At 39.6% G+C, this 72,089-nt stretch overlaps 1 protein-coding gene across 1 annotated transcript; it reads left to right on the forward strand.

Annotated features, from left to right (window-relative positions):
- Positions 1-21,409: 21,409 nt before the first annotated feature.
- Positions 21,410-55,028, forward strand: LOC132087455 (sodium channel protein type 5 subunit alpha-like). The gene is made up of 27 exons (XM_059465799.1): positions 21,410-21,664; positions 22,676-22,794; positions 25,064-25,168; positions 26,734-26,862; positions 27,631-27,722; positions 28,432-28,635; positions 31,217-31,274; positions 31,933-32,074; positions 33,141-33,338; positions 34,665-34,847; positions 35,637-36,017; positions 36,764-36,893; positions 38,688-38,926; positions 39,269-39,469; positions 40,225-40,581; positions 42,279-42,716; positions 43,596-43,742; positions 44,899-45,019; positions 46,515-46,669; positions 47,329-47,502; positions 47,732-47,839; positions 49,145-49,423; positions 50,002-50,055; positions 50,959-51,100; positions 51,664-51,764; positions 52,181-52,451; positions 53,830-55,028. Exons 1-27 carry the CDS (start codon positions 21,410-21,412, stop codon positions 55,026-55,028), a joined length of 5,982 nt encoding a protein of 1,993 aa, XP_059321782.1.
- Positions 55,029-72,089: the final 17,061 nt, after the last annotated feature.

The following is a 72,089-nucleotide window of genomic DNA, read 5'->3' on the forward strand; positions in this document are numbered from 1 at the left end:
TGTGATTTTGCCATAAATGAGTGTTTTAGGCTGCTCAAAGAATCACTGGCAAAATCAGGTTCAATGTAAAGGTGAAAGAGTGATGAAGTTCATTAGCAAGGTTCTCTCTACTATTTCTTAGGTGGTTAAAGCACACAGAGAAAAATCAGGCTAAAACCCAAAATCAATCAGTCTAAAACTAAAATCAACCTAAAAGGACATGTGTGAAGGCTGAGGATGGAAAAGAGTAAGCCTGGGAAACATAAGGATAAAAAGGAATAAGGGAAGTGCTCCTATTGGGTCACAAGGTTCACAGTGGCTCATCCTGCCAAATTTAGCCCAGGAACTTGACCAACAGTTTAGGCCTAAAGGTTTCAACAAAATTTGAATTTAGCAGGACTTAATTGATAACATAATTTAAACAATTTAACAAAAGATTCTACAGGATTTGCTCTAAGCACAACAGTAACTCACTTATGCACCATTCCTGGTACATTTCTGCATCAGACCCCCCCCCACACACACAAACCTAAAGGAGTCTGTGCAAGGAGAAAATTCCCACTCAGGTTCAGTGAAGTGCTCAGGGCAGATGCCTTTGCATCTTCTCAGAGGATGAAATGCTGAGCCTTGAGGAGTGGGAGTGTCAGCCCAGACCCCATCAGCAGCTTTCAGCAGTGATCCTCTGAGCACAGCAACCTTGAGAGTCCACAAGCTCCAGGGGGAGATTCTGGTCACAGCCCTCTGTGACCAGGAGAGCTCAAAGGGTCTCACTTTGGATGCTGCTTATGTCACCATCATATTTTCTAAAAATCCCTTTGCCAGGATTTCTCTCCTGGGAAGCTGAGAGGCCTCAGGGGAAAGGAAAACAATATTATCTCATTTGCTTCTCCTGTGTTTTGCTGCTTCGGAATTTGGTTGGAGATTGTTTAACCAACAATTGAATTTGTGAATTGTTTTAACTTAATGACCAATCACAGCCAGCTGTGTCAGGACTCTGGCAAGAGTCACAGGTTTTTCATTAGCATCTTGTTAAACCTTCTGCCTGTATCCTTTCTCTATTCTTTAGTGTAGTTTAGTATAGTAACATAAAATAATAAATTAGCCTTCTAAGAACATGGAGTCAGATTCATCATTTCCTTCCTGCCAAGGGGGACCCTGAAAATGCCACACTGCTTAGAGGCTTACAAGAGTTTTGCCTTCAGTCATAATGGTTTTCTGTCCTGGACAAAATTTGAGTTGGTAACTTGCTTGGAAAGTTCAACAGCAAACATGTTGTTCCACTTGGACTGTTATCCAGGCAGGATAAATAAGTTTCCAAGGCCGTTGGTTAAAAAGCAGGAGCTCATTAGGCAGCCCAAGTTCCTGGGAGCCCAACAGAGTTCCAGGAGATCTTCATCAAGGCTGAGCCCTAACGAGCATTCCTGAGATCTCAGTGCAGCCTGAGGGAGTGGGAGGGGAACAGATTCCAGCATATTATGTATCATTCAGCTGAATCAAAATCCCAAGTAAAATCAAATATATTGAAATAAATCAATTTGACATTAAACATCTCATGCTCCGTGCTTGGAACAGCTCAAAGAATCTGTGTGGAATATTGGACTCTGAGAACCAGGCATGGTTGTTCTTCTTTCTGAAATTATCCAGGGTCAAGAGTACAAATGAGCAAGCATTTAGAGAAAAGCCTTTCTATTTGTTAAAGACAGGACAATGGTAATAGCAAAAAATTATTATTTTAGAATCCATTTCCTCATCTCAATGCTTATAGAAACAGTGAAAACAACCATCTTCATTTAAGATTTTATATTTTGCATGTTTACCTATGTACACAGAAGCATGTATTTTAATTGCAGTGCAATTAAATTAACTCCATAATATTTCATAGCATGCCATGAATAATATATAAGAAGTAATTGAAATCTGTCTCCATATTTCCAGGTTTGATGATGAGAATTAATGGATTTGAATGCCACACTCAGCTGTAGTAAAGGGAAAACAATGGGCTGGGTTGGCAGAGGCTTTAATTTCCAGGTGCAACCTCAGTGCCCCACTCATCTCAGTGCCCAGTGGGCCATTCCTCATTGGAAAATCACATTTTCAAACCTGGCTTTGTGGCCACAGTGCCCATTCCTCATGGGTTAAAGCAGAAGATCTCTGTAAATGATAAGCGAGGAGGCGACAACAGATAGAACAAGAGGACACAGTCTCAAGCTGCGTCAAGGGAGATGCAAGTTAGAATTAAGAAGGAAGTATTTTACAGAAAGAGTGGTCAGATACTGGAATCATCTACCCAGTGAGGTGGTGGAGTCATCATCCCTCGAAGATGTCAAAAAAAGACTGGATGTGGCACTTGCTGCCATGATCTAGTTGAATAGTTAGAACATGGGTTGGACTTGATGATCTTATAGGTCTCTTCCAGCCTTGAATTTCAGTGATTCTGTGTTTCTGTGAGTAAAAACCATTTTCTCACCAATCACTTTCTGGTTTTCTGAAGGTGATTTAGAAAACCTGCTTCTCTGCATAACCAAATGTTATTCCATCCTGCTTGCAAGGCTTTTGTCCAATTCCATCTTTCTATGATGTGGAAGAGCACAGAGGAATTTACTGAGTTTATAAGGCTGGTGGCCTTTTCCTGGTACCAGTTCTGCTAAATTCAAAGTTGAATTTTCAAGTCTTTTACCCCAGTAGAGAGGAAAGGCTTTGCCTGGCCTCAGACTCCAGGCAGAAAAGTAAATCCCCAGGAATCTTGTCTAATCCCAAACACTTAGGAACCACATAATTATATACAATGTACCCCAAAAAATGAATAGAGCCCTAAAGTTGCCCAGCACTATAAGTGAAAGATGGGAGCATGCTTGCATGGTCCCATAAATCCCAATAATTTTGAGATCTTTTGGATGTGATCAAACCCAGCTATTACGACCATATCTTTAGCCTGTGCTTGAATTTTAAACCAAAGACTATTGATGGCCCCAACATCTTACAAATAAAAGTTTTTATGTACTAACAATGTACTAACATTGCTGTAAGGGTTCCTGTGGACCCTTTTCTGTGTGTGTGTGTGTGTGTGTGTGTGTGTGTGTGTGTGTGTGTGTGTGTGAACACCATCAGATTTTACTACCTTAAAAAGTAATCCCTGATGCACCAGCTCTGGTATTGTGAACTGATGATTTTTTTGGAAAGGGAAAGATCCTTTATGTCAAAAGTCAACCTCAAAATCAGAGAAAAATCAACTGAATCCAGTTTCAGCAGAACTGAGTAGGCTTAGTAACTCAGCAGGATGTTTTATGAAGCTTGTAGATAGATACAAACATTTCCTTCCCTTTCCCTCTCAAATTTTTCCATCTTTTTCCCTTTTTCCAACCTTAATTTCTTTATATTTTATGTGTTGCAAGAAATTGCATGGTGAAAACCTGATGGATAAGATATGAGAATCAAACCAACCTCTACAAATCTTTTGTTGAATGTGTTTCATGTCTGGCACCCAGCAAATGCAAGTATATAAGAATAAAAATACTCATAACATAAAAGTGTGCCCACAACTACACAGCCTTTGATTTATTTTGGAAGAAAACACCCAGTTTTGCCATTTATAGGTATAAATAGGCTTGTGTGTCCATAGTATGTCATACCAGGTATTGACAACGGGAGCTTGACCTTTGTCTTCTGTAGGACAGTGAAGTTCAAACCTTGCAAGAAATATTAGGCTGACTTACACAGCTGAGACACTGATGTTATTTCAGATCATTGCTTCCTCCTGCTTTTATATTATTTTGACACAAAAACACTTGAACATTACATTTGAACATTACATATTTCATAGCAGGAGAAAATCCCTTTGACCTTGAGCTGTGTGTTCCTGTTGCCACAGACTCAAAGCTCCAGTTTCAGCTTGAAAAGCTGACAGTGAGATGAGTGATGAAACAAATTCTAGACATTTTTTCCCCATTCTGTTTGCTGAATTTGATAGACTTTTAAAGCCTGGCTTCTGAGAGGCAATTTCAGACACTTCTCTCAGCATCATCCAATTATGCATTGGCTGCAGCTCACTGCATCTATCAAAGTGTCACAGATGCTTTCATGTAGGCAATATATTGCTTTTTCAGACCCAAGAGAGGGGAAAAAATCAGGCACCCCAGCATCTTCTCCTTAAGTAGGTGTTGAGCAAATTAGCCCCATTACAATCCAGCCTGCATTAGTCCATTAAAGAGCTGGAGGAAGATTCCTTTGTGTAAATGACTGGATGGTTTCACTGTATATTTGTATTAGTCTTTTCCTGCTGTTCCTTAAAGAAAGTTCTTGATCACTGATGTTTAAAAGGTCCCAATTTCCACATAAGCATAACTTAAAAAAAAAAAAAAAAGACAGGAAACATTCCATATATTTTAAAAGGTAATTAATTATTTTTTAATATCATAAATTAAAATTTGTGGCTCAAAGGACATAACAATTTGCAGATACCCAGAGAATTATCCTTTGATTAGGGTGGCTTCTTGTACACAAAACTCTTCTCCTTTCCCAAAACATTTGTGCTGCTGTTCCCAGATTTAATGGTAGATTATGCACAGCAGGAATTTGGGCTCTCATTTAGAGGATTTACACATCTCACCTGGAATGGACCTGTTGAATCCAAACCAGCAGCACTGGCTGGGGCTCTTCAGCTGTTTTGAGACACTAAATTGGAAAGATTTGTAATAAACTGATGCCTTGGCCATGAATTTGGCCTCTTTTCACACTCTTGTTGCACAAGAAGCTTACAGACAGACTGAAAATGTAAAAAAATTGGAAAAAAAAAAAGACTTTAAAAAATACATACACTCACTTCTGTTGTACCACAGACTACAAGACCCAGCAAGGTCACAATTGGATGGGAAACCACAAAACCAGAGGTGGAGATGCTGAAAAAAAAAGATCTCACAGACACATGCCATAGGTGCAGAATTACAATATCAAGATTACAAAGGAAAAAGTGAAAATTCCTGCAGAAAACTGTTGAAAAGAGCAGGCAGGGAGAAACTCCTCTGTCCCAGGTAAATTGGAAAGAATAAAGGGTGTGGTTCCCAGTGCATCACCTGGCACACTGATCTGTTGGGGTTTGTGCAGTTTAGATCTTCCTTTACAATTGTTTTGTGTTGTAAAAGAGGACACCTCATTTTCTAGACAGTGCCTGACACTCAGGGGTTTTTTTTCAGCTCTTCCTGTGTGATAAATAATACAGACTCTAAAAAACCACACTCTGCCAAACAGATGCTTTAGTCAATCATCTTATTATGTATTAAATAGCTCATCCACTGTACTCTGTGTTGAGGTCCTTAAAATCTGCCTTTCCTGATGGCTGTGGTTTATTCTGACCCATCTGGACCTTAATTCCAGGGTGTGATATCTTCAAGTACCTAAAGCTGCCTCTGGTTTACCTCAGATAATGAAATTTTTGTGTTTTGCTTCTTCATTAATTAAAAAAAAAGGATATATTGTATATAAAATAAAGAAGGATTTTCAGCATATAAATATCCAGTGTCTGGGACAGTGAGGGAAATTTCCAGATGCACCTAATGCTCTTTGATGAAGCAATATTAAGAATATTAATATTACAACTTTATTACCTTCACTACTCTAATGCTCTTAGAATTAATCTGATAGGCCACTGAAGAGAGAGAGAAGAGCAATCCATATTTTTCCATCTGAGTAGGTGATAAGCAATTTTTCCTGATGGAAACGTGCATCGGACCATTTAGCAAGCTGGAGATTACTGTGTGTAACAGAATAATTTTAATACGTACTTACAGGGAAAGCAATTTCCTGTTACTCTGTAATAACAATTATCCATACAAAAGAGTCTGAATTTTACATCATCATGATTTTTTTTTAAATATAATTTCACCCTCTGACAAAAGAAATGAGATTCCTTTATCCTACGTCTTTTATTTTGACAAAAATGTCAATTAGCTACTTTATACCATTTAAGGCTTCACTATTATGTGGGTCAGAAAATGGGTTCAGCTATTCTTTTAAAGCAAAGTAGCAGTGTAATGTATGATAAAAGCTATTCTAATCCCTGTGCAGTAAACAGCCTCCATAAATCACCGGGAGCTCTCTGCAGCAGCATCCCCTCAGTTTCACACTGGGCCACAAATCCCACATATGTTAATACTCATCCCATAAACTGCAATTTATGGGGATTTCCCCTCCTGGCCAGGAGGTCTCAGTTTCTCTTGTGTTGTAAAAATATCTCAAAACATTGAAAAGTTTCAACATGCACAGGTGAACATAACTTCTGGGATGACGGGCAGCATTTGGGAGGTGAGTTTTCGTACCATGATTTCATTAACCAAATAAAATAAACAGTAGATCTCAAAAAATGGGAATTTATTATATAAACCTCATCCTAGTGAGGGAAAAAAGCACAAGGTTCTTTATCTTACCTGTGTAAAACTGTGTCAGTTAAGCAGTTCTAAATCTACCCTAATTTTTATACTGAAACATTACTTGCATTGAATTTGCAAAATAATTCATTCCATGTGCTACTTGGCATTGGATATTACAATGCTTTCAATTCAAAAGTTATAATTTATTATTTTAGTTAGAGGGATACTGAATATGAAAGCTTCCTTTTGATTAAAGACTCTGTAATTCTACATTGCATATCCCAAACAGCCAACAGTGAAGGAAAAACATCACAACACTTTATATTTTTCCTTTTCCAGATGAAGAATTCATATCTGTTTTTACAAACTAGACATTACACTTCCTATTTGGTTTTCATCTCCTTTCTCCCACACCATGCAATTGAAATGGCTCTGATTGATGAATCCTTATGCCATGAAAAATGAGGATCAGTTCCCAAACAAAACCCCACACTGTATCCTTGAAAGAAGGGGACTGTGAAATGTAAAAGGATTTTCCAGATGAGATTTCCAAATCATATCTAACTTCTTAGGAAAAGCCAGAAATTAATCTTTACCAAATCTGGTGATGTTGTGAGAGTTCAGAAATATATTTAATATATTTCACTCATGAAACTTATCCTCTTTCTCCCAATTAAAGCTGCCACTGTATTCACCATTGTGTTTCTGTTACTATAGTGATGAAATCTATGTAGGAACCTGGAGAGATACTGATTTCATATATATTTTTTCACAATCTACCTTCCATTCCTTACTTCCTAAACGGCCATAAAATAGCACCATTTATCATAACAGATAAGTGTGTACACACATATCAATTACAGCATCATCAGGAATCACACAGAAATAAGTTGGTTGTTATTTTTAAAAGAACCAAGAAATGAAATTATTTTGTATTGGTTTTAAGTAACCATTCCCTACCTCAAAGTTATTGAGAAGCTGTGAAGGGTAAAACTGAAAGGCAATTTGACTCTCACTTGAAGCTGAGCAGCTTTAATTTTAGATTAAACTGCTTTATACTTAATGAATATTCTTTTCTAATAGCAAACACACATCACATGAATGTTTCACTTGTCTTTAAGTATTAATTTTTCTTAAGTTCAAATATCCATTTCTATCAGATATTTGCCCTCTTCCATTAAGCCATTTCTGTATCATTTGTGAATGCAGATATCTCTCAGCCCTTTAAATACCTCTCCATATTTTCCCCTCTAAACACCTTAATTTTTAATACTATTTCCATATTTATTCTTCACAAATGGGGAATACATTTTGGTTTTCTTCTTCATTTAGCAAGGTTTAGATTTTGTGATGGCAACATTCACGTTTCTACTTTTTAAAGTTTCTTTCAGCTTGAGGTTTATTTCCCTCCAGCTGCTCTCTGGACTTGAATTTGCTGGAGGTGGAGATTCTTCACTTTTCCTATTAATGGGGTAGGGGCGACTCAAACAGATTTGCCCTTAGTCCAGTGGGGAAAAATAAGGATTTAATTTTGGAGAGGGAAGGAAAAGTCAATGCCAAAGGTTCCTCACCCTTCTCTGTCCAGCAGCGATTGTCTTTTTTCTCCCCACACATCTAAGAGGAGGTGGGACACATCCAAATTCCAGTTTATTCCCAAGGCAGATTTCATCAGCACAGCCAGGAGAGCTCAGGATGCTGCTTCTCTCACCTTCAACTAAATTTTTTTCAGCCCCTGTAATTCAACAACTCTGCATTTTTCATGCATTTGCTGCCTTTAGCAGGGAGCTGTGACCCAAAGCTACTTTGCTTCACAGAGAACACAAAACACCTGATTTTCCAAGCAGCCACTGGGATGAACCAGGCTGGCTGCCAAAGAGGATTTAGTGACCTCCTCACCACGAGATTGGATAGCTCAGTGCACACAAGGATGTGCCTAGAAAGGAACCTGCAAAAGAAAGTTCAGTTCAGAAACACCCTGGGATGGTTTTAATTTCTGAGAGTTAATCTTTCATTCAGTCTGGGCCATCTCCAGGTGAGCACAAGGACCTGGGGGAGCCAGAGATAAACACGAGATGCCTTCCTGCTTTCTTCACCCATGGGTGACAATAATTATTTATTGTCTCTTGAAAGTGCAGGGTCTATTTCCTCTCAAGTACAGGAGATTGACTCATAGGAAGAAGTGTGGTATTTTTAGGGTCCCTAGACAGAGGAGGAATTGAGAATCTGACTCCATGTTCATAGAAGGCATATTATATTATTATATTATATTATATTATATTATATTATATTATATTATATTATATTATATTATATTATATTATATTATATTATATTATATTATCATGTCGTATTGTATCAGTATATTATAATTATGCTATCCTAAACTACACCAAAGAATAAAGGATACTTACTGAAGGTTTAACAAGATACTAATGAAAAATCTGTGACTCTCTCCAGAGTCCGAACACAGCTGGCTGTGATTGGTCATTAAGTTAAAACAATTCACATGTTGGATAAACAGTCTCCAACCACATTCCAAAGCATCAAAACACAGGAGAAGCAAATGAGAGATAAATATTGTTTTCCTTTTTCTCTGAGGCTTCTCAGCTTCCCAGGAGAAGAAATCCTGGCAAAGAGATTTTTCCAGAAAATATGCCAGTGACAGAGGAGGCCAAGTCCAGCTGCTGCTTCAGGTCTGCTATTAATCTCTAACTTTGGATGAAATGTAAGGAACTTCAGGTGAAATCTCTAAAGTTATGTTAGATGTGATTTGAAGTTAGCACTGGAGATGGATAGGAAAGCTCTGTGTGTAACTGTGCTAGAGACCCTTCATGGTGTCATTCTCAAGAGTTTTTAGGAGCTTAAGTCACATCGATTGCAATGGCATTCTCACTGAAAATCCAATTTGGCCTCTATGTATTTCTTTGGGCGGCATAAATATATTTTAAAATCTACTCTTATTATTTGTCTGTTCTTTTCCTATGAATGGAAGATGCAGATATTTTTTCAAAGGAGGTGAACTTTACCCACCTTCATTGATACCTAAGCTTCAAACAGCTCACGCTTCATAAAATTAATGTCAGATGGTTTAAAAGCTATATTGGAGCTATGACAGACAGCTTGGAGGGAACAAGAGATAACATGAATTTAATTTGTTCTGTACCTGATATCCCACTTTGAAGTGGGATAGTGGTGACAATTCAGAAGTCAGGAGGATTAATAAGTGTTTTATCTCTTTAACCTGCCATGAAATTTCCTAATTTCATTTGTGGATGGTCTTCCTCACCATCTCACACGTGCATCTTCCAAAGAAATCAAACTTTCTGTGCAGTGCCCTGCCCAAAGCCTCCAAGACAGAGTTTAACTTTCTACAACAACACACATTAAATTTAGAGCCTAATGAAGCAAAGCTCTGCACAAAAGACACCAATTTTCCATAGCACATCAGTGGTGGAGATCTGGTGTTCTACCATGAGTTCTTTCCTCCATTCCTCACAGCCCTGCATGTTTTGAAAGAAGGTAACTTTAAAGATTTGGCTACAAACTGAAATTCAATGGAAGAAAACCGGAATTTTTCTCAAGATATTTCAGGACCACTTCTTCCCTTAAAGTTTCTCTTCTACCTCAACTTCTACTTCAAAGCTGCCAAGGATTAAATAAAAAAGAATTAGCAAATTATTTTATTGATCCTGAGAGTATTTGTTATAGGGAAGGATCCAGCACCATGATCTTCGTCAGAACTATGTTCACATTTTTAATGCATTCTCTTGCTGGAGAGGCACCATCACAAATTCCACCCAGAGGTCAGCTGGCTTTCCTTGGATTCACCTCATTTTAACCAGTGCTGACATCCTGAAAGTGAAGTAGTATCTGTAGTGACTGTGTCATTCTTAGCTTCTCTCTTTAGTGTCTAATAATTAATCTATTGTATTTGCAAGGATCCCTGTGGCAGGGAGGAATGATGAACCTGACTCCATGTTCTCAGATTGCTAATTTATTATTTTATGATACTATATTATATTAAAGAATACTATACTAAACTACACTAAAGAATACAGAAAGGATATTTACAGAGGCTAAAAAGATAATAATGAAAACTCGTGACTCTTTCCAGAGCCCTGACACAGCTTGGCCCTGACTGTCCAATCAGTGAAAACAAGTCACAGCAGAATCCAATGGAACAATCACCTGTGGGTAAACAATCTCCAAACACATTCCACATGTGAGCACAACACAGGAGAAGCAAATGAGATAATAATTGTTTTCCTTTTTTCAGAGGCTTTTCAGCTTTCCAGGAGAAAAATCCTGGGCGAAGGGATTTTTCCAGAGAATGTGAATGCCACATTAATCCTTTCCTTGTGCAGCCAATGCTTAATGCAGAGACAACATCTTCTTTCTGTCTTAAAAGTTCACCAGCCAGTGTAATTCAGAAATACTGATCCTTTGGACCAGACTAATCATGATATCACACTCTCTGTCCCTAAGCAAACCACATGGATAAACAAGAGAAACTCTGGTTCCTCTGCAGGAGAGGGAGGACCCTCTAAAATTGCTGGAGTTCCTCCTTAGAGAGGTGGGCTCTTGCTTTCCCTCCCTGTTTTTGAAGGATAAGACAAATTAGTTTTATGGGCAGAAGTGTACTATGCTGTTAAGTTCAGGACCAGGGAATGAGCCCCATCCCATTTTTCTAGGAGAGCAAGAACAGCCACGAAGACAAAGATCTCTCCTATCCTATCCTATCCAAGAGGGGCTTCAGCCAGGGAGGAGTTGCAGGTCTCAGGAGTGAGTGAATTTTCCCAGGATCCTGACCTACTTCTTGTTAATATCACCATTTGGATAAAATTATTATGAATCTCAGAATCATAGACTGGTTTGGGTTGGAAGGGACCTTAGAGATCACTCAATTCCAAGCCCTTGCCATGGGCAGGGACACATTCTTATATCCTAGGTTGCTCTGAGCCCCATCCAGCTGGCCTGGAACACTTCCAGGGATGGGGCAGCCACAGCTCCTCTGGATAATCTGTTGCTGTTCCTTATCACCCTCACAATAAAGAATTTCATCTTAATATCTCACCTAAACCTGCCTTTTCTCAGTGTGAAGCCATTTCCCCTTGTCCCATCTCTCCATGCCCTTGTCCCACGTCCCTCTCCTGCTTTCTTTAGGCACTGGGAGAGGCTATAAATCTCCCTGGAGTTTTCTTTTCTCCAGACTGAGCAACCCCGGAATAACCATATATACCCTGAACAGCCCATATATATGAATCTTACATATACACTGACATTTTGTTTATATATGTGTAAATGTTCATACACACACACACACACACATAGAGAAAGGTAACAGCCACCAGATCTCCAGTCTTACACTCAGCTTCAGTCATAGCTTTTTAGTTCACTTTATGAACTAAAGGGCATAAATTCATTCTGTGAACCCAGGGCAATGAGAATATTTCTCTGTTTGCCCTGGGGTGCCCTGACCCCCAGGGCAGCACTGACTCTGACCCTCATTCATGGAGAAAGTTTCCCAGACTTCAAGATACACTGGAATCCACAAAAGTGTGAAACAGATTATAGAGAGCAGTGTAGGTGTGTCACTTGGTGACAAATTGAGGTTTTGGGATTTTTAGTGTGTTGTGGATGGCAGCAAGATGGAGGGCACAGGGTCTCATCCTGGGTTTCTTCTTCATGCTTCTCCTTCTTCCTTCTCCATGGGTTTGGGTGGCATCTTGTAACTGGGCAGAAAAGTCCCCATTGCAGCTCTGTGGGATCAGTTATTGGGTTAAAAGGGAAAATAATCCAGGTGTCAGTTCTTAATTGGATAATTTAGTCTTAAAAGACCTTGGAACAAGAGATTGTTGGCCATTTTGTGCCTTCTAATGAAAAGCTGCCAAACTCTCAGTAGTGAGACTGTTTTACTGATAAGAAATAATAAACAGCTGAGTCTGAACATGAACTAACATCTCAAGTGCCCTAAATTCAAACCCAGAAAAACTGACAAACGGTACCCCCTCAACTTTATAGATCCACCCTTGTATTTTTTGCAGTGTACCAAAGCACAGAATTGAAACTGAGGTAATCAAAGAAAATGCAAAGGCCAACACCTTTTACAGACAATCTGTTGGAGTGCAGAAATCCCCCACTGTGGGGTTGACAAACACATTTTCCTCCCTGTTTCCCACCCCCCTTTTCCCGTCCTCCCTCCCTGATTTTCTGCGAAAGCCTCTCAGAAACCCAGGGACGAAAGAGGATCACGGAGAAACGCTCAGCTTGGAGCCTCCCCAGCCGAGCCTCTCCCAGGAGATCCTGTGCAATCACTTCAGCTCCTTCCATGGCTCTCACGGACACCTCCCTCAACACCCCCATGTACAAATAGAGCAGTTCCTGGAGGAGCAGCATCTCCAGAGCGCTGAGGGATCGCTGCAAGGGGACACAGGGATGCTAAAGGCAGCGGGGAGGTTTTTCCGACTATTTCTGGGGATTCAGCTGGGCTGAGATCATGCTCCTCTTGCACAGAAAGAAGTGACTCCTTGAACCTTCACTTAGAGGGATGGAAAATAATGTAAGTCCTGTGGTTTACTGCACTTTCTCTTCTTAGGGAAAAAAAAAAAAAGGTGGTTTGTGGTAGACTCTTCTATAGGTTTCAGTCACCTTTTATTTGCCTAAAAGTCATTAAAAAACCTGAACAGCAAATTTTTTTTTCCTGAGTGGCATGAAAAAAAAGTGGAACTGGGGAGGAGTGGATATTTATTTATTCCTTTGCACAGGAATTTCCCCTGTGTTTTTGACTTGTTATTTGGCTGAATTAAGTTAACTAGATCAAAAATAGAATCTTAGAAAGGTGAATAGGCATATGAGGAAGTTTTTTTTCTGAGCATGAAAATTGCAGATATATATATATATATATATATATATATATATAATCTACAAACTTCAGATTTTCTAGTTATAATATTTATTTCAAAACAAAGACAAAAAAATTTCAATAACCTTAAGCTTTATAACATTGCTCTCTCTTACATAGGTTTATGCATAGTAATATTGTTCTCATACAGACTCACATTTGGTTTTTGAGACTTAAGAATGAGAAACTTATTTTAAGACTTTTTGAGACTTATTTTAAATTTATTTGTGTGTGTGTACGAATAAGGCAGAATTGCATCTGTTTTATTTGTGGAATATGCTGTACTGTGCCTGGTGAATGCTTTTATCATGATAAACCTAGGGGAAAAATAAACCAATAAGTGAGATCTGGGAAAATGAGATGCTCTGGAGGTTCCTCCTGTGGTACAGGTGCTGCTCCTTTTCCATGTCTCAAAGGTTTTAAATTTTTTTGTTGTATTACATTTTGGGTTTCTTTGTAACTATTTGGCTTGATCTGAGATTATTTTTCATATCTACAAAAAAAAAAGTTTTTTGAAATTTGAGGTTTCAAAATTTGAAAAAGGAAAATAGTGAATTTAATAAAGAAAAGTGAGGAACCTAATGACATTATGCATGCCCTTATTAAGTGACACTATTAAATGGCATAACCTAATGCAAATGATTTGTTCAGAAGTAACTTCTGATTAGATACATTTTAATATATTTAGAAAACTGTCAGACAAAAGACCATGTAATTTGAATATTTAATTAAATTATGGAACTACTAAACCTTTGGCAATCCAAGTTAAAATTGAGATTGTGGATTCAAAATAATTTTTTTTCAAAACTTAAAAGCATTTTTCACTGTGTTTTAGTGACAGAGGAGGGGTGTTCTTTCATGGACCAGTTAAATTTTGTAGTGGTCTTGGGAGAAATATTTCTCTTGCATTTTGTCTTGAGACTTTTCCTCCATATATTTAGCTGCTGAGAGACCTTTTTGTACACAATGTACACAATTTAAGGAATCTTCAAAATGACAAAATGGCAAGTCTGTGATACTTTTGGTGCATTCACTCCTTTCTGTTAATGGCAACAGTCCAAAATCCAAACCATGACTATCTACAGCTTTTGTCTGTTGTAATAAAGTCATGTTAATATGAGTTATAAATTCATAGAACCATTAATCACATTAACCACTTTTGAAACACTGCTTACATGTGGAAAGACAAAAAAATCTGACTTAGTGTGACCTGTAAAAACCTAAATCTCAAATGCAGGAAAACTTCAGTTAACAACTGCAATTCTTACATGGATGTCCTTAAGCTCTTGGATGTTAGAGGCAGTGAGAGCATAGCTCTGATTCCTTAGTGGTGAAGACAACTCAGATTCCCCACTTGTTTCAAAGACTGAGTATCCATAAAATCTGCAGCTGGTTCAGTACAGCACTGTAGAAAATATATGGTTAAAAATCACAGCTTGTCCCCCTCCTGGCAGCCCAGTGTAACCTGCAGCACATTCACCTTCCCTCCACTGTCCTCCTTGGGCAGGACCCTTTCAAGCTGGGTGAAATGAATGAATTTCCCTTTCTCCCTCTCCTTCTCCTCCTCCTCATGCCCACTGCAGAGTGATGAAAGCGAGTGATTCACACTGTCTGGTAACACTTCTTAAATCCCCCCCTCCCCCAGGCCTGCTGATGTTTCTTGGTATTGCACTTGTAAATCAAGATATTTTCCATTTCATATTCAAGTTAGGAGAGGGCTGGGTCCTGTCCTGTGTCTTCTCTTTGTTCTGTAAACCTCACACCTGAAGTTTATTTCCCTGCCATCTGATCAGCACCTGACCAGTTTCCTTGATAACAGCAGAGAAAAGAGAGATTCTCAATTAATTCCAATAAGAGATTATCTCAATTCTTTGTGCAGTTGCCACTATATAAAGCCACAGTTTAGAGGATCACTGGATTCAGATACTATCACACTTTAACCACAAATACATGCAATTTTATGAGTTAACTTTCCTGTAAAACAGCTCCAACCATAGTCCTGAAGAACAAACACCAATAATGAAATCACCATGACCAAAGAATAATTATTTAAATTAAAAACCACAAGGAAACAAACAAACAAAAAATCTTTTACGATTTTTTCTATCAGCTGTCAAACATACTTTCTATGAATTATTGCTCAAATATTCCTGAGCTGTGGGGGTTCCTTGGGGTCTTCACTCCCTGGGCTCCTCAGAGGTTGGAGACATAATTCCAAATTCTGTTGGCTCATGGAGTTTCCAACCAATCTTTCCTTGTCTTCGGGTTATACCGCTCTCCTTAGGGGCAGGGATGGGCAGGGAATGCCTGGATGATGATGACTCAGTGCAAACCACACTGCCACATTTGCTGTTGGCTTTTACAATCTTGTTCTGGCCACTTTTGGAGGCTTTTGTGCCTCTTGATGACCAACAGGTTGATTCCATGCTTTGTCTATTTCCTTGGGGACACCAAAGCTACCAGTTAAAGTTTATGGGCTGATGTTAATGGCCAGGTGGTTACACCTAACTCACCCTGACTCCAGCAGCAATGGGCTCACCCATGGTCATGAGCAGCTTTTGAGCTCTTTTCTCCCAGGTTCACTCCTGTGCTGCCACAGAGTTCCTGTGCCTCCTCAGTGCTTGCGACTGGCCATTTGACAACTTGTCAATTGACTGCTCAAGCACTTACAGAAAGTGATCTCTGCACAGATCTAAATTATTTATGATGGCAAAGTAGCTGAAAATTAGTGCCCCCTTACCAGGCAAAAAGAAAAATGTGACTTAACGCTTCACTAATTGCTAAGAAGGCTCGTGCTGGAAGCAGTCATTAACGAGACAATTCAGTATTAGGCAATCATGGAATTTTTATGTGTTCACAGTCTGCTGGTGACTAATAGTGTTTGCCCAGTCCCCCCACTGACTGTAGAATCACCAAGCTTTGGAAGTTTAGCAGGTGTTCATTAGTAGGGGCAGTGAGAAGAGTGGGTGTAATGGGTGCAAAGAGTTGAATTTATCTCGTCTCACTTGAGACATCTCAGGTCATCAATTGTAGTCAACTGGTGTCAGGATCTTTAGCTGGTCAGAGTGACCCCGAGAAGAGTTTGAAAGTCTCTTTTCCCAGCCTGGCAGTTGAAGAAGGAGTCAGAACTCTTCAGTTCTGTCTCAATGCTGTTTATCTTATCTCGCATCTTATCTATAAAATTCTTTCTCCCGGCCTGCCGAGGTTCACTCAGCAAGACAGACAGACAGACAGAGGCACTCTGCCTGCCCCCGGGGCAGTGTTATCTTTTTATACTAAAAACTACATGTACAATATTTGCAGTTACTTTCCAATACCTATCACCTATGTTAGACAGAGCTTCTACTCCAAACCAATCTAAAAGTGCCAACATCACAGCAGAAGTTGGAGGCCAAGAAGAAGAAGGAGAAAGGCTGGACACACCCAGATCCCTCCATCTCTTCCCCTGAACCCCCGTACCAAAACCCCAAAATCTACTTTTGTCACTCCATGATAACTTCACTATTATTCTGGCTAAATTGTTGTGCCTTGCTGGTCTTCATATAAGGTTGTTAATTTGCTCCATGGGTCATAATCAAACCCACAGGTGTTCTGGGCTCTGTGCCAGGGTCTCTGAGACCCCTGGCAGGGGTCTTGGCCATTCTGGACAGCCAGGATGTTCTGGGTTCCCACAAACTGGCACTTCTTTCCTGAAGTAAATGTGAAAAGAGGTCTCAGCAGGCAATGTGAGAGCTGATGGAGGTGTGGCTGTGTAACTCCAAGGTGTCTGCACTGAGGTGAAATGAATCCCACCTAGAGGGGCTTTCTGGATGGATGCTAACTGGCTTTATCAGGTGAATTATTTTGTGAAGCTCCACACTGTTTGCTACCTTCATTCCCCAGCCCAGAACAGTAAATCCCAGTATAAAGAGTGGGGATTTGTCTCATACTAGTGAGAAAAATTTGTTGCATTTTTTTTTGGCACTCTCCATGTGTCTGTGTTAATCTCTGTGTTTACTCATCATTAGCGGCTCTGAATTCACAATTTTGCTGATTTCAAGGAGGATGTAGGGTCTGCCTCCCTTGGCAATCTCAGTGGAGCTGCACAGGATGGTGGAAATCAGACTTGGGAGAAGTTCCTTGCAGGCTGCAATGGAGGAGCAACTAAATGGGCTGAAGAAGGGGCAATGTGTGCTCTCCTTATAGAGAGGCATTTTGGGGGTTGCCTTTTACCTTTCAAATAAAAGACAGACTGAGAGAGCTGAGGCTGTTCAGCCTGGAAAACAGAAGGCTCCAGGGAGACCTTAGAGCTCCTTCTGGTGCCTAAAGGGGCTCCAGGAGAGCTGGAGAGGGAATGGAGACAAGAGAATGGAGTGACAGGACAACGGATTTAAACTGACAGAGATTTAAACTGGATACTAGGGAGAAATTCTTTCCTGTGAGGGTGGTGAGGCCCTGGCACAGGGTGCCCAGGGAAGCTGTGGCTGCTCCATCCCTGGCAGTGCCCAAGGCCAGGCTGGACAGGGCTTGGAGCAACCTGGGACAGTGGAACATGTCCCAGCCCATGGCAGGGGGCTGGAACTGGATGATCTTAAGGATCCCTTCCAACCCAAACCATTCAATTATTCTATGAATGCAATATTTTCTTTCTTTTTTATCATGACAGTTTTGTATAGTGGGAAGAGGCATAAATTAAAACAAGGGGGATCCAAATGTGTTGAGACAGTCAAGTATTGGAACAGGTCACTCAAAGAGGTTGTGTCAACTCTGTTCCTGGAGATTTGTCTGGATAAAGCCCTGACCTCGTGATTTACACATTTTGAGGAACCTCCTAAGTTCCCTTTCAACCCAAATTATTCTCTGATTAAAAAGTTACACGTGTTAAGATGCAAGTATTACTTTAATATGTTAAATATCTTAAGAGCCATTAAGAAAATAGCAGTTTGGTTTGATTAAATCATCTGCCTAAAAACACAGAAATGTTTTTGGGGAAAGAGTAGAACAGTTATACAGAAACTTTGATCTGCTATTACTTACTTTTTTATTTATTTAGTTCTAGAAAAATTTGACTTCTCTGGAAATTCAGGCATAGAAAGATGCAACACAGCCCAAGTGAAGCATAGTAACAATCTGCCAAGTTAAAAAACCAAACAAATGAAAAGAAATAGGTAATCCTGGCCATTCTGATCATACTAATTATTTTACTCATGCTGAACACAGGAACAGTCAACGTTTTTCACCTCTTTTTATAACAGATGACAAAGCCATAAAAGCAAATAATTGAGAACAAGTTTATTTATTAACTGGGATTGAATTGGTGTGATCGTTATCACAATTCAAGGAGATAAAATATCTTTGACAATAACCTTCTTTCCCAGTCTATTCACAAAGAGTATTCCTAAAGAGGAAAACAAATTTGGAAGAAGACATCCTTACTTACTTTGGAAATATATCCAGCTACGCATTTTGGTATTTGAGCAATAATTCATAGAAAGTATGTTTGACAGCTGATAGAAAAAATCGTAAAAGATTTTTTTGTTTGTTTGTTTCCTTGTGGTTTTTAATTTAAATAATTATTCTTTGGTCATGGTGATTTCATTATTGGTGTTTGGTCTTCAGGAATTCCAAGAATAGGAAAAATATTAATTTTCAAGAGATATTAAATATCGATTGAAAATTATCACATTTTGTAAGGTATTTCAAGTCTTGAGAAAAGGCCAAAATGGTACTTTGTTTCTTCTTTGACATGAAGGGGAAAAATGGTTTTGAATTTACATTTTTTTCTACTTTAGGTCAATTTGCTCCATTGATACCTGCTCACATAAAAACTGAATACATCTCAGCTATCTTTTATGTGCCACCCTCCCTGAGATTATGAGTAACAGAAATTATTTTCGGGATATTTTAAAGATGCTCGAATGAATCAGGGACATTTTGTCCCCAATTACTCAATTTCTAACAATTGTTATATTTTATTCAGCATTAGGCTGATTTGCTCAGAGTTGCCCATGGATGAAAAGTGCAGTTTTAGCCTTTTCCTGCATGGCTTGCAGCTGTTCTCATGGAAATTCTGCTGCTGACATGTGAGACAACAAGCTCAAGGCTTGAATTCTTTCCCCTAATGTTTGAAAAATTAATTTTTCCATAATCGTTTGAAGCAATTTATAAAACCACCAGGAAAGATCTCCCTGCCTGCTCTCCAGCTCTGTGTGCCCTCCTGCTTCCTTCCAATTCCCCATCCTTGGCTTTAGCCAGCAACCTCTTGCTTTCCTAGAACCTCCTCTGCCCTGGAATAGTCTTGAGGGAAAATAATCAAAGTTTATTTTCTGGAAGGCTGCAAGGTGGTTTCTTGGAAGGGAAGACATAAAACCGCAATGAAATCTGCAACAAACACAGAATTTTAGTGGCGAACTTTTGAGATCAGGTAAACTTTTATGGAAGTGGAGGGATGGGTATGTTTGGAAAATTTGGCACAAAGCCCAGTAAAGTAATTACTGTATTCCCTCTGCGCATTGCACAGAAATTGCATCTTTTCATGCATCATTCACAGCTCCCATTACTGATACCACAACGTCTGAATTACTGTGAGCATCAACAAAACAAACACCACTTTGTCCAGATGAAGCTTGAAATCTTGTGAGTGGATGTTGTAGTTTTTGGTTTTGCTTTAATATTACACACAGCTTCCAGACTGTTAACCTGATATTGAAAAGTATGGAATAATGAGTACTCTTGCCTGACTGTCCTATTTCTCTTCCAGAAATGATGTTAATTTGTGCTGGGAGCAAGGGTTACTTCTCGTATTCATAATTTCGTGCGCTGCTTTAATGGGAGAGGCAGGCAGACTGCAAAGATGGAGCAATTTCACTGCAGTTAGTTTGGCACTGGCCTCCAGCTGTTGTTCTCACAGCAATGGTCTCCTACAGCTCAGCAATGTGAGGTCAGCTGAAATCATGCTGTATCTGGGGAGAAATTAAAAGACACTGCTTGACAGGGGAAGGTACAGGCAGTCAGCACATACAGAAAAATTATTTACAAAGTAAAACAAAGCCTCTTGGTTCAGGCTGTGCTCTCCTGAGGTGTTCCATGTATGTCTGGAAAGGACAGGTGGAAGAATAGGTTGTCTGGTAGGAGGATTTAAATTTTAAGATCAAGCTGTCACTGCTGTTGTGGAGTGAAATTTGAAGTACACTTGAAAGGCTGGTGGCAGCTTGTGAATGAAAAATCCTGGCCGTGTGCCTCTAAGGTGATCTTCTGTGCCTGCTCAGGTGGGATCATTGCACAGGGGGCAGGTGGGGCTGCACTGGCTCAGGAGCTCCCTGACCCTTCACTGAATTAGCAATGTCCTCCCAGAGGTCATAATCAAAGAAAATATTTTGGAGAAATCTCCTTGCAGAGCATGCACTCGGGTTGTGTTTAGTGGATGGATTCTATCCAAAACCTGGCCAGATTTCTTAATCAAAAATGCAAAGTGTTTTTCTCTAGCCTATTCTCAGTATTTTTGTTCTGAGAGGAAGGCATAAAATATAAACTTTGTCAGATCAAGCATTTCTGTGCTCCATGCTCTGTGGGTCTCAAATTAAATACTCTTGGATGCTGCTCGTTCCTGTGCTGGCTCCACCAGGATGGACTTTCCATCTGAGTATTCCCATCTGCACTAGTTAATTTAATACTTGATCCTCCTGTTGCTGACAACTTCCACACATTTGATGTTGCATTTGGATGGGTTTTACTGTCCCATTTCAAAATATTGGGCTGAACCAGAGTAGGGTTTTGTTTTTTTGTCCTGAGCAGCTGAAGAGCATTTAGGATTATGTGTATCTTATATGAGGTCCTCCAAATATACTCTCAAGTTTATAGAGCTTTGCTCACATCCTATCTGTGCAAATAATTAAAAAAAATACTGAGCAGACATCTCACTGAAAAAGGTATTTATCATATATTTTCTTCTTTTCCTTTGTAGAACCTGGTGGCTTAGAAAGTTGATTTTCTTTACTATGCATGGGCTAACAGTTGTTTCATTTCCATAACTTGCCTCTTTTGGAGTTCCTTGACTTCCTTTCTTTACTATGCATGGGCTAACAGTTGTTTAATTTCCATAACTCGCCTGTTTTGGAGTTCCTTGACTTCCTTTTTACCTGTTTCTACTATTTGGACAGAATTAGTGACAGGAGGAGGAGCATGAAAAATGGCTGAATTCTTGGGGCCTGGTACCAACAACTTCCGCAGGTTCACTCAGGAATCCTTGGCAGCCATCAAAAAGAGAATTGCTGCCAAAAAGAAATGTCCAAAAAGTACCACAGAGCAGAAACCTGAGGAGAAGGATCGTCCTCAGCTTGACCTCAAAGCTTTCCAGAAGTTGCCAGCTCTCTATGGAAATCCTCCTCCAGAGCTCATTGGGGAACCACTGGAGGATGTCGACCCGTACTACAAAGATCATAAGGTTAGAGCCAACCAAGATCCTTGGATTTTATTTTTAATTAATTAAATTTAATTTATTGCATTGCCAAAAGTTTCGGTGGAAAATCTGTCAAAGGGCTCTGCCTACATCCCTTTATACAAATTCTCATCCCATTCTAGGTTAAACAACGCATGCAGTTGGCACAGCTGAGTGATGTGCTGTAATCTTTTTTAAAAAAAGCTGAACTTTAAATTTTTAGAATGAAGCAATATGAAATCAATTAAGTTTTGAATCAGAATAGAAGCAGAAAAAATAAATTGGATAAAGGAAGAAAAGGGGGTTTGGAAAGAAATTATAATAATTAGGAGTTCTAGTAATTTTGTACATACTTTTGTACATGATTTTGTAAATTTTCGTAAGTTCCATAGTTTTGAACAATGTGTTTCACTCCATCTCAATACTTTTGTTCCACTTACACATACAATAAATGATACTTAAGCATAAAGATTATTTAAAAACAATTGCTGATGAATCCTTACGACCTCCTGACGCAAGCTCCATATTCCAGTTGTGACATACTGAAGAATATGGTTTTCAATAACAAACAGGGAAATGGAAACTAATCCATTGGGAATTACGCTGTTTGCTTGAGAGGATGTTAAACACTGAACTAATTTCTACAGTCCAGGAGCTAGAGGATCACTGTCACTGAAAATAATGAAAAAGGCTGCAGTTCTTCATTGCACCTCTTGTATATCTTGACTGAATGAGGGTTTTGTTCTATTTTAAGAGAATAATCATTAGCAAGATTAGTTTTGTGCACACCTCTTTGCAAATCACAAGGCTGAAAAAAGAAATTTATGCTAAGGAATAATTTGCAGCCTGAGAGCTGAAGTTTCTAATGAAAGGATAGCAAATGTATTCAGCCTTTCCAGTTAACCAGGATAAAGTGAAATTCAAGCTCTTGCTCATGACTGACACAACAGGATATAGCACAAATATAAGTTTTGTGTTCAACTTCCTGACAAATTCTTGTTTGTTTATTTTTAAAAGGTTTTCATAGTGCTAAACAAGCAGAAAATAATCTACAGATTTACTGCTACACGTGCCCTGTGGATCTTCAGTCCCTTCCACCCAATACGAAGAAGAGCAATTAAAATTTTAGTACATTCATATCCTTTTATTGGCTTTATTCACTCTTTTTGATTATAAAACCCTACATAATCCTGTGCTTTTGTATTTTACAGCATTGAGTTAATCTGGTCTTTTCCTCACTACAGGTAGATTCTAATTATGAATCACCTTAGATAATATTAGGTGATTATTATTAGCTATTATTAGGTGATTTTGGTACTTTTGTGATACACAGAAATAAGTTTTGTGAGTATTTGGCTTATTAAGCAAGATTTTCTATAGATTTGTGTTTTCAGCTCTGATATTGATTTCTTGATGGGTCATAAACAAGTATCTTACTCTGAAGCCTTTTCCAGTGAGAAGACTGATAAGATCTCTCTCCTCTTTTTCATCTTCTGCTTACCCAAATGTGGGAATTAAATTCAACTCATGTGCCAAAGCTGATCAACCATTGGCCAGTTTTGAGAGAAAAGGTTGAGTTAGGCAAGCACACACAGGAAACAAAACCCATATAAACTTAGTTTCTCTGGGAAATAAGATGCAAAAAGTGTACATGTGGTATATGAAAGTAAATATTTCCCAAATGCTGTTGCAGGGAATGCCTTGGGAATATAAAGGTAATATACCTCCCATCTCATATATCAAATTTAGGGGGTGAGAATCACGAGTGTATTGCTCCAGTTTGGCATGGGGAAGGACACCTGAGCTGTGGCTTCAGACTGAACCAGACCCAGAGCGGAGTCTGTGATGTCCCTGTGTGGATTTCAGATTTCCAGCCATCTGTGGTGTGAGGTAACCCCAATGGCTCGAGTTGTCATCACAGCAGCGTGGAGACATCCCTGGAACAGCAGTGCCTCTCATCTGGGGCTTTATCTGGGCGGAATTTGGCTGACATTGGCATTTCCATGAGTGGCTCAGCACCTTCTAACAGCTGGACCATGCCTAGAGCTAAAGCCAGGATTTGTTTCTTGGTGAGGATGGATAATGGCAAAGATGGATGTCTTTCCATATGGATTGCCCACATGTGGGGTACAACAAGGCATGAGATCCAGCCCCAGATCATGTGTAGCCATGATATTTTCCGAAAAATCCTTTCCTTAGGATTTTTCCTCCTGAGAAGCTGTGAGGCCTCAGGAACAAAATGTAAGCAATGATTATCTGCTGCTGTGGAATGCAACAGGTGGATCTGAGATTGGTCTCATGTGGTTGTTTCTAATTAATGGCCAAACAGAATAAATCAAACCTTCAGAAGCATGGAGTCAGATCCTCATCTCTTCCCTCATCCTAAGACCCCTGTGAACATGGTCACAATCATGTCCTTGAGCTTTGGTGTCCACATATGAGGCCGCTGCCCAAGCTCCTGTTCTCTGGGCCAGCAGGTCCCAGGCAGCACCTGGGGAGCCCCTGGAGCTGGCTAAACGTGGGCATCACAACATAAAACCCCATTAATCTATTAGAGAGCACCCGAAGGAGGGCAGTGAAGATGGTGAATGGTCTGGAGGGGAAGGCAGTGGCTGAGGACACTTGGTATATTCAGCTGGAGAAAACTGAGGGGAGACTCACTGTGGTCTTCAACTTCCTTGTGAGGGGCAGTGGAGGAGCAGACCCTGATGTTATTGCTTTGGTGACCTGTGGCAGGACTTGAGGAAACAGCTGGAGCCAAGCCAGAGGAGGTTTAGGTTGGATATCAGGAAAAGGTTCTTCACCCAGGGGTGGCTGGGCACTGAACAGGCTCCCCAAGAGAGTGGTCACAGCACCAGCCTGAAGCAATGCTCTCAAGCACATGATGGGACTCTTGGGATGCCCTGAAAAGGGCCAGGACTTGGCCTTGATGATCCTGATGGGTCCCCTCAAACTCAGCATATCCTGTGATTCTGTGATCTAGAGCTGTTTGAGACTCCTGCAATCACACTGTCAGATTTCATGCTGTCCTTTGGAAGAGAAGAGCTCTGCCAGGTCAGAGGTAGGTTTGGGCTCCACCTGTGTGATTTGGGCAAGTGTTTAACTTGTATGCCAACAAATGAAACTAAAATTGCATCCTTCCACCCAATCCTAAAGTAGTTGAGGGTCCTTTTTCCAGGCTGGAAACGCTTAGAGCAGCAGATCTGTAATCAATACAGAAATCCCTGAATAACAGCAATAGTGTGTTGCCATCTAGCATGGCTCAAAATCACTGAATACCTGTGCATGCTGTTCTTACAAGTGCTTTAAACAAAAAGCCAGATAAGATCAACCAGTGGCTGATGCAATGTTTAGTCACATTTCTGAATCCATGTCATATCCTTTGCCTTCACTCCCATGACTTACATGGTTCACCTGGTTTATCATGTGCACCATCATAACTAATTGTGTATTCATGGCTCGCTCTGAGTCACATAAGTCTTCATCACCTTCATGGAGCACATATGTTGAGTAAGTATCTGTGGGTATGTATGCTTTTTATTTATGTAGCTGTACTGAGTTATTGAGACTTGACACTTTCATTTGAGATAATTTGTGGGAGATTTAGACAACCCCCCCTTGTCTTAAGGGGGTTTTTAAATTCAGATTTTATTTGAGGAAGTAGCTTTGTCTTTAAGCCTAATATATACAATAATTTTGGTGTTATAGGAGAGAATAAGTGCTGATTAAGTCCAACTGTTGAACTGGCTTCATGTCTGTTCTGCTGCTCCAGTTTTCCCACTTTCTGAAGTTACTCAGTAATTATTTTCTCTCTATCAAGATGTATTTCCTGTTGTTACTGATGCTGATTGAGCACATAGGAGTTGCTGTCTTTCATAATTCTGGCTAATTATATTGAAATCCTGAATTTTGCTCTAATAAAATGTTCTGTCAGAAGCGCTTGGCCTGCAGAGTGCTGGTAGAATGGAAAGCTTTTATCTTTGGCTCTGCCAGCACCTGCAATGTTAAATCACAATAAATCCATGTTTTGCAGTCAGTCTTGAAATGTATAATGCCATGGATTTATTGGTTTTGGGGCTTTTTTAGAGATTATTTCAACTGTCACTTTTTCACTTTGGCAAAAATACTAGAATATAAATACTGATGATTCTAACACCTAACATGAAGGAGAAGATTCCCAAATACTTAGTATTAAAAACATGCTTAAAAGTATTTTTTTACTATACCATATTAAATGACACTGAAACAGCTTGGAATGGCAAACTGTCATGCAAGCAGGAACAAAACTCTGCATGGTATTAAAACACCAGAAGATGCAGAGGTGCCACTCCACCTATGAGAGAGTTAAAGGTTGGATCAGAGTTGTATCTGCTGTTGACATCAGCTACCATTCAAATGCATTTCAAGAATAATTTCAGAATACTTCTTTCCAAATAAAAAGGGAAGCATTACATCCATATAATTTCTTAGTGCATTTGCTGACTACCAAATGAAAGCCTTTTGAATTCTGTAGGGATATCAGTGCCTCCTTGAAATTATAAGTGCACTCAGTTAAGTCCAGAAGAGCTTTTACTGATAATTTTCCATTAATAAGAATAATTGCCATCTTAAATTGAAAACCCTCTACTCTTGTATTCCTCTAAGTGTTTTTAATATTCTACACAGAAATGGTTGCTGTGTGCCCAAAGGAAAAAACACAGCACATCACACCTTCACTTGGCCACTTGAAAGTGGAGGAAGATAGAAATTTGGATCTTTATTTTACCCAGTAACTGTGAGTCTGGTGTTTCTGAAATTATGGGGTTTCGCAGGAAGAATTTGGAAAAAATTGTTGAATGCCAAAAAGTGTGTTATGGGTTGCACACCAATAGTCACGTCCAGGTTGCAGTCAGCTACTGTTTCCAGCTCCATGTGACCCAGATACTGATGGAATACACTGAAATCCATCAGAAATCTGTTTGTTCTCTCCAGCATTGTCTCGCTTTGCTGGCCCAAACATTAAATAGTCTGACTGTGCCTCTTCTGTTGAGTTCTAACACTGCTCTTTCCATTTGGCTCTTTTCTCCCCTCCTTAGATATACTTTCACTGGCATTTACACTTTTGAATCATTGATAAAAATATTGGCAAGAGGATTCTGTCTAAATGAATTCACTTTCCTCCGGGATCCCTGGAACTGGCTGGATTTCTCCGTTATTGTCATGGCGTAAGTGGGAACAAATAAAATATGGATTACCTGCCTCCTCCCTCTGTGCTAGAAATTCTCATTGCTGTGGTGCAAAAAGCTGTATGTGATTTAAAAACCAGCCCATGGCTCCTAATTGCACCTGAAACTGTCTAAAACATTGACTTTTCCCCTCGTTTAGCACTCCCTGTATTAAAATAATGTTTTAGTCTTTCAAGAAGGGAACAGAGCTGTGCAGAGCAAGATATTCCCAGTGTTGGGTATCTGTGAAGGGATGTGTTGAGACTGGTGAAATGCAAGAGCTGGGTAAAAATACAGACTTGCTGACCCCATGAATGAAAATATAATTTTGCAGTTAGGGTGATGGGTATAGACACCAGGATAGTGGATTAAATTATGGCTCCATCTCCAAAAATTGTAGTTAAAACCTGATTTTCTGGTAATTAGCAAGCTTCTATATCCTGGTTAAATGCAGCTACAGAAGGGAGATCAAAACAGCTCAGCCAGCATTTGTAAATTCATAATATTGAGTGGTACCTTTGTATTTTAAATGAATGATGTCTAAAGATGCTCACACAAAAGCAGCTGTGCACAAGCCAGGAGCCACCTCAGAGGGAAACGAATAATGAAGAAATGCATTTCAATTTGATAAACAGACAAATCCTTGATATGTAGCTTTTTAATGCTTAAAGCATGCTTGGAAAGATTGACATCCAGGAATGACCACTGTAAATAACTGCCCTGTTAACTCTGTTAGAGCACTTGGTATTTCACATCTGCTCTTTACAGGTATGTGGGAATAGTCAATGTACGGTGGAATGTGTCAGTCCTCCGGACTTTCAGGGTTCTCAGGGCCTTAAAAACCATTTCAATAGTCCCAGGTAAGAAATCTTACTTGCTGAGTACTTTCTCCTATTTACAACTCATTCTTTGCTTCATTCAAAATTTTGGCTTTTGCCTGTATTTTTTTTCCTGTGTCTTTCATAAGTTGCAGACACAGCTGAATTTGTGCACACAAAAAGTGTCTCAGTTAATCTGTCCCACCCAGAATAAATCAGGTGTTAGAAAGAATATCAAATATAGTTTGTTTTCATTATGCTTTTATAGATGCTGCTAAGAGTTTATAATGTCAGTTTTACAGAATGTGTGTGTTGTGGTTCCACAGAAATAATTCTGCATACTGACGACTCTTTACTACTAATTATTTTACATCATCAGTCCCTGTCAGGAGAAGTTCAGATTGGATATAATCTTCAGAAATCACCAGTGTTGGAAGCGTAATTTGAATTAGGCACATTACTTTTCATGGATAAAGAAAACTGATGTTCTCCGGTTCGCTATCTTTGCATGAATATTTTTCAGGGATTAGAGGAACATCTTGAAATTGTAGGGTCAAAGAAAGGAGGAAAAAATATTTCTCTCATATTAGTCACTCTCACCCTAAAGATACTTGTATAGCAAATATATTTGCCATATATTATCCTGTAATTCTTATACTTTGGCTTTTATACATTGTTTTAAATCTGATCAAGTATGATAACTGAATCTCAGTTTTTCATCCTGTTTTTCCTTTTTATATTGTTTTTTTAGGGCTCAAGATCATTGTAGGGGCCCTTATCCAGTCTGTTAAGAAGCTTGCTGATGTGATGATCCTGACTGTTTTCTGCCTGAGTGTTTTTGCCCTCATAGGCCTCCAGCTTTTTAAGGGCAATCTCAGGCAAAAGTGTATGAGGAACACTACAGAGTTTTGTAATAAAACATGGAACAGTTATGAAGAGTTTATTAATGATTCAGGTAATTTTTTCCCCCTAATTCTTCTTTAGATGCTATAGGCACCAATGCACACATGTATAATCACTGCTGTGAATTAGGATGTTTTGGTTGATGTTTTGATGAGTAACTACCTGATAATGGCCTTCTGATAGCCAGAGCAGCTTGCAGGCATCCAGGAATGCATTCCTTCCCTTCATTATAAGAAAAAGCACTCCCAAATTTTCCAGTAACATCCAGATCTGTTTCCCTGAATGATATGACAATAACTGAAACATGCATTTGCTCGTTCTCTGTTGTAATTCCCCAAAGTTCAACTTTTACTACAGGCTGAAGAGCCCATGCATCTTCATTTTCCTGCTCAGTGAGAACTGCTCCGCAGCTCCAAAACAGAGGAATTTGTTGAAAAGTCAAATTACTTCCTTCTTGACATCAAATATATCTTATTTTATGTCTTATATAAGATATGTACAATACATATGTTTCATGTTCACACCTTGGCTGAGGCTGGTGGTGGAACCATGGAGCAGAGATCTGAAAATGCATCAAAGCATTCCCAGAGGAACACCTGTAAGATGCAATTCAGAATACCAAAGTAAAGCCTTGTGTTAAAGGAGAAAACTCAATATATGTGAAAAAAACAGACTGAAAATAATCAATGTCTGTGCCAGAAATATGAAGAAAGCTTCATCAGTGAAGAAAATCTCTCCCAGTGAGTTCAGACACAGCAGCAAATGTACAGGAAGAAAAAAATTTTCCCAGGAGAACTCTGGAAATACCTGAAAAGTCACCCAGAATTGCTGTTTGTCCACACTCTCTGTGGGAGATTTGTTCAGACAGGATTTTTTCAATAACTTCACAATCCAGGAGAAAAAAGTGTAGAAAAGATTTTTGAGGAAAACCTTTTTTTTTCCTTGTTCCTACCAAAAGACCACACATAAAAACCAAGTAATTTACATGTACAGAATGCTGTAAAAATCATAATTGAAAGCAAACTTGAGCAGGAATCAATCAGTGACTAGAACACCACAGCAGAGACCATGGATTAGACAAAGTTGGGCTGAAAATGCTGATTTTCTGTGCTGAAGAACAAGAAGCAAAAATATCTATTTTTTAGTATATGCAGAACATTGAAGCTGTATAAACACAATGATATGGAGAAAACAGCTCGAGAAATATAAAATCTGTGTTGCTTCACAACCTTTGTGTTGTTCAAATCCTATGCCAAAAGGAATAGGAGAGCCCAGACAGGTTTAATGCTTGGTAGATGCCTTTCTTACAGGATTTAGGATGTACATCCCTATAAGCCCAGTTTTCTATGGAACTATTTTTATGTATTTGTATGGACTGCCTTCTTCCTGGTTTTGTAGGAAGTTCCCATCTCCTACAAGGAGGACTAAATGTTATTATGATTCAATCACTGAATCTTTTTTAAAAAACTATTTTTTTCAGTTTGCAGGAGTGGAGATGAGCAAAATTCCAGTGGAAAGTAGCCCAAATAGGGATTAATTCCTTTATGGGGTATTTGCATGATATGGCAGAGCTGATATCAAAGGTTCCTGGTGTTTCTGAATCAAGCTGACTTATCTGATGTGCACAGGAGATGCTTGAGAAGCACCAGGGACATGTGAGACCTCCTTTACATCTGGGATAATAAATCCACACCTTAATGGAGATAATTGGCTATTAGCTAAAGCTTTTACTTTCATTCTGCTGATAATAGAGTAACTAATGCTAAGAGAAAGAGGGGAAGAGTTCAAAAAGGGCACAGCTCCAGCACCCTAATGGATAAATCTACATTTCTCTGCTAGGCTAGAGAGCTGCCTTTTGGCTCTTTAGTGGTGGATATTCACACAACCAAATACTCTTTCTTCCCCCCTCAGAACTTTTTTATTGCTCGTTGGAAACAGAACTGGTCTATTCTACTCCTAGCCATGTTTGCACACGTTCTTGGAGAGGGGTAATTGCTGCAGGCCAGAACTCTGCCAGTTTGTGCCAACATTTAAAAATACTGGAAAATATTTTAACAAAATATTGGCAAATATTTTAGCAAATATTGGACGGGTTTAACATTTCTATTAGATGTTTGGGAGAAATTCTTTATTGAGAGAGTGGTGAGGTCCTGGCACAGGGTGCCCAGAGAAGCTGTGGCTGCCCCTCGATCCCTGAAGTGTCCCAGACCAGGTTGGACGGGGCTTGGAGCAGCCTGGGACAGTGGAAGGTGTCCCTGCCCATGGCAGGGATTGGAATGAGATGAGTTTTACAGTCCCTTCCAACCTGAACCACTCCTGGATTCTGTGACTGCATTTGAGCCTATGTCTTCCAATTCTTCATTTTCTTTACACAGACATAGCCAAAGTGATAATAACCGTAAAAATTCTACATTAAAGGAGTACCTTCAGTCTGAAATTCATGCATACACATATTCATGTTTATAAATGAGGCCAGGGCATCCTGCAATCTGGTGCAGTTAATGTGAGCATGGGAAACCTGTGCTCTCACTCTTACAGGTCACTGGTTACTCATCACTACTAATATTAAATGATAGAGGATTCAGGCTAGAAAGTGCTCTGGGTTTAAATTTTTCCCTTTTTTTTTTTAATAGCTGACTTTGCTAGGAAAAATGGTTCTTCGGATATTTTGCTGTGTGGTCCTGGTGGTGGGTGAGTGACTTAAGATTATTTCTTCCTTGGAAGTTTTCTCTGCCTCAGTGCTCCTGTATTTTCTCAGTCATGTGAGACAAAAGCAGAAATTCCAAGCTTTCCTTGAATGCAGAAACAGGATCACAGAAAATAAAGTATAGCAGTCAGATAATTTAATTCTTGTAGGGAATGAAGTATGAACTTGCATTCAGATCTAATTAGTCTTTTAGACTTTCCTGAAGTGTTGTCTTCCTTTTTCCCATGGATGTGTGAGAGAACTGAAAATGTTAAAGATCTGGGATATAGCACAGGACAGACACTCCTCTCTGTGAGGCTCATGAGCATTAAACTGGAAAAACAAAAAAAGAATTTTGGAGGGCAGGTTTGGGCAAGGAGGGAGAGTGGTTGCTTTGCAGTGAGGGGCAGGGGATGAGGATTGGTGATGAGGGGGCTGTCCTGGGTTGGTGGTCTACTCCAGCCTGTCTTCTTCCTTTGTTTCTGGATTGTGGGTGATGATTTTTCCATCCCTCCTTCCAGCCAATACTACCTGGAGTAGAGAAGTGTTTTGCACTCTAATGAACTGCAGAGCTGAAACATAATCGGAACTCTTACATAAAGCTGAGGTTTTCCTTGAAATCTGCACATTTACAAGAACTCCACTTTTTGTTATTAATTCCAGGGACTGTCCTCCTGGCTATAAATGCTGTAAAATTGGGCCAAATCCTGATTATGATTTCACCAGTTTTGATACATTTGGCTGGGCTTTTCTCTCCTTATTCCGCCTGATGACCCAGGACTACTGGGAGCGTCTGTACCAACAGGTACCAGTTTTGTGCATGGCTTAGAACTGATATTCATTGGTTGAAGCAGAAAATGTGTAGAGAGGACAAGAAACCTTAAATAAAAGCAACAGCTGCAGGTCATTGAGCCCACACCTTCCCTTCTGCCTGTGACTCCTGGAAAAGGGATGCTGAAGTGCTTGCCAGCTCTTTCACCCTGCTCTTGGAAAAAAGTCCTAAAAGAGTTCTGTACTGTCCTTCAAAAATGTAAAAATGCCTCCCTGGTTGTCTCAATGGGATGTACAATCAATGATTCATCTGTGAGGGTGTTGCTGGATGAACCCTCATTGCTGATGGTGGGTGCAACCCCAGGACAGGATCAGGTGGGAGTGTGGCAGTAACTAAAATAGGGACAGGTACAACAGGAGTGCTCAAAAATCAAAGTTTAATAAAGGAAAATAAAAGGGGCGCCAGCAATAAATGCACAACAAAAACATTAACTGTACACCGTAGGGAGCTACTCCAGAAAACCGTGAAAACAGGCACGCACGAACTTTATATATAGAGGGCAGGGAACCAAAGAACAAAGAGAAACAGAAACCATACCTTATATAGAACCCCAGACTAACCAATCAGAAAGCAGGGTTCATAACATCACCTTATATGGAATAAGTTAATCTGCATAACTGCTCCCATCATTCCTTTCTTGTCACCCTAACTTGGGGAGAATGTCGAGAGCCTATGGTGTGCTCTTCCAGGGCATGGCCCTGGTATGCTCACAGGCCTTCCTTCTGCCTGTGACCCCTGGAAAAGGGATGTTGAAGTGCTTCCCAACTCTTTCACCCTACTCTTGGAAAAAAGTCCTAAAAGGATTCTGTACTGTCCTTCAAAAATGTAAAAATGCTTCCTTCATCGTCTTCATGCGATTTACAATGGGAGGGTATTGGAGGAGGAAGGAAGAACCGCAAAGAAATTTATGATTCTATTTAAGCTTCCTGAGGCATCGTGTCTAGGAAGCTCAGTGCTTTTGAAGAATTTCAGAGCCACGTTGAAAACCTACCTGGTGCCTTTTGTGGTAATGTTTATCTCTGGGGTGTGTTGCTTGCAGACCCTCAGAGCTTCTGGGAAGGTGTATGTAGTCTTCTTCATGATGGTCATCTTTCTGGGCTCATTTTATCTAGTCAACTTGATTCTGGCTGTAGTAACAATGGCATATGAGGACCAGAACAAGGCCACCATTGCTGAAACTGAGGCAAAGGAAAGGAAATTTCGGGAAGCTATGGAATTACTGCAGAAGGAGCAAGAGGTATGTAAATTACTCACTTGCAAGTGTTTCTCTCATTGTTCAGTTTTGGTCAAGTTTTTGTTGGAAGGGCAGGTTTAGGTTTGGAGGACACAGTCTCAAGCTGCACCAAGGGAAATATAGATTGGATAACAGGAAAAAGTTTTTTACAGAAAGGGTGATAAAGTTCTGGAATGGCTGCCTGGGGAGGTGGTGGAGTCACCATCCCTGGGTGTGTTTAACAAAGCCTGGATGTGGCACTGGGTGCCAGGTGGGGCTGGGTTGGACTCGATGGTCTTGAAGGTCTCTTCCAACCTGGTCATTCTGTGAATTCTGTGGAAGAGACCTTAAAGATCATCTCACTCCAAGCCCCTGCCATGGACAGGGACACCTTCCACTAGACCAGGTTGCTCAGAGCCCCACCCAGACAGAAGAAAAAGCATCACTTCCTGTGTAAAAGGGAGTTTTAAAAACTCCCTTTTTAAAAAAAGGTGTCACACAAAAAAAGCTGTATATACAAACCAGTCATGGAAACAGGAGGAAGTGATAACTTACTGAAATTAGTGATTCCTGGAGCTGCAGAACAACTCCTCCTTCAGCTATGTATGTTTCCTCTGAATCAATGACTGTTATTCTTGATAAAATGCATTAAAGGTTGATGTTACTTTAAGTATTTAATTCTGTCAACCAGCAGCTTCCAAAAGAAAATTTAGCTTTTTTTAAAATTCTTTTTTAGTCTATTTTTTCATTTGGGCTGCTGAGCAAAGAAACATACAGTAATTCTGCTGCATTAACATCTGAGCCAAAACCTATTGTAGTTGAATGAAAAGTCTCTTGACAACTTAAATAGCATAGAAGCTTCTGGAACAAGATACTCCTGTCTTTTTAAAATATCACCCTAAATTCAGCATTGGAAGGAAAATCATCCACACTGTGAATATAGTCCCAAGGATCCCCAATGAAAAGAAAGACTTTTATTACAGATTGAACATTTATTTTGGGGAAAGGATATATTCTACTGCATTATTTTCAAACTGAGGACTTTTATTGTAAGCAAGTTTGCCATATGGAGGAGTTGGAGCTATAATGTGATTATTTTGCCTCTGGCAGGCCCAGTATTTGTAATCATATAACACACTGCAAATAGCAAATTGTTCAGTGCTCCATATGCTGGGGAAATTCTCTCCTCTTTCTTTTAGCATTATCACATATTTGAAGATTTTTAACGAGCTTTGTCAAACAAAAATTGTTATCAGGAAATAATAATATAGAGCACAGAAGTGTTTTTTTCTGCTTTTACTTCAAGCACCCAGCGATAATATCATCCATGTTTGGTTTTTCTAATTTCAGTCACTGGGTATTAAAGGGATTGATATCCTGTCACTTAGCTCCTTTGAAGCCTCTTCTCTGTCATCCAAAGAAATCAAGGAAAGGAGCAATAGGCAAAAGAGAAATAAGACACTGGGGAGAGAAGAAAATGAAGAAGAAGAAGAACTTCCCAAGTCACAGCTCCCAGACAGTCAACGAAAGTTGGTAATCTATTATCTGCATCTGAGATCCTTACAGCTATTCTAATTTTAATTTAAAATTAATGGCTTGAAAGCATAAACAAAACCCCATTACAAACACAGATCACTCTTAAGTCCTTAAAATGAGCAAATATTGGGATAAAGAAGAATTAGATGAAAAAAATAATTTGAAAAGGAAGTATTATAAATGGAGCACGAAAGCGCAGTTAAAATAGTTAAATAGATTTTCTATAACAAAGAGAAATAAAAATAAAGTGAACGACTACTAGAACTTAGCTTTCATATTGTCTTTCTCTGTGAAAAATTTTATACTTAAAATGTAAGTATAAAATTTCATACTTAAAACGTAAGTATAAAATGTAGGTATAAAATGTAAGTATTATCTCAAAAATGGCTGGTACAGCTCATAAAATTTTATTATCTGTCATTGAGAATATAAACACAATCCTTCCCGAAAAATCTAAATCAGATAAGAGTTTTGGACTTGCAGTGGTTGACAGCAAACCTTTCGAAGCTCGAACAATTTACAGCTTCCCCAGATTTTCTCTGTGATGTTTCGCTGCTCTCTCTGTTTTGTTTTTCTTGGGCTTCCAGTCTCTCCTGGGCTAAAGTTTTATTATCTGCCATTGAGAATCTAAACATAATCCTTCCCAAAAAATCTGAATCAGATAAGTGTTTTGGACTTGCAGTGGTTGACAGCAAACACTATGAAGCTCCGATAATTTACAACTTCCCCAGATTTTCTCCGTGATGTTTCGCTGCTCTCTCTGTTTTGCTTTTCCTGGCCTTCCAGTCTCTAGTGGGCCTGGTGTACGGCCCCAGCTCCAAGCGCCGGCTGAGCCACGGGAGCGTCTTCAACTTCCAAAGCCCCGCCGTGGAGGGTGGCTCGGGAGCGGACCTGGGTGACGAGGACACCGCGGGCGCCGGGGGACACCAACCCCGCTGCCGCTCGCTGTCGGGGCCGCGGATGGGACGGCGCCCCAGCCTGCAGGGCCAGCGGGGCCACAGCTCCCACCCCGCCACCCCGAACTGCGCGCGGAGCAGCAAGGGGGGCGGCCTGGATGAGCACCCTGGGCTGGGTTTGGGGAGCAGCGGGGTGCACAGCCAAGATCCCGTGTCCTCTGAAGGAGCCATGCTCCCACCGGTCATGGAAGACGTGGGAAAGGGGGATCTGGTGAGGAAAAATATAATATTTTATATATATGCCTTATATTGTGGTTTATCGGTCAGTGGCAGGGTTGGGTTGTTGGTTTTTTGTTTGTTTGTTTGTTTTGTTGTTGTTGTTGTTTTAAGAGTTTCGCCTCAATGGCAAACAGCGATGTGAACTCAAGCATGCCGATATGGGAATTTTTCAGTTGTCTGTAGAAACTGGTTTTTAATAAGTCTGATGCTTCCTGAAAATTAGATTTTGGTAAACCTTATGTTTCTGTTATTCATTAGTTGCACTAATGTAGTTTGAAAGATTCCTAGAGCTGAAATTACAAGTCACCCTTTTCATCCCAAATGCTGCTCAGGGGTATAATTTTGAATAATACCTGTGAATTTTTAATTTTTTTTTTTTTTGTTCGTAGCCCCTTTAGCATCATGCAGCAGCTTTGCCTGTAAGTTCTCAAATTTCCCCTATTTATCCTTCACCTCTCTCCTATTCCATTAGTTTCTTGATTAATTCCTAGGCCCATTTCCCTGCATACACTCATTTCCAAGGCTGTGCTTGCCCCGTGTTACATGCTTGCAGGATCCATTCACTGTGGCCCCATAAGAGAGTAGGACCTTCAATCTCACCATCTATTACATCTTGTAGAAAAGTACATTTATTTGGCTGCCTGTCATTGTTCCTATTAACTCTCACAGTTACCCATCATCACATCCTGGCTCATTTCACTCCCGTGGTATCTCCCTAATCGTGTTTACTTCTCTGAGCAGCCAGCTGTGCGTGATGAGAGCAGCATGATGCATTTACCTCCTCATCTGTCAGTGGAGTACTTTAATGAGGCTCTTCAGAGACAAAGGGCAGCAAGTGTAGTCAGCATAATTACCAGTGTCTTGGAGGGTAAGTGGTTCCTCATTAAGTTTATTTCAACCCTAAAGTAATGCTGCCATGAAAGAACAAAACATAGTTCTTAAAGGTTAGCAGGGATTTGTAGGCGAGTAGTTAGGAATTTCCTTGTTCATTTGGATTTCTTTTATCAAAAAAAGGTGTCACACAGTCTCTGTGTACTGGAACGCATTCTTTGCCTATTGTAAAAGCTTGTTTTGTAGGACAGAGAGTGAAGAGGGTTGGGGTGAGAGGGGGTGGAAGATATTTCTGATCATCTGACCTGCAGGACTGGGACACTGTTTTCTCCTCCTGAGCCTCTGATTTCTGTTGTGTCAGTGGCAGAATTCAGAGGATTCACAGGCACGCAGAATTCAACAGTTAACAAGATTATGCAAGTAAAATTAGTTGTGACAATTCTCGGATATTGAATACTTAGCGTCACAATTTTATTCCTTTAATTTACCTTCCCAAGTGAATTTTTGGTGGGAGTTAATCAGTGACAGTCATTTTGATGATTGATAGTTTTGTTGCAGATCTTGCTGAAAAATTTCAGTCCAAGTTCTTCAGGATGAGGAACTTTTGTTTTCTTTTGGCCTGTTTGAGGAACTCTACCACCAATTCTTGGACCACAAATATGAGATTGAATAGGGAGGTACCTGTGGCTGGAAGGTCCCTTTACTAAATTTTTAAAAATATTTTTTCCTGGGAGAATCATGGTTGAACACATCCAGTTGAGCTTTGCTTTGTAGTGTAATTCATCAAAGATTTGGGTTTTGTTGCACAGTTTTAGCTGTGAGCTGGGGTGAAACAGGACTTGTAGTTCTAGAGGAAGACAAGAGCTAGACCTGGAGTGAGGATTGAGTCAAAGTGGAATAAGTGGTGTAGGGCGCAGATGTAAGTATTGAGCCTGGGGGAGAAGAAATGAAAATTAAACAGAGAGAAGAAATAAGGACAGGGCCAATTAAGAAAAGGATATGAGTCAGACCCAGCTCATCTATTTCTGAAAAGCTCCCAGGTCTCTGAAAACCAGATGAGTAATTCCTACTGTGCTTGTACTTAAAGCTAGTTCCAGTCAGTCAATGAATTTGCACAGGGCTTAAGCTGGGTCAAAAGTATTTTGAAGGGCTAATTAATATTAATGGAGAAGAAAGAAAAGCTGTGAGATTTAGATTTGATTAAAAAGATGAAAATGACAAAGATGAAACAGCTTCTGTCCCAAGTTCTGCTTGAGGAAAATGGAGATCTGTTCAGCTTTCATCAGCTGGAAATTATGGTTGTGACCTTTCCCATAGAAAAGGCCAAAGGCCAAATTTCAGGCAATTTGGGTTTGCCAGAGTCAGAATTCCCATGTCTACCACTGATTCTTTAAGCTGCCTTGAGGGTCAAGGGAGACAGAAAGTTGTTGGGTGTGACACAGCTGTTGTCCCAGACACCCTATGAGGACAAGGTGGGAAGAGCTGAAGCTGCTCTGTTGTCCTGCAAGAGCATGGAAAGCTGTGGTGAGGGCCCTGCATCACAAATATCTGCATTGCCAGATGGCTGTAGTACCAGTCTGAAACAAAGAAAACCCTTTCCAAAGGCTTTTGAAGGAAGTGCTCACAAAAGAATTTGGCATTTTCTCTGAATTTTTATTTTCATGTTTATCAGCTGATGTAAGAAACACATAAATGGTAAAAAGTGCAAGGAAGCTCTGTGAGAGATGAGAGACTTCCTTTTCCTTCTCTGTTCTTTTGAGTGCTTGAAGTTGTTATTTCACCATCTTACTCAGTGCTAAATAATGATAGAAGGATTTTCTTTTTTGTTTAGAACGTGAAGAAGCTCAGCAGAAATGCCCACCACGCCTGAAGAACTTTGCTTTAAAGTATCTAATTTGGGACTGTTGCCCATTTTGGTTGAGAATCAAGGAAAAAGTGGCTGCTTTCATAAAGGATCCTTTTTTTGATCTCACCATCACGGTTTGCATTGTGATGAACACTTTGTTCATGGCACTGGAGCACAATAATATGTCACCTACTTTTAAATACATGCTTAAAATAGGAAACTTGGTAAGCAAATCTCAGCTATGTGGCTTTTTATAGAATTAATTAATTGGCTGATATGTGTTTTCACTTGAAACATAAAAAGTGAAAGTAAAAATTGAAAATTAGCAAACCCAGCATTAATAAACTTTGTTTCTAATACAGACAATTCCCAGATTTTTAATGCAGTTTGTCGTGCTCCTGAGAAGGCAGAAAAAAAAATCCTCCCATTTTAACTAAAAGTGCATTAGCACTTCATAAACATGGGGTTTATTAACCTGTCCATGAATGCTATTTGAGGGAAGGTGACCTAGAGATGAGATAATTCATGGCTACTTTCAGGCTGATGCTACTGTTTCCTTGTCACAGGTTTTTACAGGAATCTTCACTGCAGAAATGATCTTAAAAATCGTTGCTCTGGATCCCTATTACTATTTTCAGCAGCCCTGGAATATTTTTGACAGTGTCATTGTCACACTGAGTTTAATTGAATTGAGTTTCCCCAAACACAAAAGCAAGAAAGAAAGGAGAAAAGGAGGAACCCTGTCAGTTTTACGATCCTTCAGACTGGTAATGCTTCACGCATGCTCAGTTGTATAAAGCTTTATCTTGTGAATTTAATACAGAATACTTCTGCAGTTAGGAGGCAAGAAATTATTATTTTTTTAATCCTCGTTATTTTTACTTCCTCAACTTGGCTTTAGGAAACACACTCAAACTCCTTGTGATGTTAGAGTTGGAGTTTAAAAAGTATATTTCTTTTGAATTCACTGAGAAATATTCAAAGGAAAAAATATTCCAGAATGGATGTGTTATAACACTGACACAACTAATTAAATACTAGCACAGGAAATTAGGAGAAAAGTGTCAGAGTACAAACAGAAATAAACAATTTTTAAAGAGAGATGTGAGATTATGTTAAGGTATCCACTTCATATACCAGGGACTGATTTAAATTCATTGATCAAAATATAAACTCTTTTCAAAGTACTACAGCAGCAGTCCCTGAGCTTTTGGTCCTTTGTTTTACATGTAAATTAGGCACCATAATCTACATCAAGAGAATTGCATGGACACCTGCCTGCATTTATCAGGGTCTCAAGTTAGTTTGGTCCTTTACGAGGTGATTAGTTTATGTCTGCAGTGTTGCCCAGCCAAGAGAAAAAAATATCTATAAATACTTTTTAAAAGTGTTAATGTACCACGAATGTTGCATTGCTGGAATAGTTCAGAATATCAGTAATTTAGTTGTTGCAGGATTTGCATGGTGCAAAGATGAGTTATCTCTACTGATGTCTAACTCTATGTTTTATGTTGCTATGCAGCTGAGGGTCTTCAAACTGGCAAAGTCCTGGCCAACTTTAAACACTCTAATTAAAATAATTTGTAACTCTCTGGGAGCACTGAGTAATCTGACCCTCGTCCTGGGAATCATCATTTTCATTTTTGCTGTAGTAGGGGTGCAACTTTTTGGGAAGAGTTATTCGGACAACTGCAATAAAATAAACAAAGACGGCAAGCCACGCTGGCACATGATGGACTTTTTCCATTCATTCCTCGTCGTTTTCCGAATTCTGTGTGGAGAATGGATTGAGACCATGTGGGACTGCATGGTGGTTGCTAAACCACCATCAATGTGTCTTGTTTTCTTTTTGCTGGTCATGGTGATAGGAAATTTAGTGGTAAGTTTCGCAACGCGTTCTTCTCTTCATCCTGTCTGTGGTGGACTCCAGTTAATGGTTGTTCTAAAAAAAAAAGGTAGCTTCCCTAAAAACTGGTGGAAAAGTTATTTATGTTACAGTCTGTGAAATCCTCTTTTTCCTTTCACCTTTGGGCCACCATCTGTATTTTCCCATTTTGTGAGCTTTGCTCACAGCACCACTTGATCTTTCCATGTGGCAATTGACAAGAAACACCTTTGCAGTAAATACACCACAGGCAGCTAAGTTCCTCCCTGTCTTGGGATTTGGATGTAAATAATCAGTGTGGCTTATAGCTCACCTGCTTGAATTAATTAGGCCAAGTGCTTAAGTCCCTCTCTAAATCAATTTTATTTATTTTATTAAGACCTCATGCAAGTACTGAATGCTTTATCAGCAAATGGCAGAATCTACAGTGCTACCACAGAAATCAGAATTATTTTTAGGAATCTCAAGATACATTTATATCCAAGAGCTAGATCTTGCAATGCATAACCTACACAGCCTCAACCCACTATGCTGGGACACAAGGGACAGCCTGCCTTCCTTGGTTCTAAGCTGTCCTTTCTTAATGCCCAAATCATAAATATCTTCTTTTGGTAATTTTGTTCCTCATGTCCTTTATTCATATGCCAAGCTTCTCTTAATTGTAAAAGGAATTCTGAACATATTTAACTCTAGGCAGACCTTTGTGGGAAATCTCTACTCTGTGGCTGAATCCTAAATATGTATTTAATGTCCTGTCTGTTCCACAGTGCAAGGATTGATGTCAGTGATGAAATGCTGTGAGTGAGATTTATATCACAATTTAATGTTAACTGTCAAGCAATGAAGTGTTTAGCCCCCACTTTTCGTCCAGGCTTTCTTGTGATCCAAGGAAGCAGAGAGAGGTATATGGGACTGAGATTTATTCCAGCCTAAAGTCAATAAGTAAGACAGATGAGATGAATTGATCTCTGGAGAGCTGGTATTCTCCACCGCCTGTGGTCCTTGGATGGCTCGGGGGTGTTATCTGCCCAGTTCTGCCACGACAAAAATTAAGATACACAGATCCTATTAGTAACCAAAATATTAGTGAAAAAATGAAATTCTCACATTCCCTTAAAAGCAAACAACCAAAAAAAAAACCAAAAACCCAAAACAAATGGAGGTTTAAAAATTCCTTTATATGAAGGTACTTAAAAATGAAAAATTCGAGCCTCTCTTGGTTTAGATTTTTGTGATAATGTGGCAGATTTTAGGAAATTTCTGGGCCTGAATCTGATCTTACAGAATTTTGGAAGTAACTCCACAGGGGCCTGATTTAATTCTAATTTGAAGAATCAAGAGACAATTGCTAAACTCACAGGACATGAGTCAATGTTACTGCTTTAACCTTTGAAAAGTTGCTTCCACCAAATAATGCATTTGTCATACAGTTCTGTTTTCTCTCGTAGTTTAAATTGCATTTTTTTGAGAAGAGAGGAATGGGAACATTGAAATTTCAGATAGATATGTTGATTTCATCAATCACAATGTGATCACTTGCTGCCATTTCCTTATCACCTTGTTTTGGTTTGCTCAGGAGAGACAGAACTTTGGTAGCGTCTGTGTTCTTCAAAGTTAGAATTCAGATTTTCCAATGCTAATCTCCAGACTTTAATTTTTTTTTTAATCATTATTATTTCAATTGCTTTCAGGTTCTCAACCTTTTCATTGCACTGCTGCTGAGTTCTTTCAGTGCTGACAGTCTCCAGACAACAGAGGATGATGGAGAGATGAACAATCTTCGGATCGCCTTCGCTCGGATCCGCGAGGCATTCCACCTTGTCAAGAGCACGACGTGGGATGCCTGCTGCCGGAAGCTCAGGCACATAAAGAAAGTGCACAAGAAGAAAATCAAATTGACTGCACAGAACTCACTTGGGTTCAAGAGGGAAGAGCCAAAGACTTGTAAAGAGAATTACAATAATGAATGGATTGAGAAAAACAGGGACAAATGCCCAGGTCTTGAAGATTTTGTTAGAAACCCCAACGTATTTGTTTGTGTCCCTATTGCTGAGGCAGAGAATACAAGTGAGGGTTTCGAAGATGATGATAAACTGAGCACATTTACTGACACAGAATGCAGCAAGCAGGTAATGGGTGTCTTCATTTGTGTTGGAACAGCAGAAATGTGGAGAGAGATGAAGGGAGGGATGGGCGGGAGAAGAGTCTCTAGCAGAACAGGGTGGGAGATGTTGATCCATTTCCAGAAAACTATAAAGTTCTGAACTAGAATCAAAAATAAAAATATTTACAGCATGGGTAAATCATCACTTGGAGGCTTTTAAAATCAAGATTCTTTCATGGTTTTAAAAGAAAATTTTTTCAGGAATTCTAGCTGACGTGCTGTGGTGCGCACAGGTAATTATGGCAGTCCTTGGTGAACTTGTATTTTTTAATGTAAATATTTATGCATAATGTCAACTGTTTTGGTATTATTTGCATGAAAGAGCCAAAATACATGTTCTGCATATAGAACATTATCATGGATTCAGAATATGAATTGATAGCTCTGATCTTTACTTTGTATTTTTCCTTGCTGTGTGTAGTATGTAGTAATTATTAGATGTGGATGGGATTAAGTATGGAGTGGCTCTACTAAGGACAAATTTTTGATACTACATCATATATTTACCCTATTTCTTTGTGCTCCATGAATTTTTCAGATCTGTTTCAATCACAGTTGTCACTCTGGTATCACAATTTCCCATATTAAATTTACCTCTTAATTCCTATGTAAGAATTCTCATTTAAGTTTTGAATAGGTCACTAAAATGCCTTCATTTGCTCTGTTGGGGAAAAGTTCTATCCTTAGGTAAAATCAGAGACTCAAAATGATCCTTTCTTATAACTCTTCTCTGGAGATTCCCACTTTAAATGAAATTTATGGCTTATTGTTTTTTTCCCCTCTGATTTGTGCACTCCCTAAAAAAGGCAAAAGAAAGCCCCTCTAATCCACAGATTCATTTCAGGATGAAAATCACCTGAGGCAAAGGGGAGACAGAGCAAAAAATTCAGGCAGCTCCAGCAAAGGATCAGGATTTTCCTCTGAAGAATTCAGTGTGCTTTATCTAGGAAAGGACAGGAAGAGTGAACTTTCATCACCAGAAGATAAAGAGGTAACAATTTTTTTTTTTTTTCCAGTGATGTTAATTTTCCAATACTGGTCAAACACAGGCATATTTCAGTTCAGGGATTCACCAGAGAGACGTTTAGTGCCAGAAGCAGCTCTGAACTTTCAGTACCTGGTCTGGCAGGACAAGAGGCAATATTGGAGCTGGAATTCTGTGAGCAAAGTCAAAGGTTTTCTAGGTATTTATTTTAAAGAAAAAAAAAATAGTATAGGAAAGAGAGCATGTAGAAATGGGAAAACTATGATGTAACTTTGGTAGTAATTATGAATAATTTATAAAATACTCCCTGATACCTTCCATTCATTAAATTTTGACTCCACAAAAAAGGAGTATTAAAAAAAAAGAAGAATTCAAGAGAGATAAATTTTCATGTGGGAAATTCCATCATGTCTGCCTATGTCCTAAGTATCTTGGATTCAAGAAGCATAATGCTTGAAATGAGTTTCTCCCTGTGTCATTAAAGATCATTGTTACCAGTTTACAGTGATTTTAAAATAATTTTGAATGTAGAATACATTCAGAGAAGTAAAAACCAGCATTATGGTAGTAAAGAAGTAAAGAAGTAAAAACCAATATTATTTACCAGCATGAAAGAATAAAAGCATAAAGTAAACAATTGCTAGCAAACTGCTGACTCATAATATTGTCTTTGGTTTAATGGGATGGCAAAAAGCCTACTGAAGAATACAGGGTGTGATTCCAATTTCTGCTTCCTAAATATTATCATGGGTGCTCAGTTCCTGGCATGAGAACTGATTTATTTATCTGGGTCTCCTGTGTGAAGGCATCTTTCCATGATTTCATGGTTTTAACCCAGGCAATTTCTCCTCTTTTGAGAACTACATTCACTAATATGCAATTTAAAAGCTCTTCAGTTTCCCAGCTGATTTTAGGCAATTACATCTTGTTCATGTAGATAGATATTGTAATTACAGAGCTTGGGACTCTATTTGAGTGCACCTGTTGGTACTTCTAAGCTTATATCTTTTAAAATCAAAAAAGTTTATTCCATTACCAACAATATTTGTAATATTAGTACATACCACAACTTTAATTTTGAGTTTTATTTGTACATGGATTAATTTATTAATTTGGACCCGAATTAGAAAGAATCAATAACTGATATTACTGTGCTTGGTAGTTGGACGGTGTCAGCTCTTCTGAAGTCAGCACAGTGGATCTGACAAATCCTGAAGATCTTTTAAAACAGATTCCAGAATTTTATGAAGACTTCAAGACTCCAGAACAATGTTTTCCAGAAGGTAAGACTCTCATAGTTTCACTAGAGTTGAGTGAAAACTCAGCTTGTTTCCCTAGTGTTGCTGAGCCAATAGGAGCAGATTATTTTCAGGTAATTTTAGTTATCTGTAAAAAAAGATAAATAGTTGTCCCTATCTAGTCAACACAGAGACCGAGACACCTGAGAAATAAAACCCTTTCCTCTAAAAGCCAATTGCTTCCAAGTGGGACATAGGCAATGACATAGACCCCATTTTGAAAAACAGGATTGTGAGGTGAGATGAATTTCACTCAACTTGACACAACCAAGTCACTCTGGGGGTTTAACATAAGAGAAGTGTGTGGGATCAGGTCTCATGTGGCAATGGTAATGGTAACCTGGCACATCAGGTTTATTAATACATTGCAGCAGTAAAAGTACTCCTTGAATAACATTTCATGAGCAATCTCAAACAAAGGAGTGAAATAAGCAAGAGAAGCTGCTAAGATGAATTGAATTTCTATAGGGTGATGATTAGAGAATCACAGAATGACTTGGGTTGGAAAGGACCAATAACCTGAGGACTCTTTTCGAATCATCAGACAACACCTAGCTTCACAAGTCGTTCTAGGATGTGTTCAGTGCTTTTATGATTTCTTCCTACTCTAATATGTAACAACGCTGGCTTTCACAACAATCCTGACAAATTTGGTGGCTTTCTGTGCTGGGGTTGCAGCATCTCATCTCTGCTTTTCAAAGAGTGTGCAGAAACTGAGAAGGACTTTTGTAACATCAAGACTTTTCCCATGGCCTTGAAGTTTTGTGTGCCCCAACAGCAGGTCAGTGAGAGCCTGTCCAGTGTCTCAGAAATGTCTTGAAATGTGGCATTCACATTCTCTGAAAAAATCCCTTCACCCAGAATTTTTCTCCTGGGAAGCTGGAAGCCTCAGAGAAAAGGAAAACAATTCTTATCTCATTTGCTTCTCCTGTTTTGTGCTTATGTGGAATGTGCTTGGAGATTGTTTATCCAAAGGTGATTGTCTGATTGGATTCTGCTGTGAGATGTTTTGACTCTCTGGCCAACTGGGGCCAAGCTGTGTCGGGACTCTGGAAAGAGTCAGGAGTTTTCATTATTATCTTTTTAGCCTTCTGTAAGTATCTTTTCTGTATTCTTTAGTATGGTATAGTATAGTATAGCATTCTTTAATATAAAATAATGTCAAAAAGCAATAAATTAGCCTTCTGAGAACATGGAGTCAGATGCATCATTGCTGCCTTTGTCAGGGCATTCCCTGCAAATACAATATTGAAATAATGAAAAGTTGTCCAATGGGGCTCTACCTATTGTATAGGAGCTACAAGGCAAATTAAACTAGATGTATCCCAATTTTTTTTCTCTTGGTAAAACAGGGAAAACCAACAACAAGGATGCAGTAACTGTGACCATTGCCTTTGTCCTATCCCCAGAAGTTTCCTGGCCATGCCTTCACCTTCACCTGCCTTCCTTCCGTGCACTCATTGCTGTCTCTCACTTTCAGGTTGTGCTCGGTACTTCCGTTGTTGCCTGGATAGGGCTGCAAAGTTTGGAGGAGAAACCTGGTTGAATCTGAGGAAAACCTGCTACCAGATTGTGGAGCATTCTTGGTTTGAGTCCTTTATCGTGTTCATGATTCTTCTGAGCAGTGGAGCCCTGGTTGGTGCAGCACAGTTTCATGTATTCATGAAGGGGTTTTTGCTTTAATTTGCACCCAGAGAAGTTGTTTTTACCAACAAAAAACTGAATTTTTTTGAACTCATAAAGAGGGAAGAGTCTTCAAATAGCAGTCATTCACTCATCATTTTAATTATTGCAAATCTATTATTGATGTTATTAAAAATTATAAAAGAGCATGAACTAAGCTAAGAATTCATGAATCTCAAAAGCTATTTCTCTTCTGGCTGTATGCTGGATTTTTCTGAGGAAGTTATGTCACAATTGTGAAATATTAAGGAGATTTTATGCCATTAAAACAAACAAGTGACTCTTAATACTTGGGGAAAAAAAAAGCTTAGTTCTCTTCAATATATAAATTTTATTATATAAATTTCTAAAAATATGTATATATTTTTATCCTGTCCTCCCAGGATTTCATTGTGCAGGAGGGATGTATCCACAGGGCTGTTTTATATAGAGAAAAGGAAAGAGAAGGCACAGGGCAAATTACACTTTTATCAGCTGGCATAGATTTGAGTAACAAATGGTGTTCAGAGCTGTATTAAAACAAACTGAATGATGAAAGGGTCTCACTGTTGCTTGACTTTAAATGTTAATTTCTGATTTTTGTAACTTACCTACATATATTATGATTTCAGGCATTTGAAGACATCCATATAAATAAGAGAAAAAGAATTAAAGAGATACTGGCATTTCTTGATGAACTGTTCACTTTCATCTTTATTCTGGAGATGCTCCTGAAATGGGTGGCTTATGGCTTCAAGAAATATTTCACCAATGCCTGGTGCTGGCTGGATTTCCTTATTGTAAATGTAAGTTCTGCCCTTGCTGTTCCTACACAGCATTAGCAGCAGAATCCCTGAATATTTTCTGGGTGTAAATTTCAGACCTTAACCCCTGTAGCAATGGTGTCAGGATATTGTAGTCCAGGCACCGAAAACATGGTTTTGTTTGCTGGTTGGGTTTTTTTTTTTTTTAACAGAAATAAAGGAAACAGATGACAGGATGTTGTTAACGCATTTCCTTTGTCTTCCCACTCAGGTCTCTTTGATAAACCTCTTTGCCAGTAACTTTGCGCCCATGAAATCTCTCAGGACTCTGCGAGCTCTGAGACCCCTGAGAGCACTGTCCCGGTTTGAGGGAATGAGGGTAAGACTGATTGCGAACCAGAGGTTTTGCACATAACAGGTTTGTGACTCATCACTGTGTCTTTGTCAAGTTCACATGCTCACCCTGAGCTCAGCTTAGGAACTATAAACTACATTTTTTTAAGAGACCCTTGGTTGTGCTCTTCTGTGCTTGGGCATTCCCTATAGACTTTCCTGGAGTGATTGATCCAAGTGCTGTTTAAATTAAAACTGGCCTAGGTGGAACTTTGTTCCATTGCTGCTCAGACATTCTTGTGTTCCTGTCTTACTGAGATAGATAAAAATAAAATAGAGAATAAGAACTGTAAGCACAATTATAATTTTTGAAATCTGATAGCAAGCTAACTCAGAGGAAAGAGTCACTTCAACTTTGAAAGATTTTACTGCATTGATTTACAAAACTGTAGCCTATTAAAAAGTACTTTGCTCAAATTATTGTTTCAAATAAAGTTCTTTCAGAAAACAAAAGTGTTTTCCTGTAGAACATTAGATTTTCTTTTCCCATCACAAGAGCACATTTATTTATTATTTTTTACTGAGGAAGAATAAAACTGAAAACTCTGTGGTTGCAATCTTGACACTGTGAAGACAGAGAGAAATGTCATTAAATTAATTAGCAGAATGTATCCAAATTTCCATGTCTGGAGTAAATTTTGATATTGAAACAGGTAATGTCATACTTTATGTTTGTTATGAAGAATGTGTGTGGGACAGTCTCCAAAAAACCTTTACAAAGCTTTTGAATTTTTCTGCTTGTCCATCAAGTCTTTCTTTGCTACCTCACAGATGAGTTCACTGCCTTCACCGTGAAACTCAAAGAAATATTCCCACCATTTCCTTACCCAATTTTTTCAAAGCCATCTGTTATGTCTTAGCATACATTTAAAATCTGCATAGACACTTTTCTGTGGCTGTACAGCACCTAGCACAGGAAATGTACCTGGCTTATGCTTATAAACCCCAAACACAACCATAATCCACTAAAAATAAATGAAGCAAATTACTAGTGGAGAATTATTACTGATCCTTTTAGGAACTACTTTTGACAGTCTTAAATATGGTGCTCTGCACAAGTGCTCACGGATGAATACTTCGGAAGTTTTATGTTAATAAAGTCTAAAACAAAGAGTCAAGATAACAAAGATATTGTTCAGGGTCCCCCTGACAGCTGTGACCAGCATGACTGTGACCATTTACATAGAAAACATCAGGTTTCTGTTTGCAGAGATGACTAAGTGACTGCTTACACATACCTGGGCTTATCCTTTTTTCTGAAGCATATTTTTCCTCTCCCTTTTTATCCAAGGTGGTGGTCAATGCCCTCCTGGGAGCCATCCCTTCCATCATGAATGTTCTGCTTGTCTGCCTCATCTTCTGGCTCATCTTCAGCATCATGGGAGTGAACCTCTTTGCTGGGAAGTTTGGGAAATGTGTCAATATGACAGATGAAAATTCCAAATTTGTGGTCAACATCACGAACAAAACAGACTGTTTGATGTATAACGGCACTGGGGAAATATTCTGGGTCAATGTTAAAGTCAATTTTGATAATGTTGGCTCTGGCTACCTGGCTCTTCTTCAGGTGGTAAGTGCTGCTTGTCCTCAGTAGCCAGCCCTTGTCAGATGGGCTTGACCTTTTGTTAATTCCTAATTCATCTCTGAAGGTGATGCAGGGAGTGGGATGTCCTGCAGCTTGCTCCCCCTTGTAGCTGGCAGTTCATGCACACTAATGGGAAAATGGGGACAGAAAAGACCCTGCCCTGACTTTCCAGGTGATAAAGGAACATCTGGTGGGCAAGTGCTCTTGCAGCCTCCAGCAGTTCCATGATCCTAGAGTCCATCTCAGAAGGAATTCTGGGGCAAATAATGACCTTTTCTGTAAAAATATGGATTTATTCAGCCATGAGGATCTCATGGCCTTAGTGCCATGCTGATGAAGGTTTGCTCTGCCAGAATCCTAGGATAAAGTGTTCTGTCTCCCCATTGAGAGCTTTCATATCCTATGAGGCTGAGAATGCCACTCACAGCAGCCAGAGCTGGGTGCTTTGTGCCTGTGAACATAGCAAAGGCTCTTGCTGCAGTCAGTGTCATTCTGATACTGCAAATTATGTGAAGACTTTCAAGGTCAAAGTTCAACACATTTTCCATAATCTCTCATTCCAGGCAACATTTAAGGGTTGGATGGACATCATGTATGCAGCAGTAGATTCACGAGAGGTCAGTCATTTCATTCAAGCCATATTTTTTGAGAGTGTTGCTGCTTTCTGCAAATGCAGTATTCATTTTGCACTTCCACATCTGCTGTTTGTCAGTGCTAAATACTACCAGTAATTATTTTCTGTCAGGTGATATAAACATTTAATCTGCAAATGACTTATCGTATCCTAAAGCTCCTCTGTTGCAACGGGGAAAGTGTTTCAGCTCTAGATCCACCCACTTAAACAGAACAAAGTGGTATGACTTAGTAAGGAAAGAAATTGAAATGTAGAGGATGCCTTAATTTAATCTGGAGTTCAAAGGAATGAAAGAATTTTTAAAGTATTTTCATATTATAATATTAGCAATATTATATATGAAAATATAAAATAATATATAAAATATGAAAATACTAATAATAGTATTTTCATATATTGATAAGGTTTTGTGTGTTTAAATGTTTTTCTTCTTTGTTCTTCAATTTGAAAAGTTATTTTTTCTTCTCCCAATTTTGTTTTTATTAATAATAGCCATCACAGAAGTTTTTTGCTAAGAAGATAAAAAAAAGCAACAACATATCTAGGCCAAGAATTTTAATGGCAAGAGCTTGGAATTTGACTTCTAAATTGTTTGTTTGATTTTTCATGTACTGAAAAATTTACAGCTCCTGTTCTTATTGGAAGGAACTGCAATGGTGCTTCTGCAATGCCTGTGGAAATCATGTCAAAATATTCAAACAAAATTTTGTGTTGTGCACTATTGGTATTTTTAAATTATACCACTTTTGTTACAATTAGCAGAAAGTCCGTAAATCTTAGTTTCTCCTGGAATCAATTTTTGAGAGGAGCTTCAATATGAAGATTATTCTCAATTGGGCCCATGTTGCTGTATTGTTATTTCTCAAGCTGCTTCTCATTCTTGCAGAAAGATGATCAGCCAGAAATGGAGTATAATCTCTATATGTATCTCTACTTTGTGAACTTCATCATCTTTGGGTCTTTTTTCACCCTGAACCTCTTTGTTGGTGTAATCATTGACAACTTCAACCAGCAAAAGAAAAAGATAAGTGTATTGGTTGTGCTTTACAGAACAAGGTCCTATACACGGAATCTAAAACTTCTATTGGCATTTACCAGAGCATTAATAATTAAATTACAAGAAATAACTTTCTCCTTTCTTATTCCTTGTAACCTGAACACCTAGATCTTCCCCAAACATTTAAAAGCTTCTTAAAATTTCACTCCTTTTGGGGAACTCAAATGACCAGAGACTCATTATTTCGAATGCGGTCTGCTACAGATGCTCTGATGAGTGGTTTGGATATTCAGCAAGCCCAGCATGAAAGCCCAGAGAAAAATTTGGATTTTCAGCAAGCCCCGGGAAAGATTTAATCTTGTCCATGGTTTTTGTTTGCATGCCTTTTGGGTGAGCTCAGTTTCACACCAAGACTTCTACTCCGTGAATGGCTGGTTTGTGCCACTGAGTTTTTGGACACAGTTACTTGATATAAGAGCCAGTAACAGCAAGATGTAAAAAAGGAAGGAATGTCAGTTTCCAGAATTTTAGACATTTTAAGTACAGTAGTTTTGCTCTTCACCAGATAACAGTGACATTTCTTTGTATACTTAGGTGGGGAAGATATCTTCATGACAGAAGAACAGAAAAAATACTACAATGCAATGAAAAAGTTGGGATCCAAGAAACCTCAAAAACCCATTCCAAGACCCTTGGTAAACAGAATTCTTCACTGGGCAAATGCATTGCAAAAATGCAATTTAATTCACTGGAAAGTACAATGTATTTATATATTACATATAAAATAGTCTAATTGTCTTTACATTGATACTCGCACAGTTCTCTAAAGTCAGTTCCACACCAACAAGTGGACTGAATTATTTTACAGGTTAAATATTTATTAAGTTCTCTGCATAAATATTTTTGGGTTTTATATTCTTGGAAGCGATAAAACTTCAGGATGGGAAGAGATTTTTATTGTCATTGTAATACTCTGCCTTTCTCCAATTTCTCCAACTTCATTGCAGCTGAGTGACTTTGTGACATAAAAATTGGTAATGTTAGAAACATGTATGGATGGGTACTCCTTATTTTCATAACTGATGTCAGAAGTATTCTTTTTGCTTTCTAGAACAGATACCAAGGTTTCCTTTTCAACATTGTAACATCCCAGATGTTTGATGTTGTCATCATGGGTCTCATCTGCCTCAATATGGTCACAATGATGGTGGAAACGTATGAGCAAAGTGAAACAAAGACAAACGTCCTCAGCAAAATCAATATACTCTTTGTTACCATCTTCACTGCAGAATGTGTGCTGAAATTGCTGGCTCTGAGGCAGTACTATTTCTCAAATGCCTGGAACATATTTGATTTAGTTGTTGTTATTATGTCACTTGTTGGTAAGTAAAACTGTCTTGAAAATTATTTACTATGTAAATGATTATTATTTTTAGAAAGAAAAAAAATTAGTTAAAATTTATTAACATCAAATAATCATTGAATTGTAAGTCATAATACTATAAGGTCTGAAGGAAAAAATAAACAAGCCCTCTCAAGATTATATTAAATAATATTAAATGAGATTCAAAGCAATTCCTTTAGTAAAAGTGTGTATATATTTTATAATGGTTCTTTAGGGTTTTTTTTTCCTCATCTGAAATACAGAATGAATAACTCATCATAGCAGTATCATATTACATGATAATTTCCATTGTCACAGATTTAGTACCAGCTAAGAAATACTCAGATCAATTATTGGGTTTTGTCATCTGTGTTTTTGACAGATGACTGAAATATATAGAAAAATGGGAATACTAGAATATGTAGAGTGGGAAGACTGGAATTAGATTATAGCCTGTAGAATTCAGGCATTGCTGACTGACAATAAGGGTTGTCACTTTGTAACACAATAGACAAGATCACAAAAAATGTATTAGTTTTTACATGCAGAGATTGCAATGGAAGAATGGGGTAAAAAGCTCTGTTGCAAATTTGAGCTTCTTGCCAATTTAACTATTCCCAGGGCTAGTACTGCCCTAGCAAGAGGCATTTAGGGCAAGAAGGATATTTCAGTTCTTTACTATGACTCGTGTCTAGGGTAAGTAAGAGTCCAGTAAGATTGTGGCTCTTCCTTGAGAAATTAGGTTTCTGGATTGTAAACACAGAAAAAATTATCCAAAATGGCTGCACTTAGAAAAGACAAGCCTCTTCTAATGTTACTAGGTGTCATTTATTTCATTCAAACAAAGAAAAAACAACATCCGTGTGTAGCTCTGTCCCTGAATAAACCAAAAACCATTGTAGAGTGGCATGCACATCTTCTGTGTTCATCACTCTGTTTGCTTCTACATATCATGCCTATATTTAAATTACTTTGACATTGCATTATATCTTGTTTTCTTAGTTTAGCTTTGTAGTGTCAGTATTTGAAGACAAATGTAGAAGGTAACTTGAATCTGCTGAAGTATTCATGCAACCAGAGTCAAAGAAAACCATCAGTCATCAAGTGTCAGCTGATACAGATATTTAAAGTTGTGCACAGAAAGTTTCTTGTCATCTTCTGTGCAACAGGGACTGTTCTCTGATGGCTGAAGAATGTGGTTCATAATTGCTGATTTAAACAACTATTATTTCAATTCAGCTTCTCCTAAAACTTATTCTGGTGGGGCTTAGCAAACACACATCAGATATTTTTTGAACTGTGAATATATTATCATTCCAGCGTCTTGACAAGGAAAAATATTATATTCTAATGAGTTGTTATCTTCTCCTTTTCAGCCTTGCTGCTTTCCAACATTGGCAAAGCCTTTGAACATTTCTTACCACCCACACTCTTCAGAGTCATTCGCTTGGCCCGGATTGGCCGGATCCTGCGACTCATCCGGGGAGCCAAAGGAATTCGAACTCTGCTCTTTGCCTTAATGATGTCCCTTCCTGCTCTGTTCAACATTGGCCTCTTGCTGTTCCTGGTCATGTTCATTTATGCCATTTTTGGCATGGCTAATTTTGGCTATGTGAAGATGGAAGGTGGCATTGATGACATGTTCAACTTCCAAACCTTTGCTAACAGCATGCTCTGTCTCTTCCAAATCACCACGTCAGCTGGCTGGGATGGTCTTCTCGACCCCATTTTAAACACTGGGCCACCATATTGTGATCCAACAATAAAAGATGAAGTGGGTGAATGTGGTAAACCTGCCATAGGTATTATTTATTTTGTAAGTTACATCATTATATCTTTTCTCATTGTGGTAAACATGTACATAGCCGTTATTATGGAGAACTTCAATGCTGCCACTGAGGAAAGTGCAGAGCCTTTAGGGGAAGATGATTTTGATATCTTTTATGAAATCTGGGAGAAGTTTGATCCTGAAGTAACTCAGTTCATAACTTTCTCTGCACTTTCAGACTTTGCAGATGCTCTGCCCAAGCCCTTGCGTGTACCAAAACCAAACAAAGTTGAACTCACGGCAATGGACCTGCCTGTGGTCAGTGGGGACAAGATACACTGCTTGGATATCTTGTTTGCTTTCACCAAGAGGGTGTTGGGAGATTCTGGAGAGCTGGATACTCTGAAAGTACATATGGAGGAGAAATTCATGGCTGCCAATCCATCAAAACAATCCTATGAGCCAATATCCACTACGCTCAGCCACAGGCAAGAGGAAGCGTCGGCCACGGTGATCCAGCGTGCCTACAGGAGCCACCTGCTCCAGCGCTCCCTCAAACAGGCTTCCTACCTGTACCAGCACAGAACTGGCAGCTCTGACACTCTTGGAGATGATGCTCCAGAAAAAGAAGGACTCATTGCATCTATGCTGCGTGCAAACTACGGCAGGGGTCCTAACAGGTCTGAAACGTCGTCCTCAGTGTCCATCCCTCCGTCGTATGACAGTGTCACAAGAGAGAGTAGTGGCAATCTTGTGCTTGAGAATGGAGAAATAATGGGCAATCAACAATCGCCAGACTTTAAGTAGTTAATTGGTGACAAAGCTGTTAAGGATAGTTTTAAATTTTCACAGATGATGATATTATAAATACATGTCAGCAGAGGCAGCCTCCCTATGAAACCAGGCCTGTTGATTATGGCAGCTGAGAATCATGGCCTTTGGCTCTGCTGTGTTCAGTTTTCTTCAATATTTTCCTATTCAGAGAAAGGTTTTGTATCTGTTTGATCAATGGCATCTCACTGCAAAGTGTGTCCCACAGTACCTGGGTGCTGTGACACGTTCACAGCAGTGACAGGCAACCTCAGCTGATATTTCCCCTGTACAGGAAGCAGGGAGAAGTCCAAGCACCAATGGATCTACTGGAGAACAGAAAATGAATGTCAATATGAGTATAAATTGAGGAATGGAAAGGAGCTAAAATTTATTCAATTCCTAATTGCTATTATCATTATAAACCTGTTTACCAAATTGCTGATGATTTTTTAAATCTTTTTTTATGTTTGGGGACAGATGTGCCACAAACATAGACCCTGCATGATCCACAGATATTCCACAGTGTAGTGGACTTCCCATATGATCGATTTACAGAATAAACCATGGCATGTACGTTATCATAGTTATGTTACTGAAGTTTAATGAAATAATAAATACAACTCTTAGTCTTACGGAAGTCATACTGAGCAGAGAAAAACCTTGTTTATGTTTTGCCTGTGAGGATTATTTTTTTTAACCCAGTTTCCTCTGGCAGTGACGTGAAGGCAGCTGTTCCATCAGTCACTCCATAAAAATTTGTGTTGATTGCATACTTTCCTCAAACTTCTCCTAACAGTTGAGTTTTGTGTTCAAGTTCATTCTTGACAATGTGGCAGAGAAGAGAAATACAAATAACCCTGGCTGGAAATTGGTAATATCACTTCAGCCACTCCCTTAGACACCAGAAACCAAGGCGAGGGAGTTCCACATGGGACCCCATCAGAGGTGTCCTTGGTTGAGGTGATGAACATCATCCATGGCCATGGATGTGTCCCTGTGGAGGTGGGAGCCTTTATCCCTCCTGCCTGTGTTTCTCTGATGGGAGAACCAGCCTTCTCTCTCCTGCAAAGGTTAGGAGAAACCAAATTATGAGTAATGTAGGTAATTAGGAAATCTGGGTTGAAATACTTGGGTCTGGGGTTAATATAAACCTGAGGATGTAATCACAAATTCTACTTCTCATGGAACTACATGCGCAGATGGGTTCCTGTGGTTTCTCATCTCACCACATTTTCCTTATAAAGTCCTTTATCTTCATGTCCTTATACTTCTCAGAAAAACACATGCCCAAACACTACGTTTTTGTCCTTTGTACATTTACTTTGGAGATGTATCCAGCTGATGGACTTTGCTGTCTAAGGCCTGTTGTGTTCCCCTTTGTCACATACTAGGTATAGTCATAAATTACCCCAGACATTTTAATTTCTTATGGACACTAACATCTTTAAGATGCTTTTTATATTTTTAGTTGCAAAGTTGCAGCTCTGTAATCACTGTTGGGTTTGGCAGGTTCTGGCAAGGCTCAGGTGAACTTTTCCCTCCACATTGAGCTGGAAAAGAATCCAGTGATTGAGCGGGACCTGCTGTGCACTTGTTTGCAACCTGCAGCAAGTTTTCTTCTCTCTTCAATGCCGCTTCTCCCCGGTAGCAGTTATATTCTTATGTCTTATGTTGCTTTCTTCTCCTGTCTTTTCCATCGCTTCAGATTGTGAGCTTTTTGGACAGAATTTCTCTTTTACTATGGATGGTAAATTACACCTAATAACAAGACTTTGTTTGCAGTTAATATTGTCTGAAGACTGATGCAAATAAATAATATTTATAGTAACTTTTAGTTTCATCTGTGGTATTCCCTTAACTTCTCCCTAGCCATTCCTGAAATGGTAGCACCTTTAATTAGTTTTGACTAATACTCCCTCAGATTTTAATGTAAATGCGCAGTGAATCTGTGTTATACCAGAAAAGTCAACAGCTCTGTGCCTTTAGAACCCAGAAGCTCTATTCTTTCAAACAAAAAAAATAGATCTAACAACTATAAAAGAATTAATGAAAATAAATGGATTCATTTGGCTAAAATTATTTTAGCCACTTCCACAGCATATGAACAACCCCAGCTGAGGAGCTGACTACATGGCACTGGTAGGATTGTGTTTCCCAGCTCCAGCCTGTTCAGTGTCAGCTTCTCAAGATGTTCAGGATGCATTGAGGAGCAGTAATGAGCCACACACATCATTCTCATGGATTTGGGGGTACACTGAACAGCCCTGGTATCACATCCTCCCAGGAGATTGCATTAAACACATTCATACCTAAATGTGGTGTGACTCATCTTTGCCAGTTGTGTGCCAGGAAGAAGTATTTGTTTATTGTAAGAGCAGTTAATTGTTGGTCAGAATATATACAAGCATCAATGATGTCCTTCTCTCTGGAAAGGCCACCCTGAAACGGAGCCAGAACTCCACCAATGTAGGAGATCAGATGCCAAAGTTCATTTGGTACCCTAAGTGAATTGTTTGTTGGTGTAAGAAATGATAAATACCATCTAGGGTGAATTTTACCTTCTGAAGAAACTCTGAGTAAAGGTGATACTATTTTAGGGAAGATTGTTCCCTTGCCATGTACAGAATCAAAGACTGGGTTGGGTTGGATTGGATTGGATTGGATTGGGTTGGGTTGGGTTGGGTTGGGTTGGATTGGGTTGGGTTGGGTTGGGTTGGGTTGGGTTGGGTTGGATTGGATTGGGTTGGATTGGATTGGGTTAGGTTGGAAGGGACTTTAAAGACCATCCAGTTCCACCCCCTGCCATGGCAGGGACACCTTCCACTATCCCAGGCTGCTCCAAGCTCCTTCTAACCTGGCCTTGGATATTTCCAGGGATCCAGGGGCAGCCACAGCTTCTCTGGGTACCTTGTGCCAGGGCATCGCCATCTTTTTAGAAAAATATCTTATGCCAAATATGAACCTACTCTCTTTCAGTCTAAAACCATGATAAAAAGTCTCCCTCCATATTTCTTATTAACCCTCTTTATGTAATGAAAGACCACAAGAAAATCTTCTAAGGAGGCCCCAGTCATTTGGGAGATAAAACTATGAATATAAGCATGGGAGTTAGAAAATGTGCCCTTAGAAATGAATAATCTTCCAAATCCTTCTGGTTTGCCTCTGACCCTCTTAATTTTGGTTTCTGCAATATTCTTAAAAACATCATTCTTTCCTATTGTGGCAGTATGATATACATCCTTATTTCCAGATAATTGCTTTCTTTTTCTGGTCATTCAGAGCAATATTTCATGTGATTTTAGTCATTTAATCCAGGCTGCATTAACAGCTTGGTCTCTTCAACAGTTACATGTTCCATAAACTATAAATCACTTAAAATTTTACTCCAAATTATTGCATTTTTAAAGAGGTTATTAATACAGACAAAAAAAAAAATTGAGGCCTGCGAGTTTTTCCCTTTGACAGCCCATGAGAAACACAAGCTCAACAACATGATGTATCAGTTTGTTCCTTTGATAGTGATGTGGAATAAATATAATAATGAATGACCTGAGAACTCAAGAACATCTGTACCTCTCTGTAGTGGGCTTCATTTTATCACCTAAAGCACACATATTTTTCATAGGAAATCAAAGCAATAGAAAATCCTTGAATAATTGCAAACCAGTCAAGTGTTAAAGGGGGTGGGGGAAAAAAATTAATTAACAAAAAGCTATTTTCTTCAGCAATATTTTCTTCAGGACCTGTAGCAAAGGCTAAACTGACTTTAGCATTGAGACTATCATTAATTGAACCACGTGAATAATTTAGTTCAGTGTTACTCAGCTCTTGGGCAAATTGATGGAGCTACATGAAACTCCACTTGTGCTTGAAAGAAAGGCAACATTTTTTTCCTCCTGTTCACTGGACATCTTTGCAATTCAACAGTTGTGAATTAAAACTAGATCATGTGCTGGGAAGCAATGCTAGGATGAATAATAATAATGTGTGATATGAGAATTTTAGTGTTTTCAGCCTAGAAACAACAGCTGAGAGGATGCATCGTGACTCAGTAAATAAAGCAGGTGGGAAAATATGAGGAAGGGAGAAAAATGTTTAAAAGACAAATAGAATAGGGAAAAATTAACTTGTAAATTAGAGGTGGTTTCTGTTCTTCAGAGGATGGAGTCACAAAACTGATTTTAGCAGAAGCAGAGAAGCCAGTTTGACTGGAAGGTAAATAGTTACACAATTTGAGGTTTTATGTGCCACAGCACTTTCAAGGGGATCTGTGATCCAGCAGGCCCCTTAGTTCCTGCTCAAAACTATCTGAATTTAATGGAATTAAGACTGGGATCTACATCTGGACAGGGAAACTTGTTGAATGCTTCCTCCTAGTGGGTTTCGATCAAAATGACATTTTCAATGTAAAAAAAAAATATATAAAAAATGTGGGGCCTCTGTCTCAAGTATAGACAGTGAAACCTGAACAGGTAAATAACTTAATACTGAAAAAGTATTAGCAGGAAGCAGAGAGCTTACAGGGAGGGGAAGGAGGGTTGTGCTTAAAGAAAGCTGCAGCTTAAAGGTCAGAAAACAAAATGAGTGAGAATTTCCAGTGTAAAAGAGAATGAGACCATGAATAAGAAGGTGAAACAGTAATAAATAAATCATTGGCTATATGAGAAAGAAGAAGAAAAAGTAAAGAAGATGTGAGTTTGGTTTAAAATGGGGCAGGGATGAGGGTTTGGATAGCTTTAAAGTTTATCTATCTGTCTATATATATTATAAACATCAGGTACGTAATCTCCTTAAATTTTGGTGAAGACTATTGTCAATCTGGGATTATATTTTCTTTGGCAAACGAGAAGTGTTTGAATGGAAATGTGAGTAAATCCATGGATGGACACAAAAGGGAATTAAAACAATGGAGCTGGGGTCCAGAGCAACACCTTTCCAAAAATCCTGTTGAGAACTGGCACATGAACCTGCAGATCTCTCTCTCTAAGGATTTTGTGAGAACCTGTCAAATCAGGAAAGGTTGCAGGAGAGAAAAAAATCCACAACATCCAACCTAAATGTAACACTTGCATTAGAAAAGGAGGTAACAAGCAGCTCAAGCAGAGACTTGCTGATCTGAACTAAGTATATTGCAGGGCTGTGGGGCACATTTTGGAGAGGAAACAATCAAAGATTTGAAGGAAAGTGGAAAATTGAATTTAAAAAGGTTTGAAATGTGTTTTCTAAGAAATAAGATGTGGCAAGTCTTATCCCCTGCTATCCTGAGAGAACGTAAGGGAGCAGAGCATGAAGGGCTCCACTGGGGGCCAAATGGGAACATTTGCTTTCAGGGGATGGGAACAGCAGATCCCTGTGTGTGGGGGTACCAGTCATTGGTTTCTCTGGGTCTGGATTGAAGGCACTTGGGACAATATTTCATGTTTGGACTCAGGTGTTTATTATTTCTTATCAATAAAACAGTCTCACTACTGGGAGTCAGCAGCTTTTCATTAGAAGGCACAAAATGGCCAACAATCTTTTCTTACAAAGTCTTTTAAGACTAAACTATCCAATTAAGAACTGACACCTGGATTATTTCCCTTTTAACCCAATAACTGATCCCACAGAGCTGCAATGGAGACTTTTCTGCCCCATTACAAAATGCCACCCAAACCCATGGAGAAGGAGGAAGGAGAAGCATGAAGAAGAAACCCAGGATGACACCCTGTGCCCTCCATCTTGCTTCAATCCACAACACACTAAAAATCCCAAAACCTCAATTTGTCACCAAGTGACACACCTACACTACTCTCTACAATCTAATTTCACACTTTTGTGGATTCTGGTCTATCTTGAAGTCTGGGAAACTTTCTCCATGAATGAGGGTCAGAGTCAGTGCTGCCCTGGGGGTCAGGGCACCCAGAGCAGACAGAGAAATATTCCCAGTTTCCACATCTGTGGAGACTTGTGTCTGCTACTGGAACAGAAGGGCTGGGATGTGTAATGTGATGCAATTCTGAAACACGGAAATTAAATGAGGCTGTGTAAGCTCAGACACAGCCCATGGGGTGCAGGTGGTGCTGAGGCAAAGAGGAGGCACCGGTGAGGCTGCACCTCTGCACCCACTGGTACGAGATGCTCGAGGAAGATTTATACAAACCAAACAAGATTTAAAGGGTTTTTACAATGGACAGGAAATTAGAGAGCCTGTAGAAAGAAAATTGGAATCCCGGTTTCCTCAATCCTGCAAAACGAAAGTCAAGAAATGTGACTGTTCCTGAGAGAGGAATAAATGTGAGGGTTAAAGCAGAGTACTGAGTAAGGCTTATTTGGAACAGTCTGCATCAACCACCCTCCCTCCAAAGCTTATAAGAGGGTGCAATTTGCAGTTTTCCTGTGGTGAGTTTTCCCTGTGAAAGCTTGCTATGATCCCATGGCTATGGACCAGGCCTCTTGCATACAGGAAGATGCACATGGAAAATTTGTCATTTGGACCCTGTTGGTTGTAAAGCACAAGTTTCCCCACAACAGCAAGATCCAATAATCCAATATGTGTTTGCTTATCCCTTTAAGTGGATTGAGATGGTCCCTAACTGAGTCTTCAAATATATATATATTTTGGGAGAGTAACACCAGAAAGTGGAAAGGTATTTTCCATGTTTTCACTGAAAGGAACTGGAAAAGCAGGTCAGTACAGACAAATATCTTAAAGATGGGCTTGGTTTTATTTGACTAAAGTCATTTGTTCTGCTGGGGTTCCAGCTCTTGACCTGAGGACATTAAGGAGAATGTTTTCCACCTGGTAATTTGTTTCTCAGTTAATCAGCCTCACAGTTAAAGCTTACCTCTTCATTTGAATTAGCTTGACTTTAGTCATTGGTTCTTGATACACCTTTAATAATACAATAAAATTTTATTAAGTACCTTTAATGAAAATGTTCCTCACTATCACCTCTGTATTTATTATTTTCATGTGAATGGAAGGAGCTCTTAAAACCTCTCACACAGGCATTTTCTCAACAATCAAGAACATCTTGTCAACATCTTCCTAATCTGGCAAACCAATAACACAGCTGAGTTTGGCGTGGTTGTTATAGCCAGGATGGTATGCAGCCAATATTCACCTCCTTGGGTGGGGCTGCAGAACAGGATCCAACAGCTGGGAGCTTAATTGGATGTGCCAAGGAAAGGGTTAACATGTTCGTGCATGAGGCAACAGCTGAAAGGGATAAACAATCAGGAAACAAACTATTTATAAGGCAGGAGAGGAGTGGGTAGGTTGGGTGTATTTGAGTAGTGATTTGTTTTGTTTTTTTATTGGTTTTGAGGGTTTTTTTGTTTTGTTTTTTTTGGGGGGATGTTGGATTTTTGTTTGTTGTTGGTGGGATTTTTAGGGGTTTTTTTGTGGGGTGTTTTAGGGTTTTTTGATGTTTTGTTTTTTGGGCTAGTTGTTTGGTTTGTTTTTTGTTTTTTTTTTTTTTTTTTTCTGGATGTTTGCTTGTTTTTAAATTTTTTGGGGAGAGAAGATTGGTGTGTTTTGTTTGTTTGGTTCTTGTTGTTGGAGTAAGGATTAGAGTTTGTTGGTACCTATGCTCTGAACCACCAATAGCATTCATATCTAACAAGATAGCAGTGCAGATATAGGAATATTTCTCTATTTTTAGAGACATTTTTGCTGTGTTTGTTGAAAGCCAGGCTTTCTATGTCTGTAGACTTGATGAGTTTATCCTTGATTCTTTATTTTTTTTCTAAAGGAGTGGCTGCATTTGTTTGCCTGTTTTATGGGAAGGGTTTTGTTGTTGTACTTTTCTTTGTCTTTAGTACTCTGTCTGAGGTGTGAAAAGACACATTTGGAGTTGTGGTATGTTTTTTGGGGTGGGTCTGACAGAAGTGATTTTCCTGTTTCCATTTTTACTAGAAAAGTAGTTAAATAGTGTAAAAGAAAATGGGGCCCGTTGTCACTGCATTCAGAAGTTCCTGCCTGTGTCTCACCTGTGTTTGCTCTTCAACTTTTCTTTTACTTTAAACACTGTGGAAATTAGCTTTTGTTTGTCCTTTTTGGTTTTTTTCTATATGAACATGAGTACAGAAAGGGCTAAGGAGTGAAAATCAGTCAGGAGCAGCAGTATGTGAGAATTAAAAGGTGCTGGGAAGTCCTTTTCCAGCTTCCATTCTTGCTGTTGGACTTCACAATGCTCTGAAAAGAGGGGGCTGTTGCAGTCTCCCAACTCTTTTGGAGACCAGAGTCAAATGTTAGGGTTGTGTGTTATTTTCTGTGGATGGCTGTGTTTGTGCTGAGTAGAGCAATTCCCCCAAAAAATCTGGCAGAAGCCCCAGTCCTATCCCTTTTGCAGCCACTCCCAAATCAAATCAATGCTTGAAAATAGATGAAAGAGTAAATAAAATAAACTCTCTCTCTGAGAGCGTACTCAAATATTGCAGCGGAGGAAAATAATTGGACTTTGCTCGATACTGAGCATATTCAATACCCAGTCAGGGTCTGACCTTGCACTCAGAGGGGTCAGCTTGGAAAAGCAAGATGTGGTGGCTCAGTGTGGCATTGATGTGCTTTAATGGGACATTTCCAGTCAAGGGCATCCTGTTCTTAAGGGGTCTCTCTGTCAGAGGAAGGATATGGCATTAAAGATGAAATATGAAGAGCTGATGGCCTTGAGTAGTTATAGGCTTGTATAAAATCTTCTCCAAAGAGGTAAAACAAATATTTGAAAGACTCCTCCATTTTTAATAGGCTGAATTTCTGGATGATTGGAGAACCTGGTGACTTCAGTGTAACTTTTCTCAGGAAGTAACTGGGCCTGCTGCATTAGCTACCAGATCTAGCCTAGTCTAAAACTACTTTCTACATAGAGATGAGGGAGAAATTGGTGGTGGGATGTTATGGAAATATAAAAATAGAAGTTGGGAGCAAGGAGAGGGTGAGGAGTTTGCAGGCTGCTGGCAAACAGACCAAAGGGAGAAGCAGAAAGCCCAAAGATGTCATGGTTAATGTGTGACTCTTCACCTCTCAGACAGAAGATGTAGCTGGTGAATTGTGCTGATTTTTGCTTGGGGAGAGTTAATTTTCTTTACAGTAAAGGGGTATAGGGCTAGGTTCTAGGTTTGTGCCGAACACAGTGTTGGTAATCTAGAGCTGCTTTGGATATTGCTGAGCAGCACCTGCACAGCACCAAGGCCTTATCTGCTTCTTGTACTGCTGCACTGCTGAGGGGTTTGGGGGTGCATGACAAGCTGGGAGGAGACACAGCTGGGACATCTGATCCCCAGTGACCAAAGAGATATTCCACACCACATGCTCACTAAATAAAATGGGGGGATGTTTGGGGTGATGGCATTTGTCTTCCCAGTTCATCACTATGTGTGATTGGGCCCTGCTCTCCTGAAGATGGCTGAACGCCTGCCAGTGGAAGTGTTGAATGAATTCCGTATTTTGCTTTGTTTATGTGTGTGGCTTTTGCTTTATCTTTTAAACTGTCTTTGTATCCACCCATGAGTTTTCTCATTTTTTCTCTTCTGATTCTTTCCCTGATCCTGCTCGTGGGGGAGTGACTGAGTGGCTGCCTGGGATTAAACCACAACAGACTTTTTGTCATGCTCAATGTGCAGCTCAAAGGGTTAGAGACAATGAGAGATTTGATTGAAATGTGCTAGATTGATTGTTATTGCCATTTAGCTATTGATTGGCAGGCTCCTGTGCTTGCCATGGGGCTCACTTGTCTGGGTGTGCATTAGAGCCTCATTAGTGGCTCCTTTTTACAATTGCTGGTCAAGGTACTCTGCTGTGCCTGGGCACATATTGATAAGAGCCCTGGTGATGATAACAGCCCTGCCTGGGCTGGCAGATGGCCAGGGCATCACTGGTGTGTCTGTGCTGCTGAGCTGGACAGGCTGGGACTCCCAAGAGTGAGCTCCAGCCAAAGGGGCTGTGAACTGTGGATGAGCCCATGCTGGAGCAGGTTAATGCCTGAAGGAGGCTGTGATCCTGTGGAGATCACACCAGTGAAGAACTGCAGCCTGTGGGCAGGATCTCTGCTGGAGAAGTTTGTGGGGAGCTGTTTCCCATGGGTTGAACACCACTCTGGAGGAGGAGGAGGAGAAGCAGAGATGCCCCTGAAATCTGTGGTGAAGATGATGGTGAGGAGCAGCTCCCTGCAGCTGTGGAGGACTATGCACATTACAGGAATCACTGTACCAGGAGCCACATGGACCAGTGGAGGAAAGGCATTAAAACAAGCAGTGAAAGAGCAGAGTGATCTGACCTGAGATGGGTTTGGTGCCCAGTAACCCAGCACAACACACCATTCCTCCTGGCCTGAGTGGCCACTATGACTGATGGAGCCCAAAGTTAGGGACTAAATGAACACAAAGAACCTTTTGGTGCAGACCTTGTTAAGAAAACTACTCTGACCATTGATGAGACTCTCTGGCCCATATTCCCACCACCAGAGGCTTCTGCTGCTGGGACTGAGGCCTCTTCACAACATAGGGTTCCAGTGATATGATGAGGGCTTTGCCTGGCTGCCTACGCACCCTTCTCACATGCATTCAGACAAGGTTTCATGCCCTTTGTGTGAAGAATTGGAAGTTCATGACCTTTTTTCTTGGGCTCTGGTCATTTGATACCTCATCTATTTATCACTTTGAAGGATGGGAAGGAAAGTCAAGCTTAAGTCAAGGACTAAATGGACACAAAGATCCTTTTACTGCAGACCTTGTTAAGAAAACTACTCTGACCATTGCTGAGAATCTCTGGCCCACGTTCCCACCACCAGAGCTTTTACTGCTGGGACTGAGGCATCTTTGCAGCAGAAGTCTCCAGTGAGATGGGGGCTCTGCTTGGCTCCCTACACAACCTTCTCACATGCATTTTGGACCAGGTTTCATGCCCTTTATGAGAAGGACTGGACTTTGACGGCCTCTTTTCTTGGCCTCTGGTCATTCAGATACCTCAACTGTTTATTGCTTTGAAGGATGGGAAGGGAAGTTAAGGTTAATTAAGTTGTGTTGAGTATTTTGTCACCTGAACATGATGCCAATGGTATGGAACAAGGGGTGGAATGTGCTGTGTTTGCCTGGGGTAAATTTTCTTTATGATAACTAGTATGGTGCTATTTGGATTTATGCTGGAAACTGGTTTTGTAATATGGAGATGTTTTTGTTATTGCTGAGCAGGGCTTGCACAGACCCAAGGCCTTTTCTGCTTCTCAGAGTACCTTACTGGTGAGGAGAGTGGGAAAACTGGGAGGTGACACAGCCAGGACAGTTGACCCTAACTGACCAAGGGGTTCCAGACCATATGACATCATGCTCAGTGAATAAAGTGGGGGAATAAAGAATAATAGGGGGGGAATAGTGAGTGGGATGGTTTTTGTCTTCCCAAGTGAATTATGAGTGATGGAGCCCTGCTTTCCTGGGGATCACTGAACACCTGCCTGCCCATGGGGAGAATTAATGTAGAATTAATTCCTTGTTTTGCTTTGCTTGTGTGTGTGGCTCTTGCTTTTTCTCTCAAACTGTCTTTATCTCTACCCATGAACTTTCTCACTTTTATTCTTCCAGTTCTGTCCCTGGTACCACTGGTAGGGGAGTGAGCAAGTAGCTGTGTGATGGTTAAACTTGCTCTCTCCCTCTCCTCTCCCTGATGATAAGGATAAGAGCAAATGGCCTCAGGGTAGGTTTAGATTGGATCTTTGGAGAAATTACTTCACAAAAGGGGCATTCAGAGGTTGGTACACATTGCCCAGAGAAGTGGTGAAGTCACCATCATTTGGAAGGGTTTGAAAAATATGTGGATATGGCATGTAGGGACAGGGTTTAGTGGTGGACCTGACAGTATCAGGTTAATAGCTGCTGGGCTTGATGATCCTGGAGGTTTTTTCCTACCTAAATTATTCTTTGCAGCATCAGGCTAGGAGTTTCAGAGCTACAAGAGCACGAGGGCAGGCCTCATGTCCACCTGGAGCTCCTTAGGCTGATCAGCTTGAAGATGCTGAAAAAATAATAATGATAATTGTCTAATCCCTGAATTCAGTTGTAGAATCACAGAACCATTAATGTTGAAAAAACCCTCGAAGATCATGGAGTCCAACTGACCCATGATCATTTCCATGGCTGTCCTCATGCTGTCCTCTTTTCAGAAGAAAATATTGTCACCTTTTTATGCTCTGTGGGCACTTCTGCAAATAAAATAACATGGAGAGTCAGAGCTGAGTAGACTACAAATCCTGGATTTAGAACTTTAAATTAAGGATGAAAGGATCAATGAGAAGCACCTGAGAAAGAAGCACCACAAAATCTTTGTCTTTCAGTGCCCTTACAGGAAACTATAAGAAAAGGAACAGGAGAAGAGCACAGTTTAATTTGCCTCAGATTGGTCAGGTTTCTTCAGAAATTCTGAGTCACTTAACCACTTGTGACCACAATTTGCCCAAGATCTGACCTATGTGAGCATCAACAGCCTAGAGCAGTCCCAAGGAAGTCCCCAGGCCCGTTTCTGTGCTGAAAAACATTGTGGCCATTGTTGCTTAGGTCTTTGTACCCTAAGCACTTCCCAGAAGCTGAAATGGTGGAGTCTGAATGCAAACTAATAGGCATTGAAATTAATAAGGAGATTCAAATTAAAGAGTAAAAAGGAAATGGTTCATGACTCATGTAAAATATTAAGTAAATGCAGTGGAAGGAAGTTTGCCTTTAATTAGTGTTAAAATGGAGCAGGGAGGGCATGATGGAAAAGAGAGGGTTCAGGTTATTAAATACAGAAAATTATCACTTGGAGTTTCCCTGCAGTCCTTGTGAGGATTTTCTTGTTAGCTGTGCCTCAAAGATGCTTCTCAAGGCTTGTTTCTAAATACAGGTTGCAGGTGTTTGAAACCAATCAACCAGCTTACTCTGACTCTGTCAGAGATGCTTTTAGTTCTGGTGTTCTGTTAGGTGGAAGAGGGTAAAAAGATTTTTGTGTCTTGAATCATGTTTTTGACACAAAAAGGAAGGAATAAATTTTGATTTTACACAGGCTCAGAGTGTGACATCCCCTTTTAGGAAGCTTTATCTGATGTAGGAAAAGGGGATGCTTGGATATCTTTGCTTCCTCCAAAAAGCACAGAAAGCTTTTCTGGAAACTCAAGCTAATCAGGAAATCCCATGTAAATGCTTTTCCCTTGTTAATGAAGCTGTGTTCCTCTGCTCTCTGAACTGCCTAATAACCAAATATTTGTGCTGGCCACAGGTGGCAAAAGCATGGTAATAGGTCATAATTCAGCCCAGCCCAACATAACCTTCTTTCACCTATAAATTAAAATGCAGCTGTCTTCTGGTTAGACATGAAGCGACCTAATTTTGGAGGGAGTGAGAGGTGAGCCATTTCAGGGAGAGGAAAATTAATTTTACTTTAATGATGTGAGCTGTTATGTCTATCAGAGCATTGAATGCTTTCTTTACACTTGGACACAGTCGTTGACAGAGGCACTGCCAGCCTGTAAATTTTTTTTCTCCCCCATTAAATTAGATAAGCTCGCTTTAGGGCTCTATCTTTGAGTCTGATTGAACAAATGTAGCAATTTATCCAGGCGTTACAGGATTTCCCCGTGGATGCTTGATGAGAGCTGCTCCACGAGGATGATACACTTAATTAAAAGGCAGAAGCTGAAGACTGATACAGATGTAGCCTGACACAGCAGCTGGGTTTGTGTCAGGGTCTCTTTGCTTATTGCAAGTGAAGTGGGGGGGATGAGGAGGAATCAGGGCTCTCATTAGCGGGAGGAATAAACCCAGATCGCAGAGTGTGTTATACAATGAAGTTTTAACATCATTCCCTGCTGTGGTTCAGTGTGAGATCCACACAGGGTGTTTGGCAGAGTGGGTTTATTCCTTAGAATGGTGTGGTGGGGTCCCAGCCCTGCTGGTTTGGTTATTCCCTCTCAGTGAGGCTGAAAAACCATCAGTGAAGGGAATTTGTGGGCGTCCTCCTTGAGGGGAAATCAATATGGGGTGTCCAAACCTCTTTTGCTTGGATAATAAAAGAGCGATGTATTGGTGATTGCCCTTTTTTCATCCCACATGCCCCCAAATCTCCCATCTTTGGGCAGGAAAACCCCTTCACACCCTCTTCCTTTATTTCAAAGGGAATTAAAACAAATGGCAGTATTTTCCTTTCCCAGTAGAGGGAAGTGTTGGCTAAACTGAATTTTATTCACTACAGCCTCATGGCACCTCGTGCTAAAGGAGCTTCTCTCAGCACTTATCCCAGGTAGTAAAAGGGTTTATAAAAAGTCAAAGTCTGTGGAAAGCAAAAGCACTTCACTGAGTGCTAGCAAGGTGGGAGGGCATGGAGAAACCTTTCAAATTGTAAAGGAAAGCACTACTTTTTTTTTCCAAATTGAATTTTGCAAGAAAAAAACACTTAACCTTTTTTTTTTCAACTTGTTTCAATAAAGAAAATACACAGTATATTTTAAACTAAAACTTTTTCCCAAGCTCAGGCTTTCATGAACTGCATATTTTTCAGACTCTTTGTTTCCTTAAAAAGGCACCTACAAATGTCACTGGGATAAAAGAAAGTTTCTATGAGCATTTTTGGGAGAACAAACGGGTTTTTGCAACCAGCACTGCTGTCTATAACCCCTTTAAGAATGCAGTGCTCACTTTGTGGGGAAAAAGGTATTTTTTAAGGGAGAAGTGAAGAGAAAGATGACACCAACTGATCTCCCATAGTAATTTTTTTGCTGCTGGTACTTACTCCCATCTGACATGCACATTTATTAGTTTTCTGCTGACTTGCCTGAACTTTTTCAGATGTTCAGTAAGCCAGCACTACCTGACTGCTTCTTGCAGAGGGGAAGATTTTGGCAAGGCAGCACAGATTTAATATTTTTTTTTTCTCTCTGATTAGCCTATGGGGCTCCAATTAGCATTGCTATTTCATAATTAGTGTTTGCACTTGGAGGTCTCCTGTGCCAAGGGTGTTCCCCCATTTGCTGTTGGATTTGGAGATGCTGATTTCATTGTGGGCTCCTGGCTTACATTTCTGTGTCTTCTGAAGGGAGGCAATTTAAAAAGAGGAAGCCAAAAAGCACGTAAATGCTTGAAAAGTAGGGGAAAGGATTCTTTTTTTGGGGAGAAGAAAATGGGGGAACCATAGCAGTCCTGCTCCTGGCATGGAAGAAATTTTAAAGGTGGCTTTCCTTCTCTTGTGCTTCTTCCTACTTTTTATTAATCTGATTTATTCCCTTTGTAAATATTACTGGTTTTTTTCTATAAGCTGAGTTCAGACTGAGCTGATTTCATTATCACAGGATTGAGGATTTTCTAGTATTATGAGTAATTTCTGTATTTGTAAAGACACATGAAACAGATGGGTCATCCTGGTGCTTCAATGAGGTTTTAATAGTGTTTTGTCCCTCTGTAAAAAAAGCATTAGAGTTAAAAATTTACAGAGAAATTCTCTTATGGACAGCAAAAGAAAGACAAGAAATTATTTAGGACCAGTGTATGGGACATTAGGTGAAATTCTGTGGCTTTTCCCTCCTTTCCTTGGCTGTGCTACTAAATCTGTGACAGTAAGATGCTGCCTGCTCTTCACCTTGAGATCACTGCTATTGCAGCTCTGAAAGAACAAGGGAGGACAGAGGGTTTACGTTCATAAATTCTGACTAGAGTAAGAATGGGATGGAAAAGAATACAAAAAATATTTTCATATATAATAGTAGAAAATTTTTATTTTATATAAAATATAAAATTTATTTAATAATAAAATAGAAATGTTTTACATAAAATATAAATAATATAAAAGATATATCTATATTTATATAAAATGAAAATACCCTCAAACTTTCTATTCACACCAGCACCTGTTGTTTCATCAGCACAGAGCACTGTGCTGCAGTCTGTGAATCACAGAATCACTGAGCCTGGAAAAGACCTCCAAGATCATTGAGTCCAAGCCTTATATTTACTCCTCCTTCACAGGAAGCAGCTGTAGGTTCATGTGTCTTCTCTCTGCATAAGCCCAACTACCTCACAATAATATTTTTTAGGTATTTGGGGCAAGAAATTCCATTTTTTTGATGTCATGGCACTGTGATAGGAGTTTCTGAAGGTCTGAATACCCCTGGGAGTGTTTCTGGGTGCAGAGAGCACTGTTAGGGTGGGACCATACTGTGACCATCCCAGTGTGGAGGATTTCCAGCAGAGCTTTGCAGCTGGGATGAGCAGAGTGACCCCAGCAGCCATCCTTGCACAGCTTTCTCACTCTGGTGTGGATTCTGTTTTTGGTTGAATTTAAATAAGATATTGGAAATCCACTAAATATTACTGAAAAGATGATGTTGCCTCTTGTAATTTAGAGGTGTCCCGCAGAGATGTGTTGGCACGGTGGCTGAGATGCCAAGGACTCACCATTTGCCTTTATGGGGCTGAAGATGTGCCCACCCCATATTCTTTGGGTCCTCATGAGAACCTGCCTCCCTTTGAGCAGCCACTCTTCAGCCTCATGTTGAGAGGTTAACATTTGAGGATTTGTCTTCTGCCTCTCACATCTTTCTGTGCTGCTCTATGCTTTCACTGGCTCTGTTCCCCAGGTCCATATTTTCTGCCTTTTTTGGTCTTCATTCCCCTCCATCTCCTGTTGATTATCTTTTTCTAGTCTCTGACTTCCACTCTCTCTTCTCACTTCCTTCTCTCTTCTTCCTCACCCAGCTCTTCCCTATGATACACTCCATCATTTCCTGCATTTCCAGAATCTTTGCACATTTTTAATCCCTCAATCAATAATTTCCTTGAGCGTGAACTTGTCCTAGAGTGCACACCTGCTTTTCCTCAGTTGTCCACTTTTCTTGAGCGAACTGCCTTCCCAGAGCCACTGCAGCCCCTCAGTTTTTTCCCCTCAATGATCTGCTCTTTTCCCAGCACCTTTCCCCACCCTGAGCTGCTGTCACCTGAGTATTGCTACAGCTCCACACTCTCTCCAGAGTGGTAGCAGACACTTCCCAACACATCAGTGGGGCAGTAAAGCAATACCAGCCTCTCTTTTGTTTTACCTCAGTAATTTGATGTTGTTTTCAA

This window comes from Ammospiza nelsoni, chromosome 1, assembly GCF_027579445.1.
Source record: "Ammospiza nelsoni isolate bAmmNel1 chromosome 1, bAmmNel1.pri, whole genome shotgun sequence".
Classification (NCBI taxonomy): domain Eukaryota; kingdom Metazoa; phylum Chordata; class Aves; order Passeriformes; family Passerellidae; genus Ammospiza; species Ammospiza nelsoni.

What these genes read in the sequence shown, in the direction of transcription:
- LOC132087455 (XM_059465799.1), top strand. Translation starts at nt 21,410, where the DNA reads ATGGCTGAATTCTTGGGGCCTGGTACCAACAACTTCCGCAGGTTCACT. An exon ending in TTTTACGATCCTTCAGACTG is followed by an intron (nt 39,470 to 40,224) that starts GTAATGCTTCAC and finishes GTTGCTATGCAG; the next exon opens with CTGAGGGTCTTCAAACTGGC. An exon ending in TGTTATTATGTCACTTGTTG is followed by an intron (nt 52,452 to 53,829) that starts GTAAGTAAAACT and finishes TCTCCTTTTCAG; the next exon opens with CCTTGCTGCTTTCCAACATT.